General features: G+C 44.8%; 2 protein-coding genes and 2 pseudogenes across 3 annotated transcripts; 2 read left to right on the forward strand and 2 right to left on the reverse strand.

The window, feature by feature from the left end:
• The first annotated feature begins 14,349 nt into the window (after nt 1-14,349).
• LOC136501462 (lecithin-cholesterol acyltransferase-like 1) lies at nt 14,350-16,118 on the forward strand (annotated as a pseudogene).
• Nucleotides 16,119-19,516: 3,398 nt separating this feature from the next.
• Nucleotides 19,517-20,344, forward strand: LOC136499252 (uncharacterized). The gene has a single exon (XM_066494967.1). The coding sequence runs from the start codon at nt 19,641-19,643 to the stop codon at nt 20,157-20,159; it is 519 nt and encodes a 172-aa protein (XP_066351064.1). The 5' UTR covers nt 19,517-19,640; the 3' UTR covers nt 20,160-20,344.
• A 2,703-nt stretch (nt 20,345-23,047) lies between these two features.
• On the reverse strand, nt 23,048-32,807 carry LOC136499251 (valine--tRNA ligase, mitochondrial 1-like). 2 transcript variants are annotated; one of them, XM_066494964.1, is made up of 22 exons: nt 32,503-32,807; nt 32,348-32,389; nt 32,160-32,207; nt 31,866-31,925; nt 31,610-31,779; nt 31,438-31,510; nt 31,226-31,291; nt 30,867-30,950; nt 30,322-30,399; nt 28,130-28,213; nt 27,951-28,030; nt 27,755-27,812; nt 27,360-27,662; nt 27,079-27,249; nt 26,365-26,555; nt 25,866-26,268; nt 25,064-25,315; nt 24,483-24,983; nt 24,277-24,374; nt 24,063-24,162; nt 23,625-23,770; nt 23,048-23,520 (listed from the first exon to the last, which is right to left on the reverse strand). In XM_066494964.1, the coding sequence occupies exons 1-22, from the start codon at nt 32,509-32,511 to the stop codon at nt 23,367-23,369; spliced, it is 3,171 nt and encodes a 1,056-aa protein (XP_066351061.1). In that variant the 5' UTR covers nt 32,512-32,807; the 3' UTR covers nt 23,048-23,366. The 2 variants fall into 2 exon arrangements, with proteins under 2 accessions (XP_066351061.1, XP_066351062.1); XM_066494965.1 differs by lacking the exons at nt 31,866-31,925; nt 32,160-32,207; nt 32,348-32,389; nt 32,503-32,807 and having other exon boundaries at nt 30,867-30,955; nt 31,610-31,747.
• An 8,384-nt stretch (nt 32,808-41,191) lies between these two features.
• On the reverse strand, nt 41,192-44,677 carry LOC136498841 (putative UPF0481 protein At3g02645; annotated as a pseudogene).
• Nucleotides 44,678-71,842: the final 27,165 nt, after the last annotated feature.

The following is a 71,842-nucleotide window of genomic DNA, read 5'->3' on the forward strand; positions in this document are numbered from 1 at the left end:
ACGGGGACAGTGGAGCCGGGCCTGCCTCTAGGTCCGGCGGGAGCCGGAGGATCCACCGTCACCCGTGAAGTACCGGTGGTGGATCGGTGGATGGGAGGGGACGGATCCAAGGCTATCCCTAAGGTACTGGTGGAGGGGGATGGCTCTGGTGTCGTGGCCCACGAGCTGATGGAGGGGGGCGGCTCTGGCACCACGCCCCATGAGCCAATGGAGGGGAGCGGCTCTGGTGCTGCACCCCCAGAGATAAGAGATACGAGCCCCCCTATGTTGGAGCAGGGGGTAGGCTCAAAATGGTCCTACCCACATGAGTTGGAGCAGGGGTTCGGGGGTTTGTCCCCGAAGCGTACCCGTTGACCAAAAGCACCAGAGTACATCGCCGATTCCCCTCGTTTTCTTCCTTTATTTTTCCATTCTGACCTTATGCCCTTTTTCCATTTTGTAGATTCTTGTGACGAGGCCACCCCTTGGGGCCGACGCCTAGGAAGAGCCTTGCCCTTCAGGAGGGACGAATCATGCTACCCGGCATCACCCCTGTTTTGGGCAAGAGTGATGTTGTCGTCGTGGCCTCATTGGCTGGAACAGCGGCGTCCATGGTGGTGGCGCATTCCGTGCCCCCGGCGACCCAAGTGACTGCGCTAGATGTGGGCTGAGCGGAGTTAGAGGCCACCACGGTGGCGTTCAAAGGAGCAGCGTAGTTTGTGCCATCGGGGGCCCTGCCAAAGGTGGCCGCGACCGCGACCGCGATAAGCCCGGTGGGGTCAGATACTGCCGCGGTGGCGTCCGAGGGGGTGGCGCAATCCGCGCCACCGGCGGTCCAGGTCGTGGCACCTGGGGCAGGCCGAATGGAGGAGGACATGGCCAAAGGGTCTTCGGTCATCATGATGATGGTGGGGAGGACCCAAAGGGAGCCGCCTTTGGCCTTGTTGTCAGGAGGCGGCTGCTCTTCCACGAGCGGAGAGTTGCCGCTTCAGTGGATGGCCACCGAGGACCCATCATCGGCTCTATTCTTGCTCGATGATGCTGCTAAGAGCCTGGAGCAAGAGAATCTGGACATTGGGTTCTCGGCTGCATTGAATGCCTTGAATGAGGCCACTAGTGCCTTGCGAAAAATCCTCGCTCCTTCTAGCCAGGTATCTGTTTGATCTTCTCGCTTGTTTTCTTCACATATTTTTTCATGTCTTCTGATTCTGGTCCTTTTTTCAGAACATTTTTGCTCGTAGCCGAGACAAGTCCCGGTTCCTTCATGAGCAAAAGGCGGAATGGGACCGCCTTACCGAGGAGGCCAGGCTACGAGGAGATGTAGGTGTGCAACTTGCTGCTGCACAGCAGTGGGAGGCCGAGGTGCGTCGAGATGCAGAGGAGGCTCATGGAATGTTTGAGGATCTATCGGCGAGGGTGAAGCTAGACAAGGAGGATGCCGCTAGGCTTTGAAAGGAGTGAGACAAGCTACTACAGAAGAATGCCGTAGCCAGTGAGCGGGCTGGCGAGCTCCTGGCAGAGCTAGAGACGGAGCGAGACCTCAAGCTAAAGGCTGAGGAGAGGTTCACGGCGTTGCAGCAGAGGGCGGACTGGGACGCTGCATCGATCACCCGGTTGCACGAGGAGCAGGACGAGCTACGTCGAACCGAGGAAAGACTTTGCTTGGAGCACAGCGCGGCTTGTGAGGATCGCGACCAGGCCATCCGGGAGCGCGATGAGGCACGTGAGGTGGCTGACTCCCTCTGGGCGGATCTTGGCATCGCGGTGAACCAAAGGTTGGATGTTGAGAGCGCTGCTGCTAGGCTAGAGAAGGAGCTTACCAAAGTGCGAGAGATCCTCCAGACCAAGAGCGACAAGCATGACCTTTTGCAAGCCACTGTCGGGGTGGTCATCGATGCCCTGAGGGTGGAGCAACCGGTGGAAACTAGCTCGCTCGTGGCTCGTGTCATGGGTATCACAGCACGGGTGGGCCAACTTGAGGAGGACGCCTTCCACACTGGGATCACCTAAGCCTTTGCTATCGCTCATTCCCATTATGCTCAGGAGATCAACCTAGAGGTAATGAGCCATGGCTTTGTGCCTGTCTATGATGATGATGAGCTGGACGAGATGGAAAAGGCAGTGGCTCCCCTCGCGCGGAACCTGGCGAACAGGTTGAAAGAAGAGGTCCTTCCTTCACGGAAGTAGTTAGCTTGATAACACTTATTTGTAATATGTGAACAAGCGTCAGTACTTTTCTATCCTGAAATGGTTTCATAATTTTTATTTCATTTGTTTGATCTTACCTTCTCTTTTTTGCGATGAAAAAAGATTTAGACAATCGACCCTTTCATTTGTTAAGGCCGTAGGGCCTGAAGTTTTGTAGAGGAAATTTTAATTGTGCTGGTGAGCAAAATTACCGTAGCTGTCGGGGCATGGGCTTTTTGTGGTCTTACCAGTCTGTTCTGCCAAACCTTGCCACTGGTCTTGATGCAAACAGGAAGTCTAATGTAATGTTTTCTTGAAAAGAAAAGAAAGGAGGTTTCCATACCTTTATCAGCCCCCGAGTGAGATCTGATGCCTTGCGGTTTGCTGGGGTCGGATGTTACTGGAGACCAGAGCGAGGGAGGCGAATGTATGTTCCCATACCTTTGATGGTTGCTGTGTGACCGTGTGTTATGAGCTTGCTTACGAGGATGTTTGGATGGGATCTGATCCTGTTTGCCTCGTGGTAGGGTTGGCAAAGCCCTTGGGTGGCGTTCCGCTATTCCTTGGCCCGCCTTCCAATAGATTCCCCCTCAATGGGGTTTCTATGGGCTCGGCTAGAGGCTAGATTTGAACAAGAAGGTTGAGATGACCCTACTCACCTTAATGCAGGTCGGGCAAGGGCCGTTGAGGCTCATCTGTATTTTTCCACTGGTTCTTATTTGACATGAGGTGGCCTCGGACCCTTCGTTAGTCAGCCTTCGAACTTTGGTCTCTCGATCTTGGATCGAGCGGCTCGAGCCCCTGGGACCTTTAGGGTCTACTAGGGGTCGATCGTGTTTTCGCGCTACCCCGTCCTCGTTTTCTGCAGTTGGAGGGGTTGAGTTGATGACACTTGCCTCGATGGCTCAAGTGTCGCGCTCAATGAGCTCGCTAATGGGTATGTTCATGTGGAATCTGGATCCATCATTCACTGACAGGGTTGGCAGAGCCCTCATGTGGCATTCCACTACTTCTTAACCCACCTCCCGGTAGATGCCCGAGCCGTTTGTTGGGCTTAGGCGGCCCGTTGGCCTCTCCTCGATGGAGATTCTGTGGGTTTGGCTCGAGGTTAGAATTGAACGAGAAAGGTTGAGATGTCCCTGTCCGCATCTGAACGGGGTTAGGCAGGGCCACTGGGGCTCATTTTGGTTTTTCTCCCCTAGCTCTGTTTGACATGAGGCGGCCTCGAGCCCTTCGTGGGCTAGCTTTCGAACCCCGGTCAGGCGTCACTCATATTGAATGAGGCGGCTGCCGCTTCGTGACACGACACGAGGCATTGAGATGCAAGGATTTGCATATGTGGCGTCTGGATATATGGATTTAGCATATAGTTTAATTGAAACAAAAGCGGGGGTCGGTAACATTACCTTGGTGGTATGAGCCATGGTAAGCTCTTACCAGATATGTCCGTGCCAGGTTCGGGTCCGATATTTGCGACGAGGCTAGCGTAACCTACAAAAGTTCTACAGGTGGACCCCTCCAAACTCCTTACGGGAAGGCAGGAGCTAAGGCTAGTAGTGTGAGGAACTATGAACGCGATTATGCTGGTGAACCAAAAAATACCGTAGCCATCGAGGCATAGGGTCTAGTGGTTCATCTAGTTGTACTCATCGTTTTATTCCCACACGCCGTGCTTTTGGTCTCCCAAACGTAAGGAGGGGTCGGGCTAAGAGGGTGTTTAAACAAACAGGCGCCCTCGATAGCCCCCGAGCGATGTTCGTGCTCCCACCGTTGCTGGGGTCAGAGGCTCAGTAAAGAATTCAACACTCAAAGTAAGTAAACAGGGGTGCTTATCTTTTAATTGGTTGTTCATTCATTGTTTTGCCTGGGCCACCCGATCGACCTAGGAGGCCTGCTGGACTCCCCCTGGAGGGAGGTCCCATCGTCGGGTCGTCCCATGGTCCTGCCTGGGGAAGCAGAAAGTGGCCTGCAGGTGAGCATGCCCCGGTTCTCACGTCCGGGGCGCGTTAGTGGTGGGCCATGCCTAGGTGACATTCTAGCTTACCAGGCGGTGGCCTGTCGATTTTAGCGTGTCCCCTCAGATTTCTATCAGCATTGATTTTGTATTTGCATTGAATAGGGGAAGGCAGAGAGTTTTTCGTTTGAACCTTTCGCCTTTCCTTAGCTGCTTAGTCCCCTCTTTAAATAGGGGGGAGGAAAGGAGTTCTCACCCCACCTCCCCGCCAGCTTCTGAGCCACCACCTCTTCTCCTTCCTTTTCTCTGAATGCATCGGCTCCTAAGTAAGAGAGGGTAATGCCAAGGAGAGAAGAACTCACATATCTGCTTGTGAATCTAGAGCGTGACGTCGAGCTAGAGGTCATCCAACATAGATGAGATGGTGCGGTTCGCCGGTGCTGAGGAGGGGTCACTGCTGCTAAAGGAGGAAAGGTGCCAGAGGGTCCTAAGCGTTGTTGATTTTGACCTCATTGGTTGCGGCCTTCCTTCAGCGAGAGGCGCTTTCTGCCCTGACACCATTATCAGGGTTGCGGCTGATGACGATGGCGTAGTCCCTGGGTGTCCCGGTGGTGGGGCACCACAGTCGCCGGCGTGGTGCTCATTGTTGCGGATGACGGCGCTTTCGAAGATCCGGCGAAGTGGTGGGACGTCGCCGATGGAGAGCATGGCGCGGCGGCCGCGGTAGATGAACTGGACTGTGTACATGCTAGGACGTTGCCGATGGAGAGCTTGGCGTGGCAACCGCAGTAGATGAACTAGTCTGTGTACATGCCTGGATGTTGCCGATGGAGAGCTTGGTGCGGCGACCACAGTAGTACTCGTAGTAAAGCTAAACAGAGACTTGTAATTGAATAAGTTTGGGGAAGCCCCTGAGTGAACAGTCCTTTGAATTTTTAGGAGTACACTAGTCCTTTGTGTGATGAAATCATTTTGTAAGTGGTGAATTTGTGCAAAAATGAACAAGTTTTCATGTTTTGTTACGCAAATAGTAACAGTTTTTCAGTTCCCTCTTTTTGTGAAGAGGTTTCGATGCCCTCCTATGGTCCAAGTGGCAAAAAACTAGGATGGTGGGTGAATTAGTTCTGATTATGCTGGTGAGCAAAGAGGTTGTAGCCGCTGGGGCATGGGTCTCCCGTAGTCCTACCAGTTGTACTCAGAATTTGTTCCCAAAATCTTAGTTTTTTAGGACTTGAGGAGAACCGAAAAACTTTAGATAAAGTTTGCAAAGATAACTACAGGAAGTGTTTGCACAATGTACTTGTATTATTTGTATCAGCCCCTGAGTGAGGTCCGGCCCCTCGTGATTTGCAGGGGTCGGATGTCACTAAAGATCGGGGATTTCTAAAGACAAAAACTGATAAGAAGGAACATGCATTTATTAAGGGGAAAAACAACGTAGCTGCTCAATGTTCCAGGCGTTGGTGAAGACCTCGCCGTTGATGGTTTTCAACTTGTAGGCACCTGGACGGAGTACTTCCGCTATGACGTACGGCCCCTCCTAGGGCGGGGAGAGCTTGTGGCGGTCCTTATTGCTTTGCATGAGGCGGAGGATGAGGTCCCCAACATTGAAGGCCTGGTCCCGCACCCGTCGGCTGTGGTATCGTCACAATGCCTGCTGGTACTTAGCCAAATGGAGGAGGGCGATGTCGCGGGCTTCATCTAGCTGGTCCATGGTGTCTTGGTGGGATGCCTCGGCCCCCTGTTCGTCGTATGCTCTGATTCTTGGTGCTCCATAGTCAAGGTCTGTTGGGAGAATAGCCTTAGCACCGTAGACCATGAAGAAGGGTGTGTAGCCGGTGGCCTGGCTAGGAGTTGTCCTTAGGCTCTAGAGCACCGCCAGGAGCTCAGCGAGCCAGCGCGCGCCGAACTTGTTCAACCGGTTGAAGATCCTAGGCTTAAGGCCTTGCAGGAGCATGTTGTTTACGCGCTCGATCTACCCGTTTGTTCGGGGGTGCGCGATGGCTGCCCAATCGATCCGGATGTGTTGTTCATCGTAGAATCGAATGAATTTCCTGCCAGTGAACTGCGTGCCGTTGTCTATGATGATGGAGTTCGGTACTCCAAAGCGATGGATGATGTCGAGGAAGAATAGCACAGCTTGCTCAGATTTGATCGTGGAGATCAGTCGAGCTTCAATCCATTTTGTAAATTTGTCTATGGTGACAAGTAGATGGGTGAAGCCCCCAGGTGCCTTTTTGAGTGGCCCAACTAGGTCGAGCCCCCAGACCATGAAGGGCCATGTGATGGGGATCATCTGGAGTGCCTAGGCCAGAAGATGAATTTGCCGAGCATAGCACTGACACCCTTCACAGGTGCATACAATTTGCTCGGCGTCGGCTACTGCGGTGGGCCAGTAGAAGCCCTGTCGGAATGTGTTCCCAACCAAGGTCCTTGGCGTGGCATGGTGACCGCAGACCCCACCGTGGATGTCGCTCAGCAGAAGTCTTCCCTGTTCGCTAGGGATGTAGAGCTACAGGATCCCAATGTGGTTCCGTTTGTAAAGTTCGCCTTCTACAAGAACAAAGGACTTGGCGTGGCGTGCGAGCCATCGAGCTTCCATCTTGTCTGCCGATAGTGTGTTGTGGAGGAGGTAGTCGAGGTAAAGCATTCTCTAGTCGTCGAGAGGGTCGGGCTCCGCTGCTGGACCCTCTTCAAGCTCCATGACCTCGGGGTTGGGTGGAGCAGTTGGAGGGTCGGCCCCCGGGGCTGGATCAGATGGGCCATCGTTGGCCTGTTCCGACCCCCACATAGCGCACCGAGGGCTTGTGTTGGTCACTGGCGAAGACACCCACCGGAACTGGTTCTCGACCAGACGCTGCTTTCGTGAGTGTGTCGGCTGCTTCATTGAGGCGCCTTAGGATGTGATTGAGCTCGAGGCCATCGAATTTGTCCTCCAGTCATCGGACTTCTTGGCAATACACCGCCATCTTGGTGCCGTGGTAGCTTGACTCCTTCATAACCTGGTCGATGACTAGCTGGGAGTTGCCCTTGATGCCGAGGCATCGAATGCCCAGCTCGATGGTGATTCAGAGGCCGTTAAAGAGCATGTCGTACTCTGCGATATTGTTTGATGAGGGGAAATGGAGCCGAACCATGTACCTCATGTGGACCCCGAGGGGTGATACGAAGACTAGTTCCGCACCGGCGCCCTTTTTCATTAGTGATCTGTCGAAGTACATCGTCCAGTACTCTTGATCGACGACTGCTTGTGGCATCTAGACTTTGGTCCACTTCGCGATGAAGTCAGCCAGCACCTAGGACTTGATCACTGTTCAGGAGGCATAAGTAATGCCTTGATCCATCAGCTCGAGCGCCCACTTTGCGGTTCTTCCTGTAGCATCCTGGCTATGGACGACCTCGCCAAGGGGGAACGACATCACGACTATCATAGAGTGTGACTCGAAGTAGTGGCATAGCTTCCTTTTGGTGATGAGGATGGTGTAGAGGAGTTTCTAGATTTGAGAGTAGCGGGTTTTGGAGTCGGATAATACCTCGCTGATGAAATATACAGGGCACTGCACCTTGAAGGCATGCCCCTCTTCTTCCTGCTCTACTACTAAGGCGGTGCTAACCACTTGCGTGGTGGCCGCTATGTACAGGAGGAGGGATTCTCCGTTGCTTGGTGGAACCAGGACTAGGGGTTTGGTTAGAAATTGCTTGACCATGTCAAGCGCCTCCTAGGCCTTGGTTGTCCACTCGAAGCGGTCGGACTTCTTCAGGAGTCGATAAAGGGGGAGCCCTTGTTCGCCGAGGCATGAAATGAATCGACTGAGGGCGGCAAGGCACCCCATGATCCATTGAACCCCCTATATGTTCTAGATCGGGCCCATCCTTGTGATGGCTAAGATCTTCTCTGGGTTGGCTTCGATGCCACGCTCGGAGACAACGAAGTCGAGCAGCATGCCCCTCAGGACCCCGAAAACACATTTTTCGGGATTGAGTTTGATACTATTTGCCCGGAGTTTCGCAAAGGTTCGTTCGAGGTCGGCAACAAGATGGTCAGCCTATTTGGACTTAACTACGATGTCGTCGATGTAGGCCTCAACGGTCCACCCGATGAGGTCCCCGAAGCAGTTAAGCATACAGCGTTGGTATGTCACCCCTATGTTTTTCAGACTGAACGGCATGGAAATGTAGCAGAACGATCTGAAGGGGGTGATGAAAGACGTTGCGAGCTGGTCGGACTCCTTCATTGCAATCTGGTGGTAGTCAGGAGTATGCATCAAGGAAGCTAGAGGGTTTTCGCACCCTGAGGTGGAATCGACTATTTGGTCTATGCGTGGCAAAGGAAACGGGTCCTTTGGGCATGCCTTGTTGAGGCTCGTGTAATCGACACACATCCTCCATTTCCCGCTCTTCTTTCACACAAGAATGGGATTTGCTAACCAGTCTGGGTGGTGTACTTCCCTAATGAACCTAGCAACCAACAGTTTTGCTATCTCTTCGCCGATGGCCCTGCGTTTTTCCTCGTCGAAGCGGCGTAGGCATTGCTTCACCGGCTTGGAGCCTGGGTAGATTTTCAAGGTATGCTCGGCGACCTCCCTCGAGATGCCTGGCATATCCAAGGGTTTCCACGCAAAGATGTCTTTGTTATCGTGGAGGAAGTCGATGAGCGCGCTTTCCTATTCAGAGGAGAGCACGGTTTCGATGTGGACTTTTTTGCCCTCAGGAGCTGCTGGGATCCACGAGGACCTCCTTGGACCCTTCCGTCGATTTGAACGATTCGGGTGACCTCTTTGCGTCGGGCGCTTCTTCAACGACCTCCTCCTTAAGGGCGGCGAGCTCTTTGGAGGCGATGACTACTGTGGCGTGGCCGCAGCATTCGACTTCGCACTCGTAAGTGTGTCAGAAGGAGGTGCCGACGGTGATGATCCCGCGGGGGGCCGGCATCTTCAGCTTGAGGTATGTGTAGTTGGGGATGGCCATGAACTTTGCGTAGCATGGACGTCCAAGGATGGCGTGGAAAGTTTTGGGGAACCCTACCACGTCGAAAGTGAGGGTCTCAGTCCTGTAATTGGACTGATCCCTAAAAGTGATGAGCAGATCGATCTGCCCTAATGGTATGGCCTGTCTGCTAGGTACGATGCCTTAGAAAGGCACTCGGATGGGGCAGAGGTTCGTTTAGTCGACGCCCATCTCATCGAGCGTCTTGGCGTACATGATGTTGAGGCCGCTGCCTCCGTCCATTAGTACTTTTGTGAGTCACTTTGGGCCGATGATTGGATCGATGACAAGCGGGTACCTTCCTGGGTGTGGGATGGCATCCGGATGGTCGGTTCGGTCGAAGGTTATGGTGGATTCTGGCCACCGGAGGAAGGCAGGCGTGGCCGGTCTGGCCGTATAGACCTCGCGGCGTGTGACCTTCTGGCGGCGCTTGGAGTCATAGGCCGCTGATCCTCTGAAGATCATGAGGGCGCCGTTCGGCATTGGGAAGGCATCATTCGTCTCCTCTATGTCATCTATGGTGGGGGCAAGTTCCTTCCCCTGCTCCCCTTTGTTGAGGCCCCCAGACAAGTATTTGCGCATGAGGCCACAATCCTTGTATAGATGCTTGGCTAGGAAAGCATGGTTTGGGCATGGCCCCTCGAGCATTTTCTCAAAGTGGTTTAGAGCACCCTCTGCAGGCTTCTAGCCACCCTTATGGTCGACAGCGGCCACGAGCGAGTTGTCGCGCCATTGCTTCTTGTTTTTTCTTTTGGCGGGACGGTTGGAGGCGCCTTCGCCGGTGTCCTTGTCCCGCCTCGCCTTACCATCGGAGCGGTCGAAGATGGCTCCGACCGCCTCCTCTCCTGAGGCGTGGCTAGTGGCGATGTCTAGGAGCTCCTTGGTGGTCCACGGGCCCCTATGCCCCAGCTTATGAACCAAAGACTCATAGATTGTCCCAGATAGGAAGGCTCCTATCACGTCGGCATCGGTGACATTAGGGAGCTCGTAGCACTGCCGGGAGAAGCGCCGGATGTACCCACGGAGGGTTTCATTGGCCTTCTGGCGGCAGTTCTTGAGGTCCCATGGATTTCGGGGCGTTTGTATGTGCCCTAGAAGTTGCCCACGAAGATCTCTGTTAGGTCCGCCCAACTTTGAATGGCGTTGGATGGTAGGTGCTCCAACCATGCTCGTGCTGAATCGGCCAAGAATAGTGGGAGATTGCAAATAATGAAATCATCATCACTCGCACCACCGGCTTGACATGCAAGCCGATAATCTTCAAGCCAAAGCCTGGGGTTTGTTTCCCCAGAATATTTAGGGATATTGGTTGGCGGTCGGTACCTTAGTGGAAAACAGCATTGAGGATGTGTTGGCCGAAGGCCTGAGGGCCTGGCAGGCCAGGGCTCGGGCTTCGGTCCTCGCCACTGTTGTAGCATCCGCCGCATCGAGGATGGTAGCCACGGTGGGCTCCCTCCCCTGTGTCGCCGTGGGTGTGCCTGCGGGCGTCGATGGTGCTGCGCACGTCGCGGTCGTGGCTGAGACGTTGATGTACCGGGACAACGGTGTGCTGCCTGCCACCTGGCGGTGTCTGGTGAACGGATGCGTCCTTGGTGGGACGCACCGAGGGCGTGTGTTGGCTGGCATCGGGCTCACGTTGTCGAGACAATGAGCTTTCTACCTGCTACGCCGCCGCACGCTCGAGCAATGTGCAAATTTCTCTGGTGTACCGTCGCAGCCGCGATGTCTTGGCTTGCCTGAGCAAAGTGAGGGAGGGGTCCATCGTCGGTGAGGATCCTCTGGTGTACCGTGCGGGCCGTGGCACGCGTGCACCCGCCGTCCTCACGGCGTGCGATCTCGCGATTGATGTCTGCGTATTCCCGGACAAGCCTTTATCTGTCCTCATCGATCTCCAGCTTGCGGGCTCTCAACTGCTCCATCCTCAAGCAAGATGGGGCCGCTGCCTCCCCCCTGGATCTGCCGTTAGGGTAGTTTGTCGGGGTAGCCTCTTCCCCGGAGATGCTTTCGACGCGCCCCTCGAGGGTTTGCGCCATGAAGCATTCCCGGGAAGGGTGATGGCTGCCCCTGCTGGAGTCAGAGCTGGAGGAGGATACTGGCTCCTCCGTGAGGAGCTTATGGAGAATCTTCGTATCATGTTCAATTGTCCCCATGAACTCACTGTCTGTGGGCGGCTGATCCATACGTAGCGCAAGAAGGTGGCTAGCGGTCGCTGCGGCGTTGCGGAGACCGAACGGAGATGCTATCGGGGTGCTCCGTATGTGGCATTTCGAAGAGAGGGTGATGTAGCGCGGGGCCTCCCTAGATAATTGGGATCCAAGGGAGTCACCGGGCTAGCCCTCAAGCCTCCGGTGGCTAAAGCCGACGGAGGGGAGAGGCTAGACGGTCGTGTGGGCCAGCGCCAGCTTTCCTCCTAGTGTGACGATGAAATCTAGGTCACCAAAACGCATATGTGCGCCTGGGACCCAGCTAATTGCATGGTTGGCCATCCGAGGCCTGATTTGGAACGCGCAAAGTCCCCTACCTGGCGCGCCAACTGTCGGTGTTTCGTACAAGCACCGGCAAGTAAATTTATAGTGATGTGCGTTAGGCCCGGATAGTGTGCTAAAGGACACAAGATTTATACTGGTTCAGGCTGAATGTCCCTACGTCCAGTCTATTGCTGCTCATGTTATTAGCACCAAAATTAGTTCGTAGTAGGGGGTACAAACGGTCGAGAGAGGGACTGGTCCCAAGTCTCTGATGAAAGGGTCGAAAGGATGCCAAGAGCTTGGTAGCAGCTTGACTGTGTATAATGTGTTTCGTGTTGTTCCAAGTCCATGCCTTGGTTGGAGGAAGCACCTCCCCTTTTATAGATGAAGGGGACGGTTTTACAAGTGAGAGGGAAAGGGTGCGTATGCTACTAAGCCTTGTTGTTCACGTCTACCTAGCCTTGTTGTCCATTCCGGCGGATACCAGGTAAGGGTAAGCGTCTACAATACTATTAATGCCACTGTAGAATGTCAGGATGGCTACAGAGTACTGCTCCGTGTAGGGTATGGACTCCGATATAGTAGTTTTAACTTATGAGCCTTGCCCAGCCTTGCTCCGCACGCCTTTTGGTTCCTATGAGTCCCCGTCGGAGGGACGCGGGGTCAGGGTCCAAAGTAGCGCTGTGGGCAAGGCCTTCCGATCGGAGAGGGCGTCCGGAAGCTAAAGCGAGTGCTCCGATCTGGTGGACCCGAGGGGCCGTGAATCGGGCGCCGCTCCCTTGGGACCATAACGTGGTGACAGCACATCCGTCATTTGTGGGGGACGTGAGTCTTTTCCTGGACCGTAGTGGTTGTCGTATGTCTTCGTCGGGTTCCGTGTTCGAGAGCTGAAGGCGGCGCCTACAACTCTGTAGGGCGAAGAGTACGCACCCGCAATACTTTTCAGGCTCTGCTACGCCTGGGAGGGTCTAAAACACCTGTCCCGTCGTTCCCTGACAGTACTTTTCCTACCGGGGCGTAGGGTATGGTCCTCGAAGCCGCGGTTGACCCGAACGTCTTGTCCTACTCTGTACCTATCATCATGAGGGGGCAGGGAGAGGTTGGCAGGCGAGACGAAACCAGTCTTTGGACATCGGGCGAGGCGAAGTCCGCCCTCGGGGGTCGGGCGAGGCGGAGTCTATCCCTGAGCCCTCGGGCGAGGCGGAGCTGTCCCTTATCCCTTGGGTGAGACCGAGCCCAGCCCTCGGGGGTCGGGCGAGGTAGAGTCTATCCCTAAGCCCTCGGGCGAGGCGGAGCTAGCCCTTATCCCTCGGGCGAGACCGAGCCCGGCCCTCGGGGGTCGGGCGAGGCGGAGTCTAGTCCTTAGCCCTCGGGCGAGGCGGAGCTGACCTAAGGACGTCGGGTGGGGTGGAACCAAACTCCCATTATTCGGGCAAGGAAAGCAGCGGCGTCCTTGTCCGTCCGGGAGTTTTTAACGTTCGATGGTTATTGGTTTCACCTCCTGGATACCCCAGTGTTAGGTTCCCAACAAAGGTACACCACCAAATTTACCGTCTAAGTAGAGATTATCCCCTGAACTATGTTTTAGAGGTACTACTACCTATCATGCTGCACTCCTCAACTCCCATTGATACCATGGCATCACCTTCTTGACTTGACATGGCTATACAGATTTTGGGTCCGGCTGCAGAACAAAAGCTTCGAGCTGTGATTGTTCATCTTTGATTCCAAATAATCTTGAGATATCTCGCTTTGGTTTGCGCTTCTATTTCGGATGTCGTTATCTATAAGTAAGGCCCCGTTTAGATCCAAAATTTTTTGGATTCTGGCTCACTGTAGCATTTCGTTTGTATTTGGTAATTAGTGTCTAATTAGTTTTTTTTTTGTCTACATTTAGTACTTCATGCATGTGCCGTAAGATTCGATGTGACGAATACTGTGTAAAATTTTTTGAATCTAAACAGCCCTAATTATGTTTATCTAAAGAATATCTCGCTTTGGTTTGCGCGCACCAATCACTAGTATTGATATAGGGAGGACAAGCCGACAGGGAGTGGGTGAGAATAGGGCGTATTGGGAGACTGAAGGACAAGAGCCTCTTTGTAATGGATTTTTTTTTTTTTTTTTTTTTTGTTATCCGGCTTGTCTAGACGCATTACACTGTTTATTGGTCAGTTTTCTCTCTCTTTTCTCTCCCTTTCTCAGAGAGCAAGCGCATGTTTAGATTCCAAAAAATTTTACGCAGTATTTGTCACATCAAATTTTACGACACATGCATAGAGTACTAAATGTAGATAAAAAAAAAACTAATTGCACAGTTGGGTGAGAAATCACGAAACAAAATTTTTGAACCTAATTAGTCCATAATTAGACACTAATTGCCGAATACAAACGAAAGTATTATAGTAGCCAAAATCAAAAAAAAATTTAGATCTACAAGTAGAGCGGGTGAGAGCGAAAACTGGCTTCAATGAATAGTGCCACAACAGTGAATGCGTCCGGAGGAGCTGGAGCACCAGGCCCATATATGTCTCTAGGTAGGGTTTACAAGAGCAGGACTAATAATATAGTCAGTTTATTAGTTGTAAGGTTTTTTTTTAGCTTTTTCTTAGTTCACTCATATAGTAGTTGGCTCTTTACAGTTAATATATGATCTATTTATTTCTCTCATAGATTTTTTTTTTTGTCTAAACTGGCTATAAGCTCCTTCTCTCTTTTCTTTCCTCTCTCCTCCACTTAACATTTAGTCGGCTTACAGCCTGCTATTATACTTGCTCTAAGTAAGTTTGGAAGGAATGGCCTCTATCACTACACTCAGCATCAAGTGGTGGTGTGCTGGAGTCTGAGAAGGCTAACTAGGAGAATCCATGGCGGCTACTCTTGCGCGGCTGCTGCCTCTTCTCCTCCTGCTGCTCCCGCCTCCCCTCCGGGAGTACCTCTCGGCGAGCCAGATCCAGCATGGGGCAAAGGACGACGCTGCCACCGGGGTGCTCCACCCCATAGTCCTGGTACCTGGGGTGAGCTGCCCTCAGGTGGAGGCGCGGCTAACCGAGGCGTACCGTCCGTCGGTGCCGCGCTGCGGCGCGATGATAGGGAAGCCGTGGTTCGGGCTCTGGGAGAACACCTCGGACATTCCGGCCCACGACTACCTCGAGTGCTTCAAGGAGCAGATGAGCCTCGTCTACGACCCGGCTGCCAACGACTACCGGAACCCGCCTGGTGTGGACACGCGCATCCCCAACTTCGGCTCGGCGAGTGGATTCAGCGACAAGAGGCCTCTTCACACGTAACCACATCAAATCCTCCATATATGATATATATCCATCCGGATTCAGTTTCTTTCTTTGTTTCTGCTGCATCGGCTACCACTGTAAACTCTGCTCTGCAGGGTCTGGTGCCTGGCGGTCCTCAGAGAATCACTGGAAAGCATCGGCTACCACGACGGCGACACGCTCTTCGGGGCTCCTTACGACCTGCGCCATGGGCCGCCGTTGCCTGGCCAGTCATCCGAGGCGTTCTCTGTCTACTTCGAGCAGGTGACGCGGCTGGTGGAGGACGCGAGCAGCAGCAACGGAGGGAAGAAGGCCATCCTGTTCGGGCACAGCTACGGCGGGACTGGCGGCGCTGGAGTTCGTGCGGAGCAAGCCCCTGGCGTGGCGGAGCAAGTACGTCAAGCACCTCATCCTCGTCGCGCCCACCATCCCGGCCCACGGGTTCGTGGACGCGCTAAGGAACCTCATCCAGGGCACGGACACGCTCTACGTCCCCGGAACCACCCCGCTGTCCCTGAGGGCAACGTGGCGGACCTTCGAGACTGCCATGGTGAACATTCCGTCCCGGTCGGTGTTCGGGCACGACCCGCTCGTGACCACCAAGCAGAGGAACTACTCCGCGTACGACATGGAGGACCTCCTGGCCGCCATCGGCTTCGGCGACGGCGTGGAGCCGTACAGGAGGCGGCAGCTCCCCAGGACTCGCGGCGATTTCCAGGCACCACTGGTTCCCGTGACGTGCCTCTACGGGGTTGGCAAAAGCACGCCGCGGCGCCTGGTTTACTGGGACGGCGACTTCGATGCGCCCGCGGAGTTGGTCTACGGCGACGGCGATGGGACGGTCAATTTGGCTAGCATGTTGGCGTTCGATGACAAGATGCGCCAGCACCCGGTGCAGAGGAAGCAGTTCAAGTCCATCAAGCTTGCTGGGGCTGGGCACAGTGACATTGTCCAAGTTCAATGGGCGCTACAGAGGGTCGTGCAAGAAATACAGGAAGCCAATCGGGTTCCCTCCTAAGGGACTGTTAATTTGGATCACATCTATCTAGATTATAATAATCTATTAATAAGCAGGATTATGGATAATAATAATCAGAGTGTTTGGATCTTTGGATCATGGTGACTGTTTATGGTTGGTTAAAATGGGAAATTCCTATCTTATAATTTGGCAAGTTGGACAATTAATTGGGGTAATTTGGACTTTCAATCCTATTTTGATTATAATAATCTATCATATAATCAATTCCATTTGGATCCTTGATTACATAATCTGATTATTATAACCACCTATGTATCCATAATCAGGGCCTAAAACAAGCGTGTCTGTGTTTTTACTATATTTATTGTTATTGTTATTGTTATATAGACACACTGTCATCCCAATATCTACTTGTATTTTATATATGCTTTCTCATCGTCATAAAGTGTGTAGCGTTCGTTTCCTCGGGAATCTCCTCAATCTGTCCCTGACCAATCCTAGTGACAGGGATAGGAGCTGTGCTTCTATCTCTCTTCGTCCCATCCAAATTTTTCTTTTCAAAGACGAAATATAAATTTTTCTCCATTTGGAACACATGTTCCCCGTTTTGACTTCTCTCCGGAGCGAAATCATTCTCCTGCTTGTTGTCATATAATTTGAAGAACATCTTTATGCGATATGTCTGAGTTGTCTTTAAAAAGCGTAAACGGTCTTCCTAAATGCATCCAGGTACACCCATGAAGTACAATCAAGCATACTAAGTATCATGTCTTCTCCTTTGATCTGTCCCGACAAAGCAAACAGTATGGGGTAATCATTGGTAGTGACAAATGTAATAGCTCTACATATGAAATCCTCCTTTCTGAACGTATCGAACATCGGCATCCCATTACTTCATAGCATCTCCATTTCTTGCATCAAAGGCTTGAAGAACATATTTATATCAATGTCTAGTTATTTGGGGGCCTTGGATGAGAATAGTGAGCAAACGGTATTTTCACTTCTGACACAGCCACGTGGGGATGTTGTACATGATTAACATCACTAGCCATGTGTTGTGGTCACTCGTCCTCTCATTCACTACAAGAAATCTGGCGATACATGACGATCTACTTTTATTATAGACACTAAAAACCCGTCACGGTTAACTTACCATGACGATCCAAAAAAAAGGTCATATATCCCGTGTCATACATTTTGCTGGACCGAATGGAGCCGTCATATATTGGTATTTGTGTTCGTCATGGAAACCCTGGAAGTCCACTTAACCCAGACCGAATTCGATAGTGTGTGACAAAATTGACCATCATAGCCATCTACCACGTAGGATGCTATGTAAGATGTTTCTCCGACACAGATTTGATTTGCCACATAAGCGCTACAAGTGAGAGTTGCTGGAAACAAACTGGTTCATCATCAAAGCCTGCAGCAGAACAATGGACCCAAAGATCGCCCTGTTCGTTTGGGCTGGTTTGGCTTATAAGCCATGGCTGAAAGTACTGCTAGCTGATTTGGTGTGAGAGAAAAATATTGTTCGTTGGCTGATAAGTCATGGCTTATAAGCCAGATACAAGCAAGCGAATAGGCTGCGGTTTGTTTTCCTCCAACCTCTCACGGTCTCACCTTCGGTTAATTGCTTGGTTTCTACAGGGAGGCCACATTTGCACCATTCCTACAATGTCTTCGTTCAGCTTTAACTTACACTACTGTACTTTGGCACTTCTATATTTCAGGTGCCTGAATTTTAAGATGATTTTAGGCAATACTCTTGTACCACCAACTAGTACAAGTAAATTGTTACTATTGTGGTTTGTTATTTGTCTTTGTGTCATAACATATTAATTTATGTCCTTGTCTGTCTATAGAAATAATTATAAATTGTTAATTATCTTTGGCCAACACAAAGGGTTTTTTGTTTTGCCTAACGGGTTTTTTTATTCTCGGTATCAAAAAATGCAGATTCCATCTATAGAAATTGCAATGAACGAAATCTGCAATTTTAATATAAAATATATGCAATAATCATTGCCTGAAAAGAAACTAAAATTCATATAGCCTGAATTTTAGTAAGTCCCATACTTTGAACCTCAACCCAGGCACACTTCTCTGTTATTTTAGAACTAATTCTCTTCTCTAAAAAAATCTGAGGATTTTCATTCATGCACAAGTATGTTACGCTTCTAAAGGGTAATTTGGAACAAAGAATTGCATAGGAAAAATAGAGTTCAATTCCTTTGGAATTGCAATGCGTCTTCTCTCTCTCTCTCTCTCTCTCTCTCTCTCTAATAAATATCTAACCATCCAAACATATCATTCAAGAAATTTCTATTCTCATTCCATAGGATTCATCCCCCAATCTTGCATTTTCTCGTTCATGCACTTTGAGAATTTTGCATTCCAAAGGATACCTGAATGAAACATGGCATGCTTTGGTTAACTTAGGCAATTACACTAGCAAGCAAGCCATACTTTGATCATGTTTCGTTCCCATTTCTTAGTTGCTTTGTGGTGTGTCTAAATATGTTCTATTCCGTGCATTCATTATCTATTTTTGTTCCTCCTTTGTATTTGTTACTGAAAGAGAGATGATACAACTTTTATGTTCCCCCGCTACAACATAAACGATTTCTAGAGGTGTCTTTTTTTCCTAATCATGGTCAGATAAAAAAAACCACCTCTACAAATCGATCTGTAGCGTCACCACCTCTACAAATGAATTCCGATCGCCTCTAAAAAGGGATTTTTGTGGCAGTGCTCCCGGCATTGATGCATCGCATAGTGTTCTTCAGGGAAAAAAACGATTTCTGTAGTAGCCGTTGTCCTAGCATTGATGCATCGCATATTGTCTTATGATCACAACCAGAATTTATAAGTTCTCCTAGTGAAGTGGAGTTCTTCTAGTATTTTGGTATTCAAAATTTAGTATAAATTTTTCCTACTAAATGCCTCCTTATGAGGATTCCCATATGTTACGATTAGTGATAGTTTTTTATTACTACTTAAAAACACTAGAAGAATTCCACCATTCTAAGATGGATGAAACACCAATACGACGGTTCATGATACCACTGGAACCGTTGGGCTTTTGGTAGTACGTTCTAGTTTGATATGGAGTCGCGTCCGAGAGCTGATGGAGCAGGGACATCTCGCATGAGACGGATCTGGTCGGGGCAAGGCAGAGGATGAGATCCGGATGCTGAGGATTGAGTAATGGGGGCAAGGCAATGTATAGATCTTCAGCCTGTTCGGTTGGCTGGTTCATATCGTTGCTGGTTCGTTAAGAAATAATGCTGGCTGGTTTGTGTGAGAGAAAAATACTGTTTCAGTTGGAAATTTACGATCGTTTACGACAAGCCACAGCCAAACGAAGAGGCTGATCTTAAGTATGGGACCAATGGAAAGCTAGCCTGCCAGTGATCCGCCGGACCCTGGAGAGTGGCGACAAAGGCAGGAGGCCCACATGTGAGACGCCAAGGGGAAGGGGAGGAGACTAGTCCAAGTTCCAGAAGGAGGACTCCATTCCAATTTCCAAAGCAATCAAACAGTCTTCCCTCTCGAGGCCCAACTAAACCGAAACGGGCCCGCTCCACCGCCCCTTGCCTTGGACTTGGACCGAGTCGCCGCCGTTCCCGTTCGTCGCCTACAAATACCCCGCCACGGCCGCCACGCTAGGTTTGGCCGCGTCGCCGCCGAAACGCCCACCAGCGAATCTGTCTGTCCCTGCTCACCTGTTGGCTATTGCCAGTTGCCACCACTGACCAAGCACCTTCTCTTCCCGCGTGCTCCGCATCCGCGTCTGGACCCCGGCCGGATAGATGGCAAGAGCGACGGCGCCGTCCCGTCGGCCACCGAGCGCCATGTCCGCTGCTGCTGCGGCGGCGGCGGCATCTCCACCGCCCGTAGCCGCCGTCCCCCAGCGCCGCGCCATCGCCACCGCCCGCGGCGCCTTCTCGCGGTCTCATCAGCCTCACCACCACCGCCGCCTCGCGCCGGGGCCGCCGAAGCAGCGGGCGTCGTGCGCGTGCTCGCCCACCACGCACCCGGGCTCCTACCGCTGCGCCCTGCACAGGGGCCAAGGACAAGGAGGCGGCGGGGCCGGGGCCCCGCTCCCGCTCCCGGCCTCCACGGCGCCGGTGTCCAGCAGGCTCAGCGCCCCGCGGCGCGCGTCGATGGCCAACCCGCTGGTGCGCATCGCGGCGGTGGAGGGCGGCGACCACATCAGGCGCGCGCTGGCCGCGCTCGTCCGCCCGCCGCCCTCCCAGACGCGCCGCCGCGCCGACGCCTTCCGCCCCATGCCCAGCCGCCTCTCCGCCATGTCCTCGGCGTCGAGCTAATTAACGCCGTGACAGCAGCATCGACCATCGAGAGCTCGTCGTCGGATACTCGGATTCCTCGTAGCCGCAGCAACATTGCCGCCGCGACAGTTTTGTTGGCCACGTTTTTTGGTTTCATTCTTTGATTTTTTTTTTTTTTACCCACAGAGGAAGGAACTGCACTGTACATGTACATTAATTTACTGCAGTCGCTGTCGATGCGTTTCGTTCAGTTTCGCTACTTTTTGGCCCGTTTGTTTGTCTGAAAAAAAGGCGTAAAAATACGACTGATTTATTGTGAGAAAAAAATATTATTGTGGTTGAAAAAATAAGTCGAACAAGTCGGATTTTAAGATAAATGAAAGAGGCCTTTACTCTAGAGCAGCCACATTGAGTTTTAGGCCCTGTTTGGTCAAGCTCCCGCGTGCTTCGACCCCTATACTGCAGCGACACTGTAACTGAAGCTAGAGGAGCCTAAAAACGAGCTTCGCACACGATGTGAACAGTATCCCAGCAGAGAGGGAGCTGGAGCCGGCCGAAGCTGCACCATGAGGGCCTTACTGAGACGTGCACAGCGGGCTTGTAACGGACGGACGGATTTTTTTGTAAATAATCTTTCAAATGAGACAATTTTGGGTTCCAAGCCAAGCAACCGAAATTTTATTTAGTTATTACTCGCATTGACTTTGATACTGGGTGGGAAGGAGCGATGAATGGAATCGCGCGCTGGGTTTCTTGGGGAGGAGTTTGGTCTCGTGGTCGCGTTGCCTTGCCTCCAAGGACAGCGACAGCGACAGCGACAGCCAGTCAACGAGCTGGGCCTTGGGCGGCAGGTGCAGTGCAGCCGCCTTCGTTTGTTTTTGTTTTTGTTTTTTTTGTTTCCCGTCCTGCTTCCGGTGCGTGTGAAGCCTTGGAGATTCGGGTCGTTGACTCAGTCAGGCTGCTGCGTTGGACAGCGAGGCGCAGGCGACCCGTTCGTGCGGACCAAGAAACGGACTGCCAGGCGCGTTTCAGAGTGCAACTCGTACTACGAGACAGTCAACAATAGGCTAGCAGTAGTACGGTACGTTGCAGCTACAAGTTCCGAGGGCTCGTTTGGTACGGGGTACGGCTCCGGCTCGAGCAGCAGCACTCTTGGAAACGCCTACTAGAGAGGAGTTGTTTTCTGGTGAACGGGAGTAAAATAAAAAATAAAAAGCTCGTCAAGTGTTCCGACTTCTCTGAAATAGCATTTGAGAAGGAGCCCTACCCATTTGCAGTCTTTCCTACCTAACATTGTTGACGATTGTGACCTGGATTCGAGAGGGCTTAGGTCGTCCTCAGTTAAAGGTTCCATATTGGTGTTTCCAAAAATGTCATGTATTCTCTCTGTCCCATGAAACGTGTCGTTCTTATTTTTCGAGATGCCAAACATTAACTTTGACCAAATATATAAAACTATATTAATATTTTTTTACATAATTAGTGTGAATGTTAAATATATTTTCCTAAAACAATATTTAGAGATATAAATGTCACTAATATTTTCTACAAAGTTAGTCAAACTTAGAAAGTTTGACCAACACGAACCCTGTAAAGACTCTTTTTATGGGACGGAGGGAGTAAACAATAGGGCAGTAAAATGATGAAAAAAATGGTCTGTGCAATGCATTGTTTTATTTTACTACTCTCTTCATTCCAAATTACATAAAATGTTTTGCCTTTTCTAAGTACGTTGGTTTTGCTATGTATTTAGATATGCACTATATCTAAATCCATAGTAAAAGCAACGTACCTAAAAAAGCCAAAACATCCTACTTAGTAGTAAATTATTTACCAATGTGTAAAACAAAAATAGTCAATATATATTTATATTTATTGTATATAAGTATTTTTAGTAGTCTTAGTTTTCTTTATTAAACTTATATTCGCTGCTAAATACACTAATACCACTTAGCCAGCAGAAGAAGTGGTTAACCACACATGCGGTCATGGATATACATCTCAGAATGTGGTACCTTTTTGTGACTTTGACATAATATTTATCTTTACGGTTGCTGGCTGGGTTCTGCACATGACACAGGTATGCTCAATCATGCATTGGCAAGTTTTCCCATTTCCCGTGAACACAGTTCCTTACTAAGTTAGCAATACTTGTATTATTATTTCCTTATACTAATTTGGTTTTATAGGAACATATTATTTCCTTACAAGTTTTCCCATTTCCCGTGAACACAGTTCAAAGGAAGCACATACCATACCATGTACCAGAATTTCAGCCGCCTCAAGGTAAGTATGAGGTGTTTAATTTCTTGCATTTATCCCTTTGAAATGTCATTGAGCTGGCTCTCAGAGTATTGAAGAAGTAGCGTATTTTGAAAGGCATGCCAAAGTTTCTCGTCTCGTACTCAGAAACTTATCATTCTTGCTTGTATGGCGTTGACTAATTTTATTCATGACAACAATTTGCATGATATACACTTCTCTAATGTGACGCTGATGAGCAATACTTGCTTCAACCAACAAGTGGCACGACACCAACCCAAGGAGATGAGAGTCGATAGCAGATGCTTATGTTAGTGTAAGAGGGGGATAATAATTATGTTGTGGATGGTATCATTGTATGAGCCCATTATCTTTTGTAACATGGTATTCTCTATTTATGTGGACCATATCACAATGATGGATGCAAAACTTGGTAAAGTTTTTTTTTTCCTTTTCAAAAGTCATTTACATGCAAATCAGTGAATAAATTAGGTTTTTAGGAGCAATTTGCATATAACTTTTCTCACAGCTGCTCTAACAAAACAGCTTTCAGCTTTTCTCACAGCTCTCAACAACTTTTCCACAACCCACATCTCATAGCAGTTTTTTAGAAGCCACAGCTACCAAACAGGGCCTAAATAGTACAGTTTGTGGAATGAGGTCACTCTAATAAATTTGATGAATGGATTCATGACGCACCACTCCAAACCAAACACTCATAATAGTACAGCTACTGCATATTCTGATAGTTTCCATATGCATCATCAGATGTTTCTAACTTACAAAATCGAACATCCGAAAAAAAAGGTTTTGTATAGCCATTGAATATTCTTACACGCTGCGAAAGTGTGACTTCCATCTTAACTATCAATTGTAAACCTGAGCAAATAAGAACATAGCTGAGCTTTTTGCAAACAAGAAAAATGTGGGGACCAACTTCAGTACAACCAGGGCGTCGTCAACACAGAGGTCAGTAGGTCAGACTCAATTTGAATCTAATTTCTTCTCAGCTTCACTGATGACCTCTAGTTGTTCCAACAAAGCGGTGAGCTTTCTCATGTCCTCTTCCTGCACGCTCTGTGGAGCCTTCTCGCGATAGCCAGAGGCGTCCATTTTCTGTGCCAGTGCATTTTGAAGCCTGCGTGTATGATAAGAGACAGGTTACCAATAAGATTGAAGAACACTGAAACATGAGCATATTTACTGTCGAGAAAATGGACCTAAGAAGACAAGTGCACTTACTTTTGAATTTCATCTTTTTTCTTCCTTAGCTTTTCACGTTCAGCATCTGCATTTAAAGCTCCTTGGAGCTGAAGGTACACAGACAAGTCTTTGTTGACAACAGCAGTTGCACAATCGGCTGGAGTTTCATCGTTCTCTGTCAGGATCTGAAGTACCAATAACAGATCAGTGCTTTTGTTCAGGACCTTTTAACTCAAGGTGGATCTAAAATTTTTTCTAGCGTAGGTAGCATATAAATGCTAACAGATAAAGAAAGACATGAAGAAATGCTATTTGGGAAGAACCAGTGGGTAACAATAGCTATTTGAGGTCACAAAACTCCATTTAGGTTTCAGAATAAATACCAATCCATAAAGTATAAAATGATTGTAGATGATGAAAGGGAAAAGATTTTCTGGAAAATAACACAAATAGTCATACAAAAGTGTAAGGCATAACCTTGAGATGCGATATGGAAGAAAGAAACACGATTAGAGATTGATAGCATTGGATAGTGGCAGCGATCTCTTGCCCTCGGCAAAGTGTAAAAGCAGGACGTCTATAAAAAATAAAAAATAAAACATCAATAAGCTATTACTCCATTTTGCAGCAGGTTGATGAATAAACCAAGCAAATACTAAACACAGAGCAAAACAGATCGCAGTATACATACCTTTCATTTGAATCTGTTGGTGGCTTCAGAGACCTTATTTTGTTCACAGCATCCAAGACAATGTCCATTTCATTTTCAAGTCCGCCATTACTCCATTCCTATCATAAAGAACCATATGTTCCCATAGGTAATAAGTACTACTCTTTCCTCAAATCATAATTGAATATTTCCTACAAGAACAATCTTCTTTAGGGCACAGGTATTACCTCAACAAGAGATGGATACTCTGAAATCATAATCGAATCTTTCCTACAGGAATCTTTGGGCTGTGGAAGACGCTGCCAGAGCTCTTCTGTTACATAGGGCATGAACGGATGGAGCAGGCGCAGACCAGTCTCCAGGCAAATCCACAGGGTATCCCTGGAGGCAGCTCTTGCTGATTCAAACTCTTGAGAATCGTTGAAGAAGTAAGGTTTGATAGCTTCTATAAATACATCGCATAGCTGATACTGCCACCAAGAGTATATAGCAGATGTTGCATCAGACAATTTGTATGCTTCTAAAGAAGTAACACTTTTCCCAACGGCCTTGTTAAGCACTGAGAGTATCCACTTGCAGATTGGTGGCATAAGAGACACATCAACAGTTGCCGGGGGAATGTAATGATCACCCAGTTTGCCCATCGCAAAACGGATGGCATTCCATAATTTGTTGCACCATTGTCTGTAACCAACCACCCTCTTGATATCAAGATTTATCCTGTCAGACTGAGGGGGGAAAAAGAGATTGTATAAGAGCATGTATAATACATTATACATGAAAAAACTCAACTGGCTGCCATAAGAACCTGGGAAGTGTACGATATCAGTGCGAAGCGGAGGGCATCGGTACCACATTCTGCTATGCCATCAGGAAAATCCTTCTTCTTCCCCTCTCTTGCAATGTTTAGTTCATTGGGATCCAGATTGCCTTCTTCCAAACGTTTCAGAAGACCATCCAGTGACATGCCATTTATCACCTCAAGAGGGTCAACAACGTTACCAAGTGATTTTGACATCTTTCGGCCATGTGCATCCCGAATCATAGGATGTAAATAAACCTGAGAAGAGAGCACATGGTTACTGATCATCGGATAAGAGATGATTAGGAAATATACTTGACTAGACTGTGTTTTTTTTTTTTTTTTTTTTTTGTAGATGCCCGGTATATGGGTGACTTGCTAATTGAGCTAAAAAATAAAAGAATGATTTGCAGCCAGAAAAAAAAAATATGGTGGCTTCATGAATTTATAGACTGCAACAGAAATGCAGACACCACGGTTTGCTAATGAATGATGTGACCAAAGCACGTGAACAATATATGTTAAATATCAGTGTGGCCTGTAGAGATGAAGGGCGGCGCAAACCAGTAACGAATAATCTAAAATGGGCAGGTCCTTATTTGATCTAACAAACTTCTAATAACTTGATTAAACATCCACAGTATTGTGGGTAGATTGACCATTGCTCTAGCATGTGTCTCTTCTTGATCAGATTATAATGTTACATAAATTAACCACATGAAGGGACATAAAAGACAGTGATAGGATTTAAATAGAGTACCTAACATGAACAAATAGACTGCTAAGGAAATGAAGACTGATGTCATACCTTCTGAAATGGCACATCACCACCAAGTTGCATTCCCATCATCACCATCCTTGCTACCCAAAAGAAGAGAATATCAAGTCCAGTTTCTAGTACCGATGTAGGGTAGAAAGCACGGAGGTCAGCGGTATCAGACGGCCAACCAAGTACTGTTAAGGGGAAAAGACCAGATGAAAACCATGTGTCCAGCACATCAGGGTCTTGATCTAGACGTAATTTCGTCCCTGGATACCTTTTCTGTGCCTCAAGGTTTGCATCACTTTCATTTCTTGCGACTATCCAGCGGTCATTGTTGGAACCAAGGTTTTTATCCAGATCATCTTCTAGTGTCACATACCATGCCGGTACACGATGTCCCCACCAAAGTTGCCTCGAGACACACCAATCACGTATATTTTCAAGCCATCTGCAAAGACGGCAGTAATGGATAGGTCATTTATTTCAGATTTATCTCATTCATTTGACATGATAATTACAAGTGACAACACATTGTATGTAATACCTGTACCAGTCTTGCTCATACTGCTGGGGAATAATTTCAATCTTTTTTGACCTTACAGCGTCAAGGCCTGCCTTGGCCATGGTGCTGCAATTAACAAACCACTGTGGTTTTATCATAGGTTCCACTACATCATTAGTTCTCGAACAAACGCCCAAACTCATTTCATTCTTCTTTGTGTCCTTATACAACCCCTTAATTACAAGAATAAAAAATGTTACAATCAAAATCCATATATAAAACAAGAAGGCAAAGACCAACGTCTTAAAAAATGATGAAACTATCAAATAAGATATCCATAATTTCCAGTGCGAAGGATATATGTAAGACATGAGATTCAAGAAAAATCGTAATTATGGATAGCCGATCCCAACCTGAATACCTGATGCAATCGCTAATTTTAATAGAATCAACATTTATTGAAATTAAATGATAAGCTGTTTCCAATACTAATGCTGAACTGAAAGTAATTCATGCTAGAATATAGACTAATGTGACTCATACTGATTGTTTTCTTTGTACAACAGATTACAAAATAAATACATAAAACACGATTATGGCACAACAATCATGATATTTCACTATTATTATTTTCACTGTTAGATTATGCACGCAATTCCACATATTACAATGCATATAATCATAAAAAGCAATTGATAATCAGCTATTTTCAGATACTTTTTTTCATGGATAGTTAAGCAAATCCAGTAATAATACCTTTTCCTTCAGTGCCTCAATAACAGCAACACGAGCGGCAAATCTTGGCATTCCATCGAATTGTGCACCTCCATTGCTATTTATTTTTCCATCATCTGTGAATATATTGATGAATTCAAGGTTATGACGCTTTCCAACCTCAAAGTCATTTGGATCATGGGCAGGAGTAATCTGCAAAAAAAACAGCAAAGAACAATACAGTCTAAGAGGATAGATATGAGGAAAGTACAGGTAGGTACATATAAGATGATAAAAAGGTAGTCCTCAGCAGCAGGTCTTACCTTGACAGCCCCAGTACCAAAAGTGGGATCAACTAACTCAGCATCACAGATTATTTTGAGTTTTCGTCCATTGAAGGGGTGGACTGCATATCTTCCATGCAGATGCTTATACCTTTCATCCTCAGGGTGAACAGCTATTGCTGTATCGCCCAGCATTGTTTCTATTCTGGTGGTTGCTACAACAATCTCACCAAGTCCTTCCTCAAGAGGATAGGCAAAAGATATCAATACACCAAACTGTACAGGATTGGCATAACCAGGGACCTTTAACATAGTTTCTTCTTTAAAATCAATATGATCAACCTGACAAAACAGTATTTTCCATCAGAAAATCATCTAATCATGTGTACAAAGGATCACAAAGTGTATCATAAATAATATAAAGTTCCATCAACCTCAATGTCGGAAATTGCAGTTCGAAGTGTGCAATCCCAATTCACAAGGCGATAATCTCTGAAAAGGAATAAACAATTCATTAGATGTGACAACAAGGTTGCCAACTGAAAAACAGGAACAGGTAAAGGATCATAGCAAACTGAATTGTGAAATATTTCATTCTAACACTCAAATAAGAAGTGTGAGGAAACTGACCTATATATCAGGCCTTCCTTGTGTAACCTGACAAAAGCCTCTGTCACGGCTTTTGATCTTTGTTCATCCATTGTAAAAGCCTGGTGCCAAGTTTGGAATGAAGTTACTATGTGTTAATATGCATGGTTCAAGCACAAGACATGTTTTTTTTCCCAAACCAAAACAAATAGGTATGTTACCTCACGGGACCAATCAAGTGAAGCCCCAAGCCGGCGCAATTGATTCAATATGGTACCACCATATTGATCTTTCCATTTGAGTACCTGTTTGTAAGATGATAAAGAAATGGAATAAGCAAACATCAAACCTAAAAATGATACATCAGGAGCAGGATTAAGGAATCAGAAAAGGCAGACTAACACATTCATTTCAGAACATAGCAGTAACTATGATGTTTCCGAACCACAGAGGAGACTGAGTCCATTATTAATGGTAAAATAATAATGGATAGAGAAGCAGTTGGCCCACATCAGGGTTGTTTAAAACCCACTCGACTCTGCTTCAACCACAGAATTTGAAGCCTCGTGGCCCTTCCATGGCTCGGCCCCTGTCTCGGTCCATCTTGCAGAAAAAGCCCCTGAATTCTTTAGAAACAACCCACAGTACGGCTGATGATCCATAAACAGTGTCCACGTTGAGATATTTTTCATGTAAACCCCTGATGTAAAGTTTATTCTGACGTGAAGAAGAGGAAATTCGAGACTTGTTCCTTTTTTGCATAACCCCCTGATGTTTTGCGGAGTGCCCCCCGCAGCCCTAGCCCGACCCAGCGCCCCCTGCGTCGTCCCTCTCTTCGTACTCTCCTCACCCCGCCGCCATCGTTGCACCTCCGCTGCTCCCTGCCCTTCCTCCGGCCCAGCCTCCACACCGCCATAGCTCGAGGCCTCGAGCATTGAAGCCGCACTACCTCTCCAGCACGGGGAAGCGCTGGCGCCGCGCAAGATCCGGTGTCACGCAGATCGGGCGGACCTCACCGGTTCCCATGGCGGCCATGGTTAGTGCCAGAGAAGGAAGCACTAGCTCCTCCCTGCCCTCTCCTCCCCACGCCCTCTTCTTCCCGGCACGAGTGCCTTCATGGCTCGAGCATGGGAAGCCATGCAGCCTCTGCGGCATGGGGGAGCTTGCGATGTCCAGCAGTGCGCAGATCAAGCGGAGGTCCCATCACCGTCCCCCTTGTCTCCCCCGAAGAGGCTCAAGGTGAGAAATGCGGGGGCTTTCAGGTCCTAGGGTTTGCTGGGGGTGGATTTGGACTTGATCTCATGGGGTTTTTTATGCTTTGGTGCCTCGTGGCCGCCGAAGCAGCAGATCCAGCAGGTGGAGCCTGGCGTTGGATCGGGTACAGCACCACGGCATGCTTGCCACGGTTCTTGGCAGTTGAGCTCACGATTGATTAGTTTGATTCGAATCCTGCCGAGTGTTGATTGATTTACCTATGAATCTGTGATGCATCTTCAAAGTCACGGTGTTGAGCTTCACCACGACCAAGCGGCCAGGGCACACTACTTCTAATCAACTTGCGTCTATCAAAGTATAATCTAGATCTTTGGTTGTAGAAAAACTTGAAACACATTTGACCTATGTACACTAACACAGGAGTAACATTTTTCCCTTATCTGCATTTGGTCAGGCTAATCTTCGGACTACCATTGAACATTTCATTTCTACAATCACTCTACTAGTGGAACTTCTGCATCTTTCTAATGGCTCTGGTAGTCTGGTCCAAATATGAATGCTGATGTTTCTTCTACAGGGGTCATGCTTCTGCTAATTTTTTTCATATGCATATATGACTTTGGCTAGGTAATATTCTTTGGCTAGGTAATATTTATGATCTCAATCGTGTATCATTTTGTACTGAAATTAGAAATTTCCTCTGTACAGGTAGAGTCTTCTGGTTGAAAAAGTTTTTTTACTGTAACCCTCTCCTTCCTATATTAAGATTTCCTGTTTGACAATATATGTGAAGTTGTCAGGAGGGACAAGTAGCGGTTCAGATACCTAAGGTGTGGACTTTAAACAATGTAAATAGTTCCTCTTACATTGATTCATTATTGTGATTGTTTATTAGATTTGATAATTGTTGCACAATCTGCAGTGGCTAGAAAGCAAAGTACTGGTCTTTTGGAAAAAGAGCTTGCTGCTACTACCAACAAGATCTGTCAAAGGAACAATGCAGATTTGTGCTGAGCTGCTACAACTAACAGGACACTGCTGCTAACGAACTGACAAAAACAACTCTCTTACTTATCCTAATCTTATTAGGTGTTGACTCCACGCTGATAATGAGAATTACTATATCAATGTCTGCTTAGATATTAACATTACTGTTTAGTTCTAGTATAATCATATGTCATGCAAAAGAAGTGCTTACTTCAGAAACAAATTTTTCACGCCCTATGTCATGCCTTGTCAGCTTCCTTTCACGCATAAGTTTCTTTTCTACAACAACCTGATATAAATGAGAACAGATGTCAAAACGATGTACAAAAAATTGAAGTACTCTGTTGTCCAAACAAGAAGTCTGAACTACAAATGCTAAGTTAAAACATATACAAGTTGAAATGAGCAAAAATACAGTATTAATTTGCTCAAGGGAATATAAGCGACAAAAATGCTATGGACTATGCAATTAATGAATGAGCAATTGCTAAACAGTAAATTCCAAATCCAAAAGTAGGAAATGTGATTCAAAACATTATTTTAAAAGTTTCACTAAAAATACAGAAAAGGGGTTTGTTGACATGTCCCAACAACCTTGTTGAGGATTTCTTAATGGAAGTACATTGTTAATTATCACTGACAGAATGGGTCGATACATGTTTGTTCCGCAACTTGAATGACAAATTCTATCATCTGATACCGTATGTTTCATCATATAAACATCATCTGATAGTAAACAAATTCCTAAATGCATACCTGTGTAGCAATGCCAGCATGGTCCACTCCAGGGACCCACAGGGCATTGTAGCCTGACATCCTACGCCAGCGTATCATAGCATCCTGCACTGGTTACAAAATCATTGTATAGTCAATGTCTATACCATTAACATGACATAACGATAAAAAAAGGGCGTACCCAGTGCAGAGAGCTCCCGCTCTTTGCGGGGTCTGGGGAAAGGTGTTAGTGGCAAGCCTTACCCTCGCCTGTGCAATGCGAGGAGACCGCGACTCGAACCCGGGACCTTCCGGTCACAAGCGGTAAGACTCTACCGCTTGCACCAGGCCCGCCCTTCATGACATAACGATCACTGTACCAAAAAAGAAAAAAACAACACCTCTATAGCCACTGTAAGTGCATGGCCAATGTGAAGAGCTCCAGTCACATTTGGAGGTGGCAGAACCTGAAAAGAAATAACTCAACTCTTTGTTGGAAGCTAACCAATGTTTGACAATATATAAAAGCACTACAGTGATGTCAAAAGATGCAGTATGCTAAATCAGCTTCTAGCTTATCTTGCACAACTGTTCAAGAGCATGAATCACTTACTATAACAAATGGTTGTTTTGTGCTTGCAGGATCTGCCCCAAAATATCCTGATGATTCCCACCAGGCATACCATCTGCATAAAATAAAATAAATCATGCAGTTGAGCCAGACATTTCCAATGCTAGGAATTATAAAATTCAACAAAATGCAAAGAACTAATCAAGCATCTTACGATCTCTCAACTGCACTTGGACTGTATTGCTTGGCCATCTGAGGTGCAAGCAATTTCTTCCACCCATTAGGAGTGTCTGGGTCTATGAAATCCAGTGGATTTTCATCCTCCACAGCTTTCTTCCTTTGTTTTTTCTCAGTCTTCCTTGTTCCGTCTGAGGTTGCTTGTGCCTAAGTCATATCCAGGAAGCATTTCATTTACCAGACATCTGGATCATCTCCTCAGTCATAAACAGATTAGAGTACTATATTCAAACCTGGAGCCTAGCCGCCTCCTTTTGTTTTGCCTTAAGTTTTTTCTCTTCTTTCTCTTTTGCCTGCGAGCATAACATTTAACCCATAAATAAATGATTAGAACATACATGATAACAAAACAGCCTGATCTCAATTCAGATAATTTCTGACTTTGTGAAGTTACTGTTAAGTATGATCTAGCTACCCCTACCGTTTGCAGGCCATCCAACCACCAATTAACCCGTTTGAGCCAAGTCAAAAGAATATATCTGGGAAATTAGTACAGAGAGCAGTGCAAGACAAAATTTGATTGATACCTTTTGATCTTTTTTCAGCTTCCTTTCTAACTCTTTCTCATCAAGTTGCTGCATGAATAAAAAAAATGAGTGAATAGAATATCTAACTTGAACAAAAAGTAAATGCAGTTCAGACTGCACAAAGGTGCCAAGTACTCCCGGAGGACCTAATTTCCGTGAGACAAGGTGAGATAAGTGAGTACACGAACCTTCTCCTCAGCAACCTTCTCCGCCCCCTGCGCATCAGGTTGCTGCACAAAACCACACTCAAATCAGTCCCACAAAGGCACAAACATAGAGATGGGATCCCCACGAGAAGCAGCAGCGGATGGACGGGTTGCTCGATCGGCGCCCCCTTTCTTACTTTGTCCATGCTTGAGATCAAGCCGGCGGATTGGCTCTTCTCTGCGCCGCTGCCGCCGGCAGCAGGAAGGGTGGAATACGGACAGTGGAATACGGAAGGGTTTAGGGTTTAGGCGTGTGCGGGCGGAGGTCGCCGGTGGGGGAGGAGGAGCGGCGGCCGGCGGGCGCGTGCGTGTGCGGACGGCGGCGGGCGCGACTAGAGGAGACTCAGAGGGAGAGAGAGATGCGGGAGAGCAACCAGCGGCGGCGGCGGCGGTGGATATGCGGCCATGCGGGAGAGACCGAGCAAGGGATAGGTGTCGGGGACTTGGGCTTTGAGCTGTTTGATGGGCCTTTTTCTTTAATGAAGTCCATTTATCTCCGACCATCTTTTTGTTCTCTATGACAGATTGATGATGATTTGATATTGGGCTGTCTAATATTTGGTTGGGCTGTCTATTGACACCTTTTTTTTACATTTCTTTCTTTGTTCCTATGTTACGTGTGTTTTTTACCTTTCTGTTTTCATGTTCCTTCTGCGTTTTGTATTTTCTTTACTTATATTTTATTTTTTTATCTATCTTTGTTTGTATTTTTGTTCTATATATTTAATAGCATTTTTCAAGTATCCGTGATCTTGTGATATTGTGGTATTATTCGCTCGAAACTTCTCTAGTTCTATTTTAGAGTAAATTGCACTCATTATACAACAACTATCGAAGTGGGTGCATGGTAATCCAACATCTTGTAATTTGTCCAATTTAATTAATGTGACAACTATTTAGGTGGGTGCATGTTGATCCAACTTCTTGTAGTCTGTTTAATTTTATACGAGAACTTGACTCATTGATGCATATATGGTCCAAGCACATGTGTTTGATGCCATTGGGATAATGACTCATTTGCAGGCAAGCTTGATCTCTTACTTGTTAGATTTAATTTAGGCTTGGTCTACTCTTAATTCAACAAAATCAAATAAATCTTAGTCCATGTTAAATGTTACAGTGCAATATAGTTTAGTCTCGTATGAATTTTGACTAAATATTGACTCAACTTAAATAGATAAACTATGTGTGGTTCTATTGAAAAGCTGAAGGACGTGCCACACGCACGTGCAAGACATCGCCAAGCGAAGACATGAGCGTGCACGAGCCAGGCCATGCCACGACATCTTTGCTCGATGTGCTGGGCGATCAAGTTTTTAGAAAGCGTATGGTTGCCTAGCGGATTTTTGCACATTGATGTTAGTACGTACAATTAAGGGTCTAATGATATTTGTGAGATGTGGACATTATAAGTGTAGGTGGATGTATGACAACACAAAGGAGACCGCCCAAATCAAATCGTTGCGGCATATTGACCATAGACGGTTTACCTTAAATTTATATTTTTGAATTTAAGTATAAAAAATCTGCAGCTCTTCCTCCATGCAATGGACAACCCGCGTATCAGCTTCAGTGAGCCATGAATGACCCTAGGTAGGGGTGAAAACAATATTATAGTATAGAAAGAAAAATGGTCAGTTTGGTATTTTCCATATTCATGAGATCAATGCAACTTTTATATTTGGCTAAATTCAGAAATGGGTTAATAATATAGTAATGATTCAAGCGGAGTGATGAATGAGATGAGCGTACTAGGGTGTAGCTTCCAAGGACAGTGATTTGGAGTGTACAAAGACATGTTGTTACAATGTGGACCATATATAGGGCTAGATATTGAGCCAGCTCGGCTTGTTATAACTCGGCTCGTTATCAAGCTGGTTTAGCTCGGCTCATTATACTAACGAGCTAGAAGCTCAGTTCGGCTTGGCTTGCTTGGTAGCTCGAGCTGGCTCATTTGGCTCGTGAGCTAATTTAATTTTTTTTCATCATGTTGAGGTTATTCATCCAGTAAAAGATAGAGACGAGTACTGATTTGGAAGAAGCAAAATAAATAAGAAGACCGATGATTTGATGCTGGTTTGAGAAAATCAAGAAAAAAACAAAAGCTAATGCTTGTTGTTGTGCGTTGGCTTGCAAAGGAGTAAGCAAAACTACGATTGCAAGGCTCTAGCGAGCAGCAGGCGCCAAGCGACTTACGCGTGTGCCGCGTGCGTCAACTCAGGAGGGGAACAACCGAACGTGCATGCGTTTACGGCTACGCCTATGCAGAACGATGGATAGGGGAAGTCTAGCGTCTAGGGGTGGGAGCGTGGGAGTTAGGGGCTAGGGTTTTGTCATATTAGACCAATGAGCCATGCCATATATGAGCTGATTCAAGTTGTCGTCATCTAATTTACCTTAGCTCGTTTTGGCTCACGAGCTGGATCGAGCTGGCTTGTTAATTAACCGAGCTAAAATGTTGGCTCAGCTTGTTCAAAAATTCAAATGAGCCGAGCTCGAGCCGAGCCACTAACGAGTGAGTCGAGCGAGCTAGCGAGTTACGAGTTTTTCGTCCAGAACTAACCATTTATGCATCGATGAGCTAAGTTCTCGCATCAAATTAAACAGATTACAAGATATTGGACCAACACACACCTAGATACTTGTCACATTAAATTAGACAAATTACATGTTGTTGACTAATATGCACCCACTTAGATAATTATTGTATGGTGAGTACAATTTACTCTTTATTTTATTGTTTTAATAATGTTTCATGATTTATTTTTATTATTAAATATTCCTCATGGGAGGTTCTATACCGATCTTTTTGTCCGACTGGTCAGCAGCAAGCATAGCGGCAACCGGTCTTACCTTAAATTTATATTTTTTGAATTTGAGTATAAGAAAAATCCGTAAACAGAGTTGCAGCTCTTCCTCCATGCAATGGACAACCCACGTATCAGCTTTAGTGAGCCATGAATGACCCTAGGTAGGGGTGAAAACAATATTATAGTATAGAAAGAAAAATAGACAGTTTGGTATTTTTCATATTTATAAGATCAATGAAAGCTTTTATATTTGGCCAAATTCAGAAATGGGATAATAATATAGTAAACGATTCAAGCTCAGCGATAGATGAGATGAGCGTGCTAGGGTGTAGCTTCCAAGGACAGTGATTTAAAGTGTACAAAGACATGTTGTTACAATGCTTGGACCATATATAGGGCTAGATATCGAGCCAGCTCGGCTTGTTATAGCTCAGCTCGGCTTGTTAACGAGCTAGAAGCTTAGCTCGACTCGACTTGCTTGGTAGCTCGAGCTGGCTCATTTGGCTCACGAGCTAACTTAATTTTTTCGTCATGTTGAGGTTATTCATCCAGTAAAAGATACATATGAATACTGATTTGGGAGAAGCAAAATAAATAAAAAGATGGATGATTTGATGCTGGTTTGAGAAAATAAAAAAAAAAACAAAAGCTAATGCTTATCGTTGTGCATTGGCTTGCAAGGGATTAAGCAAAACTGCGATTGTAAGGCCCTAGCGAGCAGTAGGCGCCAAGGGACTTACGCGTGTGCCGCGTGCAGCGGCTCAGGAGGGGAACAGCCGAACGTGCATGCGTTTACGGCTATGTCTGCGCAGAACGACGGATAGCGGAAGTCTAGCGCCTAGGGGTGGGAGCGTGGGAGTTGGAGGCTAGGGTTTTATCATATTGGACCAATGGACCATGCCATATATGGGCTGATTCAAGTTGTCGTCATCTAATTTACCTTGGCTCATTTTTGCCTCGCGAGCTAGATCGAGCTAGCTTGTTAATTAACCGAGCTAAAGTGTTGGCTCAGCTCGTTCAAAAATTGAAATGAGCCGAGCCACTAACGAGCGAGTCGAGCGAGCTAGCGAGTTACGAGTTTTTCGTACAGGACTAACCATTTATGCATCAACGAGCCAAGTTCTCGCATCAAATTAAACAGATTACAAGATATCGGACCAACACACACCTAGATGCTTGCCACATTAAATTGGACAAATTACATGTTGTTGGACTAACATGCACCCACTTAGATAATTATTGTACGATGAGTGCAATTTACTCTTTATTTTATTGTTCTAATAATATTTTATGGTTTATTTTTATTATTATTAAATAGTACTCGGTTCTATAACGATCTTCTAGTCCGACTGGTCAGCAGCAAGTATAGCGGCAACCGGTCCTTCACTCACCTCTTTTTTTTTGTGATCTTTTGTGTTAACTAGGAGGACACGAGGGGACCGAGCTGCAGCTCGGATGGTGAGCTCTCCCGGTGTGGAGTTCGAGACTTACTCGGCTCAGTGATTTTTCCACAGTAGGGATTTATTCTCAATAAATAAACTTGCAGGTTTTGGATATTCGCGTGGCGCTATAATAGGACTACGACCTGCTCGTCGTCTACGAGGCTCATGTGGCGTTGGTGATTTCCGGAAGGACGTTTGAGGTGTATATGTTACAGTTTCTAGATATGTGCTTGTGTGATGGTGTAAGTGTGTTGTGTAGAGTACAAATACTATAACTCGTACGTTAGGAGTCTAGGCTAAAAAAAACTAGTAGGACACGAGCGCATTTGCAATTACTTCTGACCCTCACTTGAGGCACCGTCAAAACTCATTGCAAATAAATTTTCTCTATCTTAATATAAAGATGTGTAATATTTTTATGTGTTGGAGAAAAATTATTTGTTCGGACGTTCAAATTTCGAGCGACAGATCAAATTCGAGAAAAAATATTTGAGAAGGAGTAAGTAACGCAGTAAAGAAATCTCACAGGCCGGCCGGGCTCTCCGCCGAATGAAGCCGCCAGATAGACAGACACAAGAACTATTAATCCAGGGAATGCATCTGCTCTCCAGTAATTAAATTAAATAAATTAAAACAAAATACTAATAGCACGTGCCATGTGGCACAGTGGCAGGTTAACGAACCCACCACATGATTAAGGTGATATTTAAATTCAGAGAGTAAATTTTAGGGATGTTACATCGGGTGTTACATCAAGGTATTATATGAGAGTATTCGGATAGTAATAATAAAACAAATTACAGAAGTCCTCAGTAATCCACGAGACGAATTTATTAAGCCTAATTAACCAATCATTAGCATATGTTTACTGTAGCACCACATTATCAAATCATTGCCTAATTACGTTTAAAAAATTCGTCTCATAAATTAGTCGCAATATGTGCAATTAGTTATATATTTTTTTTTTCCGTGGACGCCGAGCTGAGCATCTACCGAGTCCGAGAGTCAAAGGAAGCGAGTAGAAACCTTGGCAACCAAGGCAGAGTCAGCATCATATATCCACAAGCACTCGTTCGTTCACCCCCCGGCCTTCTTGGACGAAGCTTCAAGCTACCCTCCCTTGCGATCCGGCATCCGCGGACACAGGCACACAGCAGCAGGAGCACAAACAAAGAACATCGGAGCGCTGCACGTAGACCACCAGAGCTCAAACGCAACAACGATCAGGAGGTGATCGATCGGCTGAGGAGAGTTACGTTAAGGCCGTGCTAAGATCGAGCAGAGGAAAAACATCGTCGACCGATCCTTCGCTCTGTCGGCCAACAATCATGGTGCTGGGCTTCTTGGGAGGATGCTGCGTCGCTGCCGCCGTCGCTGCCGTGTCGCCTGCTGCCGGTAATCTATCTGGATGTGATCAAGAGGCTAAGCAGCAGCAGCAGAAGCGGGGATCAGGTGAGGAGAAGATGAACAAGGGAGGCGAGCAGCAGGGAGCAGCAGCAGGGGGCAAGGACAAGGAGAGGAGGAAGAGGCGTGATCATGACAAGGCTCCCCCGATCGTGGTGCATCACTTCCTCTTCCACTCTCGCCCCAGCTTTCTCTGAATTCCTTGATTGAATGATTACTCCTCTTGTTTTTTTTTCTTTTTTACTTTGGACATGGGAGCCAGGTGTAATTCTTTTTAGTGATTCGATCTCGTGTGTGATCCATTGAGATATAGTATAAGAAAAACCCAATTTCCCAACACCATTTGCAGCAAAATATTATACTCTGCTGTCTGCTTTAGTCCGAACGGAAGCCAATGCCTTCTTCACTGCCTCGGTTCCATTTCCGAATATTGTGACCTGCACGCACCATATGCACCTTGTAGATAGATTGATGGAAAATACCAGATATGCTCGGTTCACGGATCAGATCTGAAGGGACATAGTTGTGGGTGGAAATTCCTATTCTTGACTAGTACAGTACCCGTGGTAACGCCACGGCAGCATATAAACCATGCAAATCAAATAACCAAGACATATATGTCAAGTTATTAAGCATCACTGAGATATATTTATGATTCACGCAAATTAAATGAGATCTTGCGTTGCCATGGGATAATAATTTAATCAACCCTTCGAGAATCACAACTGATGTTCCTGTGAACATCAGATGATATGTATAGAACTATTGGATTGATCCAATAGAGGCAAACCTGATTAAGGGCTAAAACAAAAAATAAAACCTAGCCCTGCCCGCACACAGGATCCAGTAGTATGACCCCAAAAAACTAAGATAATACAACAGAGAATAACATGACATGACGAATAAATTAATGTTCTAATCTGGAATTATATAGAAAACATATGTATATCTTATCTCTGCTACTGTGAAGAGCGAAGCGTCTGGGTCGTCTGCGCATAATTTTCGTCCACCCGATTTGTCCGTTACAGCTCTCCCACTTCCCAATCGGTCAAACAGCGCTAACAGGTGGGTCTTGCGCGCTCGCGCTCGCATGGTATATCCCATCCCTGCCCTTTGCTGGATGATAAATCAGGAGGTTTGGATGGAATGTTAAAACTTGTCATGTTAAACATTAGCAAAGATACTTAAAAACAGAGATACCAAAAACCAAAGATTTGTGCTTTCCCTTCCCCTTGCTGGTGATTGAAGTATGCTAATGTATCCCTGCCCCAGTTTGTGATTGAAGTATCTATGCTAATGTTATAACCAAAAAAATAAATAATAGAGACACATCTGAACCTACTCTTCTTCATTTTTTGGTTTCTGAAGCCAAATGCGCACGGTCTATTCTGGAGCACATATCCCTGCAAAAAAAAACCATTAGCATAGATACTTCAATTACAAGACATCAGCATATTACAGAGTACATGGTGTACGTAATTTTTTTTTATTACGCGAGCAGGTTCTTGACAAATCTGCAAGCAAGAGTCTTGCCAAATCATAATCAGAAAATGCAAGTTTTTTACCATATGTTATTATGTTTGTCAACGTGGCAGCAAATTTGATTAAAATAACAAACAAACAGACCAAAGGAGACAGAAAGAGGTGTTGTTGTGTTACGATTGCGTACATGATCGACATAGTTTTTATTTATGCATTTGAGGCCAAGTCTAGTGCTATACCACTATGTTTTACCCGTTCCAATAGGGCTGTCCGGTGGCCATTGAGCTGCGCGTCGCTGAGGTCGCCCAGGTCGTCACTTGAGGATGCCGCCGCTGAGGAAGATGAGGAGCTGGTGCTAGAACTGCATCTCAAACTTGGTGAGAGGACGAGGCTCCGTGGTGGAGATCCAGGACGGGGTGAACATGTAGAGCATGTCATCGTCCGCAGGCCTTGTTGTGCGCGACGGCGGATACGCGCTCGCCCGCGCGGCGGCCGAGGTCGCGCTCGCCTGCACCGTGGGTACGGAAACTTGGGTGACCTCCTTGCGCTGGCCATGGAAGCGGGCGGCAGACCCAAGCTAGCCCGCACGCTCAGCCGCAGGGACGGGAACTTGGGCGGCCTCCTGCTCCTGAGCTCGCGCCGGCCATGGAGGAGGGGAGGTCGCGCCGCGTCTCCCTTGATGGGCTGATGGCCTCGGCCACTCCCGCGCGGTGTAGGGCCCCCGTCGCAGCGTCTCCCTCTACGTCACCGGCAGCGTCCCCCTCCGGAGACGACGGTGCGGCCCGGAAAAGCGACGCGGCGATGCCAAGGAGCTCGGAGCCGTACCCGCGAGACGAAGCGACGTCGGGGTGGTGCGGGTGGCGGCGGGGACCTCCAGGATGGGCACCCGCAGCAGCGGCACAGAGAAGAGCCAATCCGCCGGCTTGATCTGAAGCATGGACAAAGTAATAGGGGGTACGGCTTTGAGTTTCAACATCCGACAGTTTCAACCTGGTAGTCCTACGTTGTTTTAAGAACTTGCTCGAATAGAAGGTCAGGCTTTCAGTTTTGAATTTCAAAATTGTTTGGATCCAAGTTTTATTAATTGTTTGGAAATTATAAATTTTGAATATCAAAATCTAAGAACTTAAAACATTTTTTGGGACTCTATGCAACTTCGAATAAAAAACTTGTAAACTAACCACAGCTTCAGTATAAAACTTGTCGGTATTCAAGGTTGTTTAAAAAATTTAAATTTCAAAATTTGAAAACTTAAACAAATTTTTTTGCTCTAAAAAATTTCAAATAAAGAACCTATCAATTACAAAGTTGTACATCGTGTTGAGATCTATAATTTTTGTGTAAAATTTGTATTCATCCAACTTCATCGGAAAAGTTATGAATTATTTCTTATGCAACTATTTTTAGAGAGGTGTCTCTTAAGAGTGCCACATAACCGATAGATTCTTATAATATCCAACTTTGTTAATAGTCGTTATTAGAGACGCATACATCTTAGGAAGTTCATTTCTGACAATTGATTAACGGTAAATAGTCATTTAACAGAGGCGGTCTCTTTAGGATGTCTCTATAAACGATTTATAGCTCCTACACCCGCATCTGTTAGTAATTATGAAGCTTGTCTCATAAGAAAATAAAAAGTGATGGTGGGGCCATTTTTTAATCTCACCTGCATATATATGAGTACTGCAATTTTGAAGGTTCACTTATCTATTCACGTCAATCTGGAGACCATTCTAAAAAAACGCTGTACAAATCCAACCACTTTATTTATACACTAGAAAAATGTGAAAAAAATCAGGCAGCCAATAAAAAGTGAGTTCAAACGCATCATACCAGCTTAGCAAATACAGAATCACTGGGTTCCTCCGACTTGCGGCATCTGGGGGAACACTGATCCGAACCATCGGGAACACGGGTACACGGTGGAGAAGGTCTGCATCACCGTCATGAGCGATCTTCCCCGTGAGGCTCGACGCCATGCTCATCGGCCGTGAGATGAGATTCTTCCGGATGAACCGGACGGGCGCCACGTCGAGGCTGGACACCTGCATGCACGCCTGCTTCACCTTGTCGTAGTCCGGCAGCTGCTGCGACGGGTCGAGCATGTCGATGGTGAACTCCTCGGGCACCATCGGCGGTGGCTCCCGGTCGCCGGCTCCGTCGAAGACCGTCGCGTCGGGGACGAGGAAGTGGTAGAGGAACTCGAGCATGTGCGCGTGCCTGGCGACGTCGGCGGCGGTCTTGATGGGTGGGACGCCTCCTTAATGAAGCGGTCGAGCACGGCTTGCAGCGCGTCGGCGGCGGCCTGCTCGGCCTTGGGGTGGCGGAGCGCGAGGGCCTCGGAGAAGAGGAAGAGCGGGATCTGGTTCTCCAGCATCATGGCTTCGCGCACGGTGGCGTTGATCCAGTTGGTCGCCGAGGACACCATGTCGGTCACCTCGTCGCGGTGGTAGCTCTCGAGGAAGTCAAGGAGGAAGCAGGTGTCAATGGCCATCATCCATGCCAGCGTCTGGTCGCTCAGCTCTAGAAACCTGTGGTGCGTGCACAGATTATCAGTTAATTAATGAATCTTGTAACCAAATATTACGGAACTTCAGTTATATTCTGATTATGTGACCTTCGCACGAAAAAATAATCTGATTACGTGAAGAGTGGGAATCTGAGATTGAAAGGACTACGAAACGCACATTTTTTTTTGTTGCTGTTTTCAATGATTGAACGGAACTGGCGTCCGGATGTCCAATCAGATATCGATCCATCGGGAGGTACCATGGCCGGGGCGATTCGTTTCCCTCGCGCACCTGCACTCCGCCTATGCTAGCATGCCCCAGCCCATGCCTCTTTTTCGTGCGCCCACGCGGGGGCCCACACCGTGGGGGCCGCTCGCACCACCTCCCGCTTTCCACACATATCTCATGTACAACGTCCAATTAATTTTGAAACAGATGTAACACTTGCTACATATAAAAAACTTGAAACATACGTCAGAAACACTTAAAACTCATTGAAAACATAAGCAATAAAACACTTGAAACATGTATGTGAATTATCTGCAATATTCAGATAAATGCACTTGCAACATACGTCTAAAAAAACAGATGAAACATTGGGAATAGATGGTTGCAACATATGTGTACAACCATTACAACATATGCAACATTCCAATCTACTTTTGCAACATTTGTATGAAACACTTGCAATACACCTATAAAACATCTGAAATATCTGAAATGTGCAACAACATGCATCGTATCCCGGTGCGGCCTCCTCCGCCGTCTGCATTGGGGCGTCGCAGCCGTAGCAGGAGGCGAGCCCGGAGGGCTCAGTGGACAGAGCCTGGCGCCTCTCCTTGCGCTGGCGGTGCCTGTCGGCACCGTTGGGCGGGGCTGGCGGTGGAGCAGGAGCAGCGGGGCGGGTGCACGGAGCAGGAGCAGGAGCAACGGGCCAGGCGCACGGAGCAGGAGCAGGAGCGGGAGGAGGGGCAGTGGGGCGAGCGCTTGGAGCGGGAGCAAGAACAGGCGGGCCCGGGGCGGCAGGAGCAACAGAAGGGATGGACACAGGAGGTCTATTGGGCTGGTCCGCAGCCCAGAAAGTGGCGTTTGGACGCCGTGCACACAACATTTCCGATGATCGAAAGTTTGAAACATATTGATTTTGCGAATCGCTCCTTAGAGACTAGGGTACAGAGTCTGGTTACTAATGGGCCGGTAGTGTTTGGGCTTTGCCCCAAAACAGCCCACAAGTCAGTGAACTATCAGCCGTTTTAATGCCCATTTTGGTCAAACGGCCTCTAAAGCATATATGAGTCTTATTTTTTTTTTAAAAAAAAGAGGGAAGCCTATATGACCGGTTGTAAAACCATCACTACTCAAAAACTTCGCTTCCAAAACAATGAGTACTACTACCATTGTATTACCAACAAACTTCACTCAACGAATAAGCTCTAGAGAAAAGGCCAGCAATATTTAACTCCAAACATTTGTGTGTATTTAGGCAGGCTCGACAAACCGGATCAACCCGACTTAATTTTCTGCCTCATTCTCAGTTTTCTTAGTAGATGCAGACAAGACCTTAGTTGTCTGTTAATATAGGAGCAAAAAAGAGCACATTAGCTAGCCAACAACCATCTGGTATGAAGTAAGTTAAGTAAGGCAGCAGGACACAATACTCTAGGAGAATAATAGTTAGCACTCCAGTAATACTCCCGCAGTCTCTAAAATAATGTGACTATGAGATTTTTACACTGAATAATATTAACATTTATGTCTCTAACTTGGTTTGCTACGAAAATATATTCTATAATCTACCATTACTATAGTTTCTGTATACCATTTTTTGCTTCCTCAAGAGGCCACGTCGCCTCCTATCCTGTCCCTGCCATTTGCAATCAAGGGCCACCACTACACCAACCGCTGCAACCTTCCAGGGAGTTCCGGCCCAATTCTAGCCCGCCCCCGCGACCCTTAATTAATGTATTGGTGTTCATTTCTTAAATGTTAGTACTTTTCTTTTATATATATATATAACTTTGGTCAAACTTTATTTGACTAATTGAAAAATGAGAATTGCATTTTTTTTTGATACGGAGGAGTAAGTAGTTTAGTCAATTCACTAGGGATTTTGTCAATTGTAAGCGGAAGCAAGGATATTAGGCGAGGATGAGTAGTATAAGTGCATCTAGATGAACGAGACGTGCACACGGCGTACATACGTACCTGTGGTAGGGCGCCCGAATCTTGTCGTGGTCCTGGAGCAGCTGCTGCACGAGGTGGTCGAACTTGCGGCCGTCGGCGAAGAGCTTCTCGGCGCGCTTGGCGTCGGCGAGCTTGTAGCGCTCCATGTCCCTGAGCTCGGGGCGGCCGCAGTGGCGCGAAGTGCTGCGGCAGGTACGCCTCGGGGCGCGTCGCCCTGAGCACGCGCGGGACGTCGAACACCTTGGCCGCGGCGCCCAGCGCGTCGGCGGCCTCCCGCTCCAGGCTCTGCCGCACCCGGCTCAGCCACCGGTCCTCCTCGAAGTGCAGCCCCGCGCTCGCCGCCGACGACTGCACGAACCGCGCCCGCGCCTGCAGCTCCGACAGCGCCATGGCGTGGCTAGCTCACGTACCCACGGCCGCGGCGGACGGGCGATATCTGGATCTCGATGAATCACTCAATTCGATCCGCTGTTTGGTCTCGCTAGCTGTGCACTCGTTTGTTTGCTCCAAGTTGCTTGGATGCTTGGCTATGGCTAGCTATAGAGAAATGGAGCAGCAGCAGCTGGTTGGTTAGGTGTAGGTCAGGTCATGCGCATGCCCCGGCCCCGCCATGGGATGCGACGACGAGCTGCTGCTATATACTACGTAACTACTAGTGTGATGCTAAGCGCAAGTGGGTGGTTGGGAATGTGATAGTCACAGTCGTCGATGCATGGCCTTGTTTAGATTGCCTTAAAATTTTAAGTTTTTTCACTCTCTCTCCATCACATCAATTTTTGGACGCATGCATGGAGCATTAAATGTAGGTAAAAAAAATAACTAATTGCACAGTTTGGTTGTAAATCACGAGACGAATCTTTTGAGCCTAGTTAGTCCATGATCAGACAAAGTTTGTCAAATACAAACGAAACGTGCTACAGTGTCCAGATTGCAAAAATTTGCAATCTAAACAAGGCCATGAACTGTAAAGCTGGTCGTCGTCACCGAGTGAAGAAGAAAGCGGCCGGCAAGGCTACACTATATTGCCAACTTAACGCTAGATGATGCAATGATGAACTTGCTTGCGCTATCAATGTGCATGTTCGTCATGATCACTACAGGCTAATGATCATGCATATTATACTGTTGGGGAGAGAGGTCGTCGAGAGGCAGACCAGGCCACAGCAGGGTTCGGGCGTGGATAGACACTGCAGACGTGGAGGGGCCGGCCAGCTGGGGATAATGGTATGGTAATGCAGCGCACGGCAGCTAGGAGGACAACCCGACGATCGATTAGAGTAAGTATTGAGGAATAATAATCAAACCAGTCAGTTTAATTTGAAGAAGAGAGCTTGATGACGGCATGCTGAGGTACCAGCAGGAAAGACGACGAATTAGAACATGCGCCGCGGCCATTCTGAACAGGGGCAGATCTAGCACTGTGGTGGGGTGGACTTGAGTTCCCGCTACTGCTACTCGAAGTATAGAGCCCCTCTTAAGCCTTGCCATAAATTGGCAGTTTGTTACCAAAGAAAGCTTAGAAGAAGTTGTTTTTTTGGAAACGGAAGATTTTATTGCATCCCAAGAAGCAATACATCGAGTTGATACACGACTTTAGGACGAAATGCTCCCAGCCTCTGCCTAAAGGATAGGCACATAGCAACCTAGTGACATTCAATCATAAGACTAGATCGCCACCCATATGCCCGGGTAAAGATATCCTTCGCCACTTGCTCCAAAAGTCGCGATACCGCAACAACTGTATCCTGGAGCTCCGACTTTTGAAGGATAGCCCACGAAAGGAGTCTGTGGAAGATTGCATAGATAACCTGCAGTGGAGAATTAAGTTTTTTCTTTTCAAAAACCAAGTCATTCTCGTGTAACCAAATAGACCAGCAAGTCACTGCTGCCCCAAGAAGAAATAAAGATCTCAAATGTTTTGTGACTCCATTTAGCCAGTTACCAAACATATGTGCCACGCTTAGGGGTTTTGTTAGATTGAAAGCAATTTGAGGAAAACTCCAAATAAATCTCGCGAAATGGCAGTCCAAGAACAAGTGCTGAATCGTCTCCTCTTCGTGACAAAAGCAACAAGTTTTGCTTCCATGCCAATTACGCTTAATTAAATTATCCTTTGTTAACACTACCCCCTCCTAAGATACCACATAAAAATCTTTAGTTTAAGAGGTGCTTTTAGTTTCCATAACCGTCTATTTAAATTTGGAACTGGGTTTTGTATCATTGCTTTGTAATGCGATTTCACCGAGAATTGCCCATTCGGATGCAAAGACTAGTGGAATTCGTCATGACCTTGTAACAGCAAAAAATTGGCTAGGCGTGCTAAAAGATGATTCCACTCCACTAATTTAGAACCTATTAGATCTCGTCTCCAGGAAAAATTAGGTGGATAGGAGCTCAGAGCTTCTGAAATTGTGAGAAACTTTGGTCTAACAATGTTGTATAGACCAGGGTACTGGTTCATCAAACTATCATTGCCTAACCATTTGTCTTCCCAAAATATGACTTGTGATCCATCTTTAATAATGAAGGATCCAAAGCGGAGGAAATCATGTTTCACCTTCAGCAAGCTAGCCCAAAAATGGGAGTCACCTTGTTTTCCTTCCACCTGCACTAATGGTTTAGATCCTAGATATTTATTTCTTAGCAATTGTTGCCAAGTACCATCTGTCGTTAGAAGCTTGAAAAGCCATTTACTCAGCAGAGCGATGTTCTTAAGATTTAAATCAGCTATTCCTAAACCACCCTGATCTTTTGGCTGGCAAAGAATAGACCACTTCGCAAGTCTGTACTTTCTCTTATGTTCATCACCTTGCCAATAAAACCTGGATCTAAAATAATCCAGTTTCTTAAGAACCCCTTTTGGAATTGCAAAAAAGACATCATATATATTGGGAGGCTACTCAAGACAGAGTTTATCAACGTCAATCTACCCCCTATTGATAGATGTTTGCTTTTCCAACTGCTGAGTCTTTTCTCAAACCGTTCCTCTACCACTCTCCAGTCGGCATTTCTTAACTTTCTGTAATGGATTGGGATGCCCAAATATTTGACTGGGAACTCACCGGATTTGCAGCCAAAAAGGTCCACATATTCTTGTGTAGGGTCTTCAGCATCTCAGAAGAAGTTAGAGGTAGAAGATAATGAGAGAAGTCTCCTATCTTAATTTTCTAGACTCGTCACTGATTCTGAATGGGATCTCTTCTTCCAGGAGCAAATTCTTAAATCTGAATAGGATTATTGGTGTCTGGCGGCTTTTGTTTTTCTGCCACTTGCAGTTAACTTTTGGATGACACTACATACAGAAGAAGACGTCGGCATAAGAATTTGCCGTGGATGACGCAAAAGGAATTAAAAGGCCCTGAAGAAGACGACTTTACTTAGCTTGTGTCTAGTATACTATGTTAGTTATGCCATTTGTGTGCTCTTCGATTAACAAAGCCTACACAATCTTCACAGGGTTCTAACTGCTGCGGTGGATTGTGAAATGAAAGCGATGCGGCTGCATCGCTGATCTAGAGAATGTACTCCGGCCCAGCATTTCTGAATCAGAGTCGATCTATCCAACAACTATGTGTTTTATACAGTTTCTACACATGGATTTTTTTGCACCATAGAATTAAAATCCAACAACCTCCATCCTCATTCTACCTCCAGCCTTCTTCTACCTCCAGACAATCATAAATCACAAGATCACAGATCCACAGATCACAAGAAACATTTTTTTTCTATGCAAGGACAAAAGGACAAATCGGTTTTCTCAAACTTGCAGCTCATATATATACAGTCAACATCGATCGGTTTTCTCATGCAGATCGTGGATGATATGAACGAAGTGAAGACATGCAAAAGCTAGCATGTACGGCCCCGGGTGGCCGTCCGGCCGCAGGTTGGCTAGCGCCGTCATGTCGACCACCGCAAACCGCATGGTACTGGACGAGGACGACGATGACGCTTCCTCCACCTGTGAAAAGAGAGGGAGAGAGGGACAAAAAAAATTCATGTGTTTTTTTGTGCTAAAACACATGTATGTTATATAGCATTTCTGAATCACAATACAATGAATTAAAAACTGAGTGATAAGACATTGACAAATGTTTGGTTGAGCTTTATTACTGCCTCTGGTAAAAAATATAATTCCACCACAGTACTCACAACTACAGAACTGACATTCTCACTGTCGGTCTAACACTACTGGTTGTTCTGGAACCAGCAGTGATAGAGTATCACTGTCAGTTCACTTCAACCGGAGTGATAGGACTATCAGTGTCCATCTATCATTGTAGGTTCGTGGGTTGAAACCGACAGTGACCTATCACTGTCTGTTCGTAGTTTCAACATACAGTGATAGCTATTTTGCATAAAAATTTATAACTTTTTTATATGATATTGGATTAAGATAAACTTTATATCAAAGTTGTAGAGTTTAAAGAGGTCTAAAAATTTGTAGTTGATGACTTTTTAATTTGAGATGATTTACAAGTTCAAATATTCAATATAAGTTTTTCAATCAGATTTGACATGATTAACAAGGTCGAAGGGAGACAAAGTCAACATCAAAGTTGTAGTAATCAATGAGATCTACAACTTTGCAGTTAATAACTTTTGATTTGAGATTATTTTGAGTGTTAAATATATAATATAAGATTTAAAAATATGTAGTTAAAAGAATGGCGTCAATTGTATAGTCACATGTGTCGCGTAGCTCAGCTGGTATGTGCTTGTGGGAAAATGTATTTAAAAACACATATTTTTTTAATCTTTTAATCACCTATCGCTGTCGGGTTGGCACAACCAGCGGTGATAGAAAAACCACATCATGGTATTATGGAGTAGTGACTAACTCAAACTATCTCAAGTTTGAAAAAATTTATATAAACAACAAGGCAGTCCTGTTGTTTGACCCAACTAATGATATCGATCAAATAAGTGTTGCTACTGTTTCTTTTTTTTTTGAATTACATAGCACAACGTAGACATCCATAATATGCATGCACACTCACCCCTATGGAACACAAACGTAAGTCCCTACCCCTATGAGCACCTCCGAAGGACTAAGCCGACATATCTCGAGATTCACAAAGTCACCGTGGGCGCCTCGCTGTCGACGACCCGAGACGTCGCCTACCACTAAAAGCATAGTGCTGTTAAATAATCCAGAAAAATACGAGCACCCGTGCCAAGTCAAAGGCTTGAAATCGGGATGGGCAGGTTCCACCACCAGCTGATCTATAATTTTTTTACAAAATATATTTTCATAATATATGTATTTAAATTATAAATGCTCATAGTTTTATATAAATTTAGACAAATATAAGATAATTTAACTACGGACACATCTAGAGTTGTATCTTTTTTCATTGGGATGGCGGTAGTAAGTGCGAATGTGAAACTGGAACGTATTAGTCCCATATATAATGTTAGAATATGCATGGTATAGCTGGTTTTCAGTTGGCCGCGTGTGGGTCAAACCAATCAGCTTAGGAAAGGCGGTGACTAATAGCCGGTGTAGCTGACCACGCAATTGATGAGAGGGGGACGGCAGTCTAACACCCCACCTAGTTTACTTTCATAGTTTCACTCACTGATCAGGGTCCAAAACAGACCCATCAATTGTTTAAAATGTTTTACAACATTTGTATACAAAAAAGCTATGATCTCACGTAGCTGATTGAAACACATAAGCACTGCATTTTCTTGTTCAAGAGTACCTTGGCCGATTCTTGTGCATAGTGTAGGCTTCTCGTGCACGTCAATGAATCACGACAAGCGAATGGTTCATGTGTATCCATCATTAATTAAATTAAATTCTAATTAAATTTAGAAAATGTGAACACCCACCTGGATGGACAGTTTTTCACCAAAAACAATCTGACCATCTGAGGTGGGTTTAGTTTGTTGATAGAGTAAAGCATCTTTACTAGACATCTTTTCCTTTAAAATCTAGTATAGGAGATTTAGAAAACTGAATTACAATATGCATAATGAACATGTGCTCCTTCAGATTGAGAAAACATCATTCCCTTTATACGTGGGGTCAGGCATGTTAATGATAAATAAATATCCCTTCCTCCTTTCCTCTCTTCTAGTTTCTCCAGTCTCAACAGCGGCGCAGTGGCGGAGGCCTGCCCTAGGCGTGGCACAACACGGTGATGGATGATGGTTGCCTGCCCGCATGAAACTTGGCACGGGACGAGTGCGTGGCCATCCATGTCTGGCCTAGACGGTGCAAGGCGCAGTGTGGCGGCAGCGGTGCAAGGCGCAGTGTGGCGGCAGCGGCCATCCCGTCACAGGGCACAGCGTGGCGGTAGCAGCCCTCCCGCTCCCGGCATGGGGCCCTAGAAGGGGTTATTGAGAAGAGAAGAAGGAAAGATGATTGAAAAAATATCTGGTTCTTTTTTTTAGATTACGGAATAAATATCCCAGCCTTCACATTCACCCGTGAATGCTTAGAGCTTAAAACATACATGAATGGGACTGAGCCCAGAGCTCTGCTAGGCGGACCTAACCTGACAATAAACCGTGATCTTACAATAGAAGATAACAGCACAACTAGTTCACTGATCTCCCATCACAGAAAACTAAAACCAACTTCAAAAGGAAGGCAACACAGGAGGACTTTACACTCCTAATCTCTTCAGATTCTTCCAATTTCTGGAGCCAAAGAGTTGGAGCGCCATTCCTTCTAGACGTTTGCATCCTTCTTTCATCATTCTTCCCTCTTCCTCTTTAGACAGCAATGATCATTGCCTGATCTAAAAAGTTCCCCTAAAAATTACCTGCAAATAGGAGTTAGTAACTAACCTTTGGAACACTGCATCATTTCTATTCAACCATAAGACCCAACACATGGCCGCCATTCCCACAATTATTTGGCATCTTAACCCAGGAGCAAAACTCCTTAACCAAGATCCAAACATATGAGAAGTGCTTTTTGGTTGATGAATGTTAAAGGTGAAAAACAGCATGTTCCAAACGAATCTGGCCACCCGACAATCAAAAAAGAGGTGTTGAATATTTTCTTCCAAACCACATAAGTCACATTTAGCATCCCCTTTCCATCTTCTCTTTATTAAGTTATCCTTCGTTAAGATTACCCCCGTTTTTAAGTACCATAGGAAGATTTTGATTTTCAAAGGTAACTTTGCTTTCCAGAACAAGTGTTTCCCCGAAATTTTCTCCCTTTTCATAATTTCTCTATACAACGACTCTGTTGAAAACACTCTATTTTTCTTTGTTTGCCAAATGAAGATATCCTTGTTGCTATTCAGACTTACCGGTAACACTAGAGATACCAGCTTGAGCCATTCTTCCAGTCTCTCCCCCACTAATCCCCGCCTAAACTAGATGTTCAGCGGGGTCGAACTTAGTACACTGGCTACTGAAACCCCTTTCTTCCTTACTATCCTGTACAGGTTTGGGAATATCCGCATTAGCGGTTCTCGATCGACCCATATATCCTCCCAAAATCTCGTTTGGTGACCGTTCTGAACCCTAAACCTTCCATGCTGTAGCAGTAATTCCTTCACTTCCATCAGCCCAGACCAGAAGTGTGAGTCTCCCGGCCTTTTTTTTTTCAAATTGAGACAGACATTTATCTTTGACGTACTTCTTCTTAAGTACCTCTTGCCACAAACCATTTTCATTAAAAAGCTTAAACAACCATTTACTAAGTAAACACTTGTTTTGAATTTCGAAATCCAAAATTCCCAGTCCCCCCATGCACCTTGGTTTACATAGGATACTCCACTTAGCCAGCCTCAACTTCTTTTTGTGCTCGTCACACTGCCAGAAAAACCTGGATCGATAATAATCTAGTCTTTTTCGTACCCCTTTAGGGATGGAAAAGGACACCATAAACATTGGTAAACTTGACAGGACCGAGTTAATCAACACTAGTCTACCCCCTGAGGAAAGAAACTTCCCTTTTTCAGCTACTCAGTTTCTTCTGGAATCGCTCTTCTATAGAACTCCGGTGCTTATTTGAGAGTTTCCGATGGTGCATTGGGATTCCTAAGTATTTGAAGGGAAAGCTTCCCTCTACACAACCGAAAGCTCTACGTACTCTTTACCTCTGTCCTTAGCCTCACCGAAACAAAACAACTCGCTTTTGTGAAAATTAATTTTCAAGCCTGACAATTTTTCGAAGGCCACCAATACAAGTTTTAGATTTCTGGCCTCCTCTAAATCATCCTCCACAAATAATATCGTGTCATCTGCGTACTGCAGAATGGACAACCCATCATCAACAAGGTTGGGTACCAATCCCCTAAACTGTCCACAGTTCTTTGCTCTCAAAACAAGGATGGATAGCATATCCACAACCAAATTGAAAAGGATTGGTGACAGAGGATCCCCCTGTCTAAGTCCTTTTCTGGTCTGGAAGTTATGGCCCACTTCCTCATTTACTTTGATCCCCACACTTCCTCGACTCACAACCTCTTCAATCTTTTACACCAAACCGGCGAGAAACCCTTCATCCTAAGAGTCTGTTGTACAAAGGCCCAGTTGACTTTGTCATAAGCCTTTTCAAAATCCAATTTTAGTATCACCCCATTCTTCTTCTTTTTGTGCAGCTCATGAATTGTTTCATGTAAAATCACAACACCTTCCAATATGTTTCTTCCCGGCATGAATGCCGTTTGCGACTTTCTTACTACTTTGTCAGCCACAACAGTTAACCTTTAAGCTAAGACCTTAGTAAAGATCTTGAAGCTCACATTGAGCATGCAGATAGGCCTATACTGCTGAATTTGTTTTACTTCCTTTTGTTTTGGAATTAGAGTGATTGTCCCAAAATTAAGGTTAAAAAGAGGCAGACTACCATCGTGGAATTCTCAAAACATGGCCATTAGGTCATCTTTAATGAGAGACCAAAACACTTGGTAGAATTCTGCCGGAAAGCCGTCAGGTCCTGGTGCCTTATTATGTTTCATTTGAAAGACGACTTCTCTTACTTCCTTTTCTGTGAACTCTTCTATCAACAGCTTATTTTCTCTCTCATTAACCTGAGGTATATCACTTATTTGTGATTCATCAAGAGAGAAATTATTTCTCCGTGATGACCCAAACAAGTCTTTTATAATATTTTGTTATGAAAGCTTTTAAGTTTTCTTGCCCTTCAATCATTTCCCCATCCTGTTCGAGCTGAATGATCCTTGTCTTCCTTCTCTTTCCATTGGCCACAATACGGAAATATTTAGTATTATTGTCCCCTTCTAGTAGGTTCTTAGTTTTTGCTCTTTGGAACCATTTGATTTCTTCTTCCTGAAGCAATTGTGTGATTCTTTCCTTCACACTTTGCTCCAAGTCTATCTCTTGTTGGCTTAAAAGCTGAGATTCAGCTTTTAAATCTAGTTCCTTAGCTATCCGAAATAGCTCCTCCTTTTCTCTTCTAAAATTCCCATTCACATTCTTTTCCCATCCCCTCAAGAATTGCCTTAACCTTCTAACCTTATTCTACCATTTCTTCATTGGTGTAGATCCATAATCTACACTTTTCCAAACCCTCATGACCGTTTTGGAAAAATATTTTTGAAGGAACCAGCTAAGTTCAAATTTGAACTCAGGCTGTCTTCTCCTTGTTCACCTTCTCGCCAGTGCTAAGAAGGGGAGTATGGTCAGAAATTTCCCTAGTCAGAGCATCAACAGTGACTAAGGGAAATCTCTGCTCCCACTCCGTGCTGGCTAGCACCCTATCAATTTTTCGTAAGTTGGTACATTTCTAGAATAGGCCCAAGTGAATTTTCTTCCCGACATCTCTATCTTCGTTAAATTTAACCCATCAATGATAGCATTAAATAGAAAGGGCCATCGATCATCGTAGTTATCAATATTTTTCTCACTTGGGCTCCTGATTATATTAAAGTCTCCACCAACTAGAAGAGGAAGAGAGACTTTCGTACATGCCTATACTAATTCCGTTAGGATTTTTTCTTTAAACTCGTTGAGCCGCCCCATAGACTGCCACTAAGCACCAGTGAAAGTCATCACTCCTATTTTTGAGGTCAAACTTGATGAAGAAGCCTCCCTCCTCTATACTTCCAACATCACATTCATCTAGATTAACTCCTAGCAGCATGCCACCAGACCTCCTGTGCGGTTTGGTCCAGTGCCATACAAAATTCCTCCCCCACAACACCTATCAAGTGAAGCCTGCGTAAAATCCTTTTTACTGGTTTCCAAGAGAGCAATGAAATCTAGTCCCTGCTCTCTTGCCACGTTACTTAAAAATTTGGTTTTAGCCAAGTCACGAAGACCTCTGCTATTCTAGAAAATTCCTTTCATTTTGCATTAATCTTATTAATTTTTACCTTCAGCTTTCTTGAAGCCCTTTTCCTTGATGACTTAGCGCCAGGTTTCCTCTGAACAGTTTTAAGATCACTACTTAGGTGATAACTGTCATCATCAAAAATTTCTTCCATTAAATCGCCACACAAAAACTGTAGCGCTTTTCTCTCAAAACTTTCAGAATCGACTGATTCACCATCTGAAAAATCAACCTCTCCTACCCCCAACAAAGGGCTAGGTCTGTTAGTAACTAAATCCCCCCTCCACTAAGTTCTGGACATTTGTTTCAAAGGAAATCTGATTGTTACTGCCCACCCCTAAGCCCAAAGCCCGTAGGTTAACTACAACATTTGATAGGGGAAAGTAAGGGGAACCAGTCAAGTTGTTACCTATGCTATACTCTAGATTCCTGGACTACACCACATGTTCTGCTCGCACCAGCGTATGCCCTGCTGCTACGCCAGCCAGCCGTGGGCTCGCCCTGGACAGGGACATCACAACCTCAGGAATCAGCGTAGCTCCCACGACCTTGGCATCAGCAAGTCCGCCCTGAGCAACCCCCGTGCAGCGCTCCTCCTCATTAGCTTCCGCACCTACTTCTGAAGTTTTCCCCAACTCAACTAGAGTGTCAGCCGTACTCTCCTCCACTTCCATCGCATCCTTCCTTGCCTCTGTCTCAACTGAGATGTCATCAGCAGGGAAAACCGATGCCAACTCCAAGGGCTCCTCCTTTTCTTCCATCACCTTTGTAGCCATTTCCTCTAGAACCTCATCCACAGCTTTATCTAACACCTTGCTAGCCTTCCAATTAAGGAACTCCTGAAACTCCTCCTCACTAAGTACGTGACCCTTGTTAACAGGAGCACCCTTTTCAGACTGAGATCCATGCCCTTTCTCCTCCCCACTGCCTCCCCCATCATTCCCTTTTGACCTCTTGTTCACCCTCTCATTTGATTGGTCATCAACTAGTACACCTCCACTGTTCGGATCCTACGTCTACCCTTCTCCTTCTCCATCATCTTCTCCACCATCCCAAACAATGTCAACTTCCTTACCATTCTCATCAAAACCTCTCTTCTCAACTTCAAATTCCAAGTCAAAATAGTGGTCACCAATAACTACGTCCAGCTTCCTCGGAATCAACTTACGATCAAGCACGGCGACCATAATTCCACCGAACTCATTTTTCCTTGTGGTTTCCATATCAACAGTTTGAGTTGAGCCTATCAGAGACCCTACTGCCCACAAAATGAGGAACTTGCACAGTGGCTGTCTGATACACCTCACTGTGGGTATAAATTAATGCACACAGAATAATCTGCAAGCGCACGGATAATATACCAATGTAGCACTTCACCGGGAGTACCCAGTTTTATATCGAACTCGAGGAAACAGTGTGTGAGAATAACCAAATCTAACTTATCCCAACTTCACAATCAAGGCTAGATAATAGGAGCATAGAGGACACTCCTAAAGTCTTCTTGTTCTAACTTCGGTAAGCTTTGTCTTCCATTGTTCAATTCTGGGGGCATTACTAGAGAAAACACAGGCAGAGTGTGTTTCCTATAGCAACAATGTCCTGCTAGGCCTATTAATGAGAGGTGGACTGCAAAGGATTCAACGAGGCTATAAAAGTCACCCTCACGAGCTACCATCGATCCGAAAAATAGGGTACATCCACGAGTAACCGAGTCTAAGCACCATGCTTACACTATGAATACTACTTTAACCCAGGAGCTACAAAGGATTAAAGCACTCAAAAGAGAGTCGCAAACCTGAAGAACAATATGAATAAGATGCTTACTTGAATTAGAAGTCGATTACTAGATAAATCTCAGAAGCAAGCTCAAGAACTTGATTCCACCAGGGTACAAGCCATAGAAAGAGCTCCGACAGGCCGGGACTCCTCCAAACTCTTCCCTCTCACTCTATCTCACTATCTCTAATACAAGACTAGATCCTATTGAGGACTAATCTTCTCTTGATTGCTAGCTATGATCCTGGTGGACATCTGAATTAGGGTTTTTGGCTTCTCAGCTCTTAGGATTAAATGCCTATTCCTCCTCCTAGGGGGTGGCAGGTGCTAGTATATATAGCCTGGAGAATCCAATATGAGCCCTTAGATCAAACCGACTTAAAGAACGGAGGAGATGCAATCCTTAAGTCGGTGGAGAACCAACATAACAACGAGGCTGATAGGTGGGACCCACAGGGGCCGAGCGGCCCCACATGTTAGAGACACTTGTATTGCTTCAGTGATTCGCCTTCTGGAGTCTTCTAGAGTCTTCCCACGTCGATTACGTAGTGGAATTCTGTGATTTCTTTTTACGAATAGGTCCTCCTTGGTGGTTTTCCGATTTAATCCTACTGAAAACATAGATTCACCAAAACTCATAGAATTTGTCAGTTTAAACCCCTAAGTATACATTGGTGATCCATTTTAGCCATTTATGCAAGTTATATCGATGGTTTGTGATGAATGTTAACCACCATCAACAAACTCCCCCACACTTAGGCTTTTACTTGTCCTCGATAAAAGGATGGATTACTCAAGACAAAACCTTAGGACAAGACATCAACATAAAAGCATTCCCAGCCATACATGCACTGCAAGATTCAAAGTGTCTACCATAAAACTTTGGGCGGTTGAAGATTGGAACAACTTGAAATAGATCACCATCTTCCTTCAGTCAAGTCAATTGGAGAAACATTTTAATAATTTTGAAAACAAAACATAGCTTACCTTCTCCTTTTCTAGTACTCTCAAATCACTCTCTATATATATGGTATTTTTAGATCCTCACCAAGGCATTGATAACTTTGCCTTCTTTTTGCCTACTTCTAAAAGTTTATGTAGAGCTCAGGTAGGGATGAATATGAAAACATACTTGCATTGCATATATTGTAAAGTCAAAATAAGGATCCAAGGAGAAAGATGTCATACTCTTAGATCAAGATGTGCATGTGTGTGTGTGTGTGTGTATATATATATATATATATATATATATATATATATATATAGGTGGCTAACCTAATTCTACTATGCTCCCTAAAACATATCTCTCTTGTTTGAAACTTGAAAAACACTTTTTGCAAGCAAACATGGGCTATCTTATTCATCTCTTTCTTTTTTTGGGCGGGCATCCTAGTACCCATTGTTTTCAATATCTCAGACAATTGTCCATTTTTTCCAATACTATTTTTTATGAATAACTTTTGCATAGCCCATGCCTCTCTTTCTGCAATTGAAACCTTTCAAGAGAGACATTTACAAGAACTTGGAGCATTTATCCTATCAAACATATTTTTGTGTCTATTTCCATTGTAGAAGTAGAACATTTTTAGGTGGATAGAAAACATATTGTTGTGCATACTCCCAGTGTAGGAGCAGCAGATATATGTGGAGTGTACGTGATCTTGATCTTGAGAGAATGATAAGTTTCTCAACAAGGGTCACAAGGTTTGACCAAACTCAATACAATGACAAGTAGTGTATGTAGAAGGTTTCCTAGTCTATCATATCATGTTTGGCTCTGGTAGGAAATTGCTTACCACAAAGGAGAGGTGTAGCTATTCTTTTTACTTTTTGAAATAAAATTCTCTAATAATAAGACATCAAGAATCAAGTTCTCATTATTCTTCTATATCTCATTCCACAACAACTTAAGTAACATGGGTCCCTAATAATAAGTTTCCAACAGTAGCATGACTTCTAGGAAAAGTAATATGTGAGTCTATCCTTAAGTCATGACTGAAATAATCTTTCCTCATGTTTTAAAGTTGTTTTATTAAGTGATTTTCAATTCGGTTCATAACGGAAAGCGAAACATACAAAAATAGAGTGTATTGGGCTCAAACCTGACCGTGGACAAAGCAGCGAGGCGAGGCAACATCATGATGGGCTGGTCGGCCCATGTAGGAGGCCGAGCGACCTGCTCTAGGGTCCATTTTGGTCCAACTTTGGCGAGCATGGTTCTTCGCTCATTACTTTCTGAATTTCATGATTTTAGCGATCGAATTCCGTCTTGCTGTTGCGGTGTGTCACCCCCACACTTGTTTTCCTGTATACCTTTATGCACAACATGTGGAGACAAAACACATATCCAAAAGAAATAGAGAGTAGATGATAATAATAAGAAGACTCCATTAATATAGAAGGCACTTTATTACACAAGCATAAACTAAACACAAACTTTTGATGACCTAACACGAAGTTCAATATTCTAACGATCTGAGCTAAGCCAGTAACCTAAACATATGACCTAACCACTCGTGCCTTATTATTGACTACCTAATTCTCACTTCTTCATCTTAACAACAAAATGATTTAAAGCGTTAAGATCATGTTGTAGGCTCTTGCGATAGACGTGTTCTTCGTTGATCCTTTGCTCTAGGGTATAGATAATGTCAGAGAGGTCTTCAATCTTCTTATTTAGGAGGGCCATAGTCATCCTTCGATGCTTCTGAGCCTCTGGGATAGGTGGTGATGGTGCCTTCCTCTTCTTCTCCTTTGGCCGAACAACCTTGATCTGATCCAGCATAGCGCGAACTCCATCAATGGTGGTACGAGGGCTGACCAACTTGTATTTTGCACATGTAACGTCTCCAAATTTGTTGGTCTTCACTCTAGTCAGCACCTTGTGTCCCTTTGAAGGAAGGAGGTTGATTTCCTTCATCACCTTGATCAGCTTCTGGACGTCTAGACGAGGCTCTTGTTGGCGTGGCTTGTCTTCAAGAAGTGGACGCGGCGGTAGTGGAACAAGGACCGGATGACGGATGGCTTGGGTGAAGTAAGATTGGCTTGAGTGAATAGGAGTAACTTTAGGAGGAATGACGATCAGCGCGAGCGAGTCGGGCTTCTTGCTAGGATCAAAACCATAGGGGATGATCTCTTTGTTGGCCATAGAGGACTAGAGAGGAGGAGAGCTTTGCTGTTGTTGGAGAGAGAAGGCTCTGATGGGATGGTTGTGGAGGCAGCAGAGGCTCGCTTATATAGGGGGAACAACTTGCAGTAGGGGTCAAGATCTATCCATATGGGGTCTCATAACGAGGAAAAACTAAATACGTCGAAAAAACTGCAGGATTGTGGAGGAAAGATCTAGAAGACACGAGAAAGTTGACCGGGCACGAGGCGACTGACAAGTGGGCCGGGCAGCCTCTAGGTGGGGCCAGGTGGCCCCACATATCAGGGTCTCAAGGTCATCTTCTGCGCTATGACTTCTATCGCTTATCTAATCCCAAAAAGTATATTTTCACGTTACAAAACGTAAGGGGGATGACAGAGGTGTAAATCTATGGTAAAATTAGGAAATCTACCTCATCCAAATCCTCAGGTGGGTTTTTAGGTTCTAGAAAGATCTTAAGATGGTGGCCATTTACCTTGAATAACGTACCTTCATTGTTTTGAAGTGTTACCGCTCCATGCGACGATGTGCTTATCACCTTGAATGGTCCTTCCCATTTGCTTCGAAGTTTTCCATGCCCGAATAATTTAACCCTAGAATTAAAAAGTAATACTTTATCTCTGGGGTCTAACTCCTTCTTCTTGATCCTCTTGTCATGCCATCTTTTGGTCCTCTCTTTGTATATCTTGGCGTTGTGATATGCTTTTTCACACCATTCATCAAGCTTAGAGAGTTACATCTTCCTCTTAGTTCCTGCGGCTTCAAAGTCCATGTTCCATCGCTTGATGGCCTAGTGAGCTTTGAATTCTAACTCAACAAGTAGATGATAGGTCTTCCCATAGACCAATTGATATGGTGACAATCCAAGTGGTGTTTTATAGGCCGTTATGTAAGCCCATAATGCATCAGGTAGTCGATCTTTCCATGCAGTCCCCATCTCATTGACCGTCTTTTGTAGAATATTTTTGATTTGTTTGTTAGATGTTTCTGCTTGGCCACTTGTCTGAGGATGATATGGAGTAGCGACATTGTGATGGATTCCATGCTTTGACAAGTAATTGTGAAAATTCTTGTTAGTGACTTTGAAGAGCATAACCCGCAACCATAAAGTTAACAATATTTGCGTACCAGGGGTCGAATTTTGTGACTTTGAAGAGCATGTCGTCCCACAGCGAATCATTGATAGATAATTCCTGTGAATTCTCAAACTGCATTTTGGACAAGTGATCGGCAACATAATTTTCTACTCTCTTTTTATTTTTTATTTCTAAGTCAAATTCTTGGAGTAACAAAATCCATCTTATTAATCTAGGTTTAACATCTTTCTTTGTGAGCTGGTATTTTAAAGCAGCATGATAAGTATAACCAATCACCTTTGCTCCCACTAAGTAAGGATCTAAAGTTATCAATAGCGAAAACAATAGCTAGGAGTTCTTTTTCGGTTGTTGCATAATTTAGTTGAGGTTCTGTCAAAGTTTTACTAGCATAAGCAATTGCATGATGCTTTTATCTGTAGTTTGTCCCAAAATTGCCCCCACAACATAATCACTAGCATCACACGTAATTTCAAAAGGTAGCGACCAATCAGGGGGTTAGAATGATTGGCGTAGAGATGAGTGCTTTCTTAAGAATGTTAAAAGATTTTAAACATGTATTATCAAATTCAAAGGGAATATCCTTAGCCAAAAGATTTGTAAGTGGTCTAGCAATATGTGAAAAATCTTTTATAAAGCGACGATAAAAACCAACATGACCAAGAAAACTATGGATCTCTCTGATATTTACAGGAGGAGGTAACTGTTTAATTACTTTAATTTTAGCTTTATCTACCTCTATCCCTCTTTCGGACACCAAATGTCTAAGCACTATTCCTTCTCTAACCATGAAATGACATTTTTCCCAATTAAGGACTAAGTGCTTTTCTTCATATCTTTGCGAAACCTTATCTAAATTTTCAAGGCAATCATCAAAAGTTTTTCCATAAACAGAAAAGTCATCCATGAAAACTTCCATAATTTCTTCAATCATATAAGAAAATATAGACATCATGCATCTTTGAAAAGAAGCTAGAGCTTTACATAGTCCAAAAGACACTCTACGATAAGCATAAGTTCCTGTAACACCCTAAAATTTGCCTCTTTTGAAAATAGGTATAAAATGATTTATTTCTAAATTTTGTGCTCATAAAATATAGGAAAATAAAATTTTTCATTCAATTAAAATTCATCATAAGGTTTAGCAACATGTTTGTGCATACATGCCCTTGCATTTGATGTATTTTATTGAGTGGTTTAGATTAAACTTCAAAATGGTTTGAAATGCTTTTAAAAAAAGAAATTAAAAATGGCTATGAAACAAAAGAAAAGAAAGAAAAGAAAATTTGAAAATAAAAGAATTTAAAAAGGTGTAAAATTTATTTTTGGAGAACTTACCAAAATTTCTCAATTTTATCTAAGTTAAAAAGCGTGTTTCAAATCATATTCGAATTTGATTTGGTTTGCATTTGGATTTGAATTTTGAAACAAAATGGAAAAGATTTTAAAAAAAATGATTTCTTCCTCTCTCCCTCTTCCGTTTCAGCCTACTTGCCCAGCACCGGCCTGCTCTTTCCCCTCCGCACAGCCCAGCTCCCTCCTTTCCCACGTCGGCCCAGCTACCGAGCTGGCCCATCTCCCACTCCCTCTCTGCCGGCCTAGGCCAAAGCCACGCAAACGCGCTCTCCCCTCTCCTTCGTAAAGGCTCACTGATAGCCCGACCCACGCCCTGTGTCGCTGATGTTGTGGCCCCGCCTATCAGCTCCATCTCCTCCTCCTACCTCGTGAGCAACACAGACTCCGTCGTCGCGCCAAGTCTCCATGTCCGCCCCGTCTCCTCGGTGCCGTGCGCAACAAGTCCGCTCGGTCTCTTAAATAGCGAGCCCACGCCGAGCCGCTTACCCTGCGCCCTATCTCGCATCACTCATGAGCATGCCGCCTTGCCTCCGAGCCGCAGCCGCCGAAGGAGATCCGTCGCTGTCCCTTTCGTCGCTCCGCTACTCCTCCGCTTCCTGCAAACGCGTCTCCGAGCCTCGCCTGGAGGTATGTAAACCAGTAGGATCCTCGTACGCCTGCCCTCTCGGTCTCTATCTCTCTCTCCGACTCGCCGAAGTCTTGCCGGCGAGCTTGAGCCACCAATTCCTGGGACGACGTTGTCACCGTGAAGTCGAGACCCTCACTGATCCCTCTAATGAGTTCACAATCAACTCCTCATGCTCCCCGTCCTCTTCCTGTGTCTCATGGGGCTCGGATTTGCCCAAACCGAGCCCGCCACGAAGTTCTTCGCCGCCGGCCATGGCGCACCACTACGTCGGCAACTGTTTCGGCCGCGCGCCCTCTCTCTCCCTTGCTTCTATTCTCAGCCGTCCAAAATTGATCTGACCGTTGAGATTCCATGATACCCCTTCAGCTGTTATGTTTGCATAAGAGCCCTTGAGTTTTTCTATTATTGAACCTGCAGTCCAAAACGTCTTTCCAGATTACGTTTTCTTCCTTAGAAAGCGTAGTTTCTTCGGTTTAGATCTAAAATACATTTTCACTTATTTACAGATTTGCCACTGATTTTGTTTTAGCCATAACTTCTTCGTTTTAACTCCGATTTGATCCGTTCAACTTGTGTTAGGTTCGTAATTTCATAATCTACATGTTTATACTACTATTAAGTAGGTTTTTGACTTTTCAAATTTGAGATTAGATTTAATCTATTATTTTAATAAAGGAAAGCATGTTTAAATCATATCTTATGCGTTTTAGATCCGTTTTAGCCCATCCAAGTTGCGTTAGATTCATAGCGACGAGTTCTACGCAGTTAGTAACAGTGTTTACCATATTATTATTTCTGAAATTTCATGGTTTAGATCATATCTTGATTAATGATTATGCAACTAGATTTTATAAATCAAATATGATTTGTTTTACTTTAGTATTATATTTCAAACTTAAATTTGATTTAATTTCTATTATCTATAGAATATCTTATATATGTTTTCATATAATTAAAACACATGAAGCTAGTAGTTTTATGAGTAAATCTATCAATAGTTGTATCTTTTTAACCAGTAGCTCCGATTAGCGTGCTTTTACGTCTGTGTGTTCATAGTAAGACGTAGATTCGTTTTACAAACTTTTCATCTTAATTTGATGTTTGGTGTATTGTTCTAACTTAGATCTATTGTTTACTTCATGTATGATTGCATGGATGCTTGTGTGGTGCTTTATGATTTCATCCAGTCGGTGAGATACACGTGGTGATCAAGAAGAAGAACGTTAAAGATTAAAGCTTACCGAAGGATCGGTGTTTTAAGGCAAGTATAGCATGGGATCTTCCTTGTTACCTATTCACCTTTAATCATTTAATTCATACTATATGTGTCTACCTTGACTGCCATTAAGGAATTCCTAGTACTTTGTACCTTGTACCTTGATACCTTTGGGGTATTGCACTGGGTAGTATGATGCTAGTGCTCAATTAAAGACCGTGATCTTGTAACTTGACTAATGGTATATGCAATAAACATTTAAAAGATGCTTTTTAGCAACATGGAACAAGGGGGCTAGAGCATTGGGCTATTTTTATGGTGCTCTAGATTCCTCTCCCTAAGGACTTATCTGTAAGTGATCATCCGGGACTTATAGTACAGCTATGAGGGCTATATGGCTCTAGCTTTAGCTCAGTATGAGGACCTTTTCTAGCCTGTTAGTGGTTACCTTTATTGGCGTAAGAATGGCTTGATGAATCGGGTATAGTGCCGCCTCTGTCGCCTTGAGTATAGGCTACGTGTCATTGTGCCATCGGGAAGGGGGGCTCTACATCTGTTTGCTGAGTGCATCTAATGGCCCTAACTTGTTAGACGAACCTTTGAAAGGCTTCATAGTGAACCCTGCCAACCTTCCTTGGAAGTGGGTTAAGAGATTAGCTACCTCGGGCGAAAGGGTAAATCATGACTCATAGTGAAAGTGTACAACCTCTGCAGAGTGTAAAACTGGTATATCAGCCGTGCTCACGGTCACGAGCGGCCTTGGAACCCTTACGGAATAGATGATGAACACAGATGACACTGATGATGAATATGCTCACTAATGATTACTGTCTATGCTATTCTTTATTCATGTTTACCTGATCATGTGTTTATATGGGCTTGAGAATAAACTTGTTGCTACTCAAATGCTAAAAGATGACTCATTAAAAGCTAATCGCAGTTAAACCAGTGTCAGCCTTTTGAGCCTCATGAACCCCATGTTATATTTGTTGAGTACGACATGTACTTATGCTTGCTTTATTTTCAATTATTTAGATAAAAATCCCGGATGGGTACCAGATTGCTAGAGTATGGAGGAATTAGGCTTGTGATCAACCAGTCAGTTGTCCCTGTGGATTTGGAGTCTTCACCTGAAGATTGGAGTTGTTTTTCCGCTGTCTATACTCTGAGGTTATATTCTTTGTACTAAGTACATTATATATTGAGCATTGTCTATTGATATTACCCTTATTTATAGCTATATGTGAGATTTGACTTCTTGGGCTCACATATGGTGTGTATCTGATTTTATTCTTAAAACCAGGTGCTACAAAGTGGTATCAGAGCAATGTTAGCTATAGGACGCAAGCCTAGTTAGAAATTGGTCGTCTTAAGGTTTTGAAATTGCTATAAAATCCTTGCTCTATGAACCTTAATATTTTCTTCTCTACTATATCTCTACCCTTGCTATTCATCTCTACCTTGGTGCTTATTTTAAAATCTTTGTACTCTTCTCCACTCCTTGATTTGATATGCTTTTAGAACTGTTCCTCACCACCTTCTTACGTAATCTAAAGATGAGTCTTAGGATTATTACCCCTGGTACAATGAGGACGATAGTATCGTAAGTTGAGTCAATGATTGAATTATGCACCTTTATTGCTTGTTGAATTGTCATTATGCTTATGATTGTTTTGTATCTTTGTAATGATTGCAATGATCTTATTGGGTGTCCCCATAATTTCATTTAGTTTATAGGCCTAAGGTATAAGGGTTAGTGAAATAAATAGTTGCGTTATGGTTTTCTTCTGTTTCCTCAATTATGTCTTTTTGGAGCAGCCTGCACTCTTCGGCTTATATCTCTGATTTTGGACAACCAAAAATCATGAGAAAATTCTGGACAATAGTAGGCATCAGTATCTTTCTCTGAGCACAAGAATCATCCTAATAGCTATTTTGGTTATGGAGATAGGAAAATCACAAGACGATGCACCTTTGCTGTTTGGAACCAGGAGCAGTTTCTGTTGTACCCTGTTTTCGACCAAGTTAGTGGCAGAATTTGGAAAAGTGTTCTATAAGAAAGTTGTAGAGAATTTTATAAGCTTTCCAACGGTATAAGCTACAACTTGATTGGATGAACAGAATGAGAGTTATAGCCGTTTTACGACGCTGCTGTTTTTGTGCTCGCGAGGCATTCCAGATTTCTTGTTCTTGCCCATACACAAGAGTATCGTTGGGATGTCAGAACATCTTGATATTAGTTAGCTCATCTAAAAGAATGTGCAAGCTATACTTTGGTGTCTCCTAGTTTATCTCTTCTTAAGGGGGGTAGCCAAGTTGAGGAATTTACAAGATGAAGTGTCCTACGTTCTAGTTTGCGCAGCGAAAGCGTGGTGGTACCCAAAGATGTGTGAGAAGGAAAGGTAGTACTTTGTTCATTAAGTTGACTAAGGAAGCATGAGATGAACTACCTAACGTGTTATCTAGAGTTATCCATTGTGGAGCATGGAAGTACTGTCTTTTTAGAAGTAAAAGTGACATCTATGAGGATCACAAAAATCTACAGGATATCTTCACTAAGTTGGTCTTGAGCTTGTGATATCCTCGTTGGAACAAAATTGATTATGACTTGGAAAAGTGCTATCACCTGGAGAAGTAGAAGTCGCAGCCGATGCCCTTAGCAATGGAGAATCATGCTAAGAAGGTTCAGGTGACACCGAGGACTAAGAATTGTATTCCAAGTTTGAGCAACTTGACCGGAATCATTAATGTTTTGAAGGTTGGTAGTAGAATATCCTTCTGACCAAGAGATTCGTCAGAATTCGTTGGAGGGTGAATATTCTAAGAAAAGAATTAATATTATGGACTAAAAAGGAAGGGTGGCCTAGTGATTGGAGTTACCTGAGAATTGTTCAAGGTACCTATCAGAATCTTGGAATCAGTACGGTAAGTTACCTTGAGTAAGGTATGCAAAGTAAAGTGGGATCCTTATCAAGACGATGGAACTACACGATGAAGTAAAGAAGAATCCAAAGACGAAGTATCACTATCTCCTAGTCGATGTTGTTTGAATCTCAAGGACGAGATTCATCTTAAGGTGGTAGAATTGCAACACCCTAAAATTTGCCTCTTTTGAAAATAGGTATAAAATGATTTATTTCTGAATTTTGTGCTCATAAAATATAGGAAAATAAAATTTTTCATTCAATTAAAATTCATCATAAGGTTTAGCAACATGTTTGTGCATACATGCCCTTGCATTTGATGTATTTTATTGAGTGGTTTAGATTAAAATTCAAAATGGTTTGAAATGCTTTAAAAAAAAGAAATAAAAAATGGCTATGAAACAAAAGAAAAGAAAGAAAAGAAAATTTGAAAATAAAAGAATTTAAAAAGGTGTAAAATTTATTTTTGGAGAACTTACCAAAATTTCTCTATTTTATCTAAGTTAAAAAGCGTGTTTCAAATCATATTCGAATTTGATTTGGTTTGCATTTGGATTTGAATCTGGAAACAAAATGGAAAAGATTTGAAAAAAAAATGATTTCTTCTTCTCTCCCTCTTCCCTTTCGGCCTACTAGCCCAGCACCGGCCTGCTCTTTCCCCTCCGCATGGCCCAGCTCCCTCCTTTCCCCACGTCGGCCCAGCTGCCGAGCTGGCCCATCTCCCGCTCCCTCTCTGCCGACCCAGGCCAAAGCCACGCAAACACGCTCTCCCCTCTCCTTCGTAAAGGCTCACAGACAGTCCGACCCACGCCATGTGTCGCTGACATTGCGGCCCCGCCTGTTAGCTCCATCTCCTCCTCCTACCTTGTGACCAACATAGACTCCACCATCGCGCCAAGTCTCCATGTCTGCCCCGTCTCCTCGGTGCCTTGCGCAACAAATCCGCCCGGTCTCTTAAATAGCGAGCCCACGCCGAGCCGCTTACCCCGCGCCCTATCTCGCATCACCCGTGAGCACGCCGCCTTGCTTCCGAGCCGCAGTCGCCGAAGGAGATCCGTCGCTGTCCCATTCGTCGCTCCGCCGCTCCTCCGCTTTCGCAAACGCGTCTCCGAGCCTCGCCTGGAGGTATGTAAACTGTAGGATCCTCGTACGCCTGCCCTCTCAGTCTCTATCTCTCTCTCCAACTCGCCGAAGTCTTGCCGGTGAGCTTGAGCCACCAATTCCAGGACGGCGTCGTCACCGTGAAGTCGAGACCCTCACTGATCCCTCTAATGAGTTCGCAATCAACTCCTCATGCTCCCCGTCCTCTTCCCGTCTCTCATGGGGCTCGGATTTGCCCAAACCGAGCCCGCCGCGAAGTTCTTCGCCGCCGGCCATGGCGCACCACCGCGCCGGCAACTGTTCCAGCCACGCGCCCTCTCTCTCCCTTGCTTCTATTCTCAGCCGTCCAAAATTGATCCGGCCGTCGAGATTCCATGATACCCCTTCGGCTGTTATGTTTGCATAAGAGCCCCTGAGTTTTTCTATTATTGAACCTGTAGTCCAAAATGTCTTTCCAGATTACGTTTTCTTCCTTGGAAAGCGTAGTTTCTTCGGTTTAGATCTAAAATACGTTTTCACTTATTTACAGATTTGCCACTGATTTTGTTTTAGCCATAACTTCTCCGTTTTAACTCCGATTTGATCCGTTCAACTTGCGTTAGGTTCGTAATTACATAATCTACATGTTTATATTACCGTTAAGTATGTTTTCGACTTTTCAAATTCGAGATTAGATTTAATCTATTATTTTAATAAAGGAAATCTTGTTTAAATCATATCTTCTGCGTTTTAGATCTGTTTTAGCCCATCCAAGTTGCGTTAGATTCATAGCGACGAGTTCTACGCGTTAGTAACAGTGTTTACCATATTACTATTTCTAAAATTTCATGGTTTAGACCATATCTTGATTAATGATTATGCAACTGGATTTTATAAATCAAATATGATTTGTTTTACTTTAGTATTGTATTTCAAACTTAAATTTGATTTAATTTCTATTATCTATAGAATATCTTATATATGTTTTCATATAATTAAAACACAAGAAGCTAGTAGTTTTATGAGTAAATCTATCAATAGATGTATCTTTTTAACCGTACCTCCGATTAGCGTGCTTTTCGCGTCTATGTGTTCATAGTAAGACGTAGATTCGTTTTACAAACTTTTCATCTTAATTTGATGTTTGGTGTATTGTTCTAACTTAGATCTATTGTTTACTTTGTGTATAATTGCATGGATGCTTGTGTGGTGCTTTATGATTTCGTCCAGTCGGTGAGATACACGTGGTGATCAAGAAGAAGAACGTTGAAGATTAAAGCTTACCAAAGGATCGATGTTTTAAGGCAAGTATAGCATAGGATCTTCCTTGTTACCTATTCACCTTTAATCATTTAATTCATACTGCATGTGTCTACCTTGACTGCCATTAAGGAATTCCTAGTACTTTGTACCTTGTACCTTGATACCTTTGGGGTATTGCATTGGGTAGTATGATGCTAGTGCTCAATTAAAGACCGTGATCTTGTAACTTGACTAATGGTATATGCAATAAACATTTAAAAGATGCTTTTTAGCAACATGGATGCCGTTTGCGACTTTCTTACTACTTTGTCAGCCACAACAGTTAACCTTTAAGCTAAGACCTTAGTAAAGATCTTGAAGCTCACATTGAGCATGCAGATAGGCCTATACTGCTGAATTTGTTTTACTTCCTTTTGTTTTGGAATTAGAGTGATTGTCCCAAAATTAAGGTTAAAAAGAGGCAGACTACCATCGTGGAATTCTCAAAACATGGCCATTAGGTCATCTTTAATGAGAGACCAAAACACTTGGTAGAATTCTGCCGGAAAGCCATCAGGTCCTGGTGCCTTATTATGTTTCATTTGAAAGACGACTTCTCTTACTTCCTTTTCTGTGAACTCTTCTATCAACGTCTTATTTTCTCTCTCATTAACCTGAGGTATATCACTTATTTGTGATTCATCAAGAGAGAAATTATTTCTCCGTGATGACCCAAACAAGTCTTTTATAATATTTTGTTATGAAAGCTTTTAAGTTTTCTTGCCCTTCAATCATTTCCCCATCCTATTCGAGCTGAATGATCCTTGTCTTCCTTCTCTTTCCATTGGCCACAATACGGAAATATTTAGTATTATTGTCCCCTTCTAGTAGGTTCTTAGTTTTTGCTCTTTGGAACCATTTGATTTCTTCTTCCTGAAGCAATTGTGTGATTCTTTCCTTCACACTTTGCTCCAAGTCTATCTCTTGTTGGCTTAAAAGCTGAGATTCAGCTTTTAAATCTAGTTCCTTAGCTATCCGAAATAGCTCCTCCTTTTCTCTTCTAAAATTCCCATTCACATTCTTTTCCCATCCCCTCAAGAATTGCCTTAACCTTCTAACCTTATTCTACCATTTCTTCATTGGTGTAGATCCATAATCTACACTTTTCCAAACCCTCATGACCGTTTTGGAAAAATATTTTTGAAGGATCCAGCTAAGTTCAAATTTGAACTCAGGCTGTCTTCTCCTGTTCACCTTCTCGCTAGTGCTAAGAAGGGGAGTATGGTCAGAAATTTCCCTAGTCAGAGCATCAACAGTGACTAAGGGAAATCTCTGCTCCCACTCCGTGCTGGCTAGCACCCTATCAATTTTTCGTAAGTTGGTACATTTCTAGAATAGGCCCAAGTGAATTTTCTTCCCGACATCTCTATCTTCGTTAAATTTAACCCATCAATGATAGCATTAAATAGAAAGGGCCATCGATCATCGTAGTTATCAATATTTTTCTCACTTGGGCTCCTGATTATATTAAAGTCTCCACCAACTAGAAGAGGAAGAGAGACTTTCGTACATGCCTATACTAATTCCGTTAGGATTTTTTCTGTAAACTCGTTGAGCCGCCCCATAGACTGCCACTAAGCACCAGTGAAAGTCATCACTCCTATTTTTGAGGTCAAACTTGATGAAGAAGCCTCCCTCCTCTATACTTCTAACATCACATTCATCTAGATTAACTCCTAGCAGCATGCCACCAGACCTCCTGTGCGGTTTGGTCCAGTGCCATACAAAATTCCTCCCCCACAACACCTATCAAGTGAAGCCTGCGTAAAATCCTTTTTACTGGTTTCCAAGAGAGCAATGAAATCTAGTCCCTGCTCTCTTGCCACGTTACTTAAAAATTTGGTTTTAGCCAAGTCACGAAGACCTCTGCTATTCTAGAAAATTCCTTTCATTTTGCATTAATCTTATTAATTTTTACCTTCAGCTTTCTTGAAGCCCTTTTCCTTGATGACTTAGCGCCAGGTTTCCTCTGAACAGTTTTAAGATCACTACTTACGTGATAACTGTCATCATCAAAAATTTCTTCCATTAAATCGCCACACAAAAACTGTAGCGCTTTTCTCTCAAAACTTTCAGAATCGACTGATTCACCATCTGAAAAATCAACCTCTCCTACCCCCAACAAAGGGCTAGGTCTGTTAGTAACTAAATCCCCCCTCCACTAAGTTCTGGACATTTGTTTCAAAGGAAATCTGATTGTTACTGCCCACCCCTAAGCCCAAAGCCCGTAGGTTAACTACAACATTTGATAGGGGAAAGTAAGGGGAACCAGTCAAGTTGTTACCTATGCTATACTCCAGATTCCTGGACTACACCACATGTTCTGCTCGCACCAGCGTATGCCCTGCTGCTACGCCAGCCAGCCGTGGGCTCGCCCTGGACAGGGACATCACAACCTCAGGAATCAGCGTAGCTCCCACGACCTTGGCATCAGCAAGTCCGCCCTGAGCAACCCCCGTGCAGCGCTCCTCCTCATTAGCTTCCGCACCTACTTCTGAAGTTTTCCCCAACTCAACTAGAGTGTCAGCCGTACTCTCCTCCACTTCCATCGCATCCTTCCTTGCCTCTGTCTCAACTGAGATGTCATCAGCAGGGAAAACCGATGCCAACTCCAAGGGCTCCTCCTTTTCTTCCATCACCTTTGTAGCCATTTCCTCTAGAACCTCATCCACAGCTTTATCTAACACCTTGCTAGCCTTCCAATTAAGGAACTCCTGAAACTCCTCCTCACTAAGTACATGACCCTTGTTAACAGGAGCACCCTTTTCAGACTGAGATCCATGCCCTTTCTCCTCCCCACTGCCTCCCCCATCATTCCCTTTTGACCTCTTGTTCACCCTCTCATTTGATT

This window comes from Miscanthus floridulus, chromosome 13, assembly GCF_019320115.1.
Source record: "Miscanthus floridulus cultivar M001 chromosome 13, ASM1932011v1, whole genome shotgun sequence".
NCBI lineage: Eukaryota > Viridiplantae > Streptophyta > Magnoliopsida > Poales > Poaceae > Miscanthus > Miscanthus floridulus.

Coding starts and splice junctions, on each gene's coding strand:
- LOC136499252 (XM_066494967.1), top strand. CDS start 19,641: ATGGCAAGAGCGACGGCGCCGTCCCGTCGGCCACCGAGCGCCATGTCC.
- LOC136499251 (XM_066494964.1), bottom strand. Junction 32,208..32,347: donor AGAAGGTTGCTGAGGAGAAG/GTTCGTGTACTC, acceptor TTATTCATGCAG/CAACTTGATGAGAAAGAGTT. Junction 31,780..31,865: donor AGGAGGCGGCTAGGCTCCAG/GTTTGAATATAG, acceptor GATATGACTTAG/GCACAAGCAACCTCAGACGG.